The sequence below is a fragment of the Pieris rapae genome, chromosome 15 (assembly GCF_905147795.1).
Source record: "Pieris rapae chromosome 15, ilPieRapa1.1, whole genome shotgun sequence".
In the NCBI taxonomy this organism is placed as follows: domain Eukaryota; kingdom Metazoa; phylum Arthropoda; class Insecta; order Lepidoptera; family Pieridae; genus Pieris; species Pieris rapae.
The window spans coordinates 8,743,249-8,815,337 of record NC_059523.1 but is presented as its reverse complement, the minus strand read 5'-3'; the positions used below and the strand labels follow the sequence as shown (position 1 = coordinate 8,815,337).

General features: G+C 32.7%; 3 protein-coding genes across 6 annotated transcripts in view; all 3 read left to right on the top strand.

The window, feature by feature from the left end:
* LOC110997648 (UBX domain-containing protein 4) overlaps window positions 1-2,493 on the top strand; it is a 7,064-nt gene extending 4,571 nt beyond the window's left edge. For 2 of the 3 annotated variants that reach the window (XM_022265894.2, XM_022265891.2), the window contains exons 9-12: window positions 1-90; window positions 799-967; window positions 1,652-1,895; window positions 1,997-2,493. The exon at window positions 1-90 is cut by the window's left edge and continues 38 nt beyond it. In XM_022265894.2, coding sequence (XP_022121586.2) covers window positions 1-90; window positions 799-967; window positions 1,652-1,895; window positions 1,997-2,000 — 507 coding nt within the window. In that variant the 3' untranslated portion in view covers window positions 2,001-2,493. Of the gene's footprint in view, window positions 91-798; window positions 968-1,651; window positions 1,900-1,996 lie in introns of those variants that run through there. The other variant, XM_022265892.2, reaches the window with a different exon arrangement.
* A 4,967-nt stretch (window positions 2,494-7,460) lies between these two features.
* On the top strand, window positions 7,461-12,474 carry LOC110997649. Its single transcript, XM_022265895.2, has 4 exons — window positions 7,461-7,807; window positions 10,361-10,530; window positions 10,983-11,097; window positions 11,754-12,474. Exons 1-4 carry the CDS (start codon window positions 7,534-7,536, stop codon window positions 11,888-11,890), a joined length of 696 nt encoding a protein of 231 aa, XP_022121587.2. The 5' UTR covers window positions 7,461-7,533; the 3' UTR covers window positions 11,891-12,474.
* A 16,442-nt stretch (window positions 12,475-28,916) lies between these two features.
* Window positions 28,917-71,031, top strand: LOC110997653 (cAMP-regulated phosphoprotein 21). Of its 2 annotated transcripts, none has more exons than XM_045631250.1 (32): window positions 28,917-29,295; window positions 48,307-48,489; window positions 48,942-49,018; window positions 49,321-49,491; window positions 50,271-50,428; window positions 50,968-51,059; window positions 51,329-51,383; window positions 51,835-51,890; window positions 52,430-52,559; window positions 53,118-53,248; window positions 53,443-53,542; window positions 54,136-54,262; window positions 54,794-54,889; window positions 55,771-55,888; window positions 56,223-56,321; window positions 56,567-56,667; window positions 59,230-59,308; window positions 59,743-59,805; window positions 59,909-59,991; window positions 60,099-60,503; window positions 61,105-61,213; window positions 62,298-62,371; window positions 62,892-62,988; window positions 63,392-63,461; window positions 63,810-63,906; window positions 64,317-64,463; window positions 65,052-65,243; window positions 65,663-65,775; window positions 66,528-66,610; window positions 67,241-67,437; window positions 67,861-67,909; window positions 68,305-71,031. In XM_045631250.1, the coding sequence occupies exons 3-32, from the start codon at window positions 48,959-48,961 to the stop codon at window positions 68,352-68,354; spliced, it is 3,402 nt and encodes a 1,133-aa protein (XP_045487206.1). In that variant the 5' UTR covers window positions 28,917-29,295; window positions 48,307-48,489; window positions 48,942-48,958; the 3' UTR covers window positions 68,355-71,031. The 2 variants fall into 2 exon arrangements, with proteins under 2 accessions (XP_045487206.1, XP_045487205.1); XM_045631249.1 differs by having other exon boundaries at window positions 59,230-59,316; window positions 59,745-59,805.
* Window positions 71,032-72,089: the final 1,058 nt, after the last annotated feature.

The following is a 72,089-nucleotide window of genomic DNA, read 5'->3' as shown; positions in this document are numbered from 1 at the left end:
AAGATGGCGAATGGCGAATCTCACACCGCGCATTTCGAAGCGTCCACTACTGTTGAGGAACTGCATCAGTATGTCGCTGATAACTTGCAGGTAAAACAGAACAGATATTTATTATTTTTATATAATTATATAACACTAGCTGACAAATGTTGTTTTGCCATGTATATTAGGGGGCGTCCATAAATTACGTGAGGTGTTTTTTTTTAATTTTCTGCAAAATGGGCCAAAATAGTATTTTTTTTTTTGTTTCAATCAGAAAAAAAATTGCGTGATATTTGCCGAGACCCCCCCTCTCTCCAACGTGAGATTAGATGAGATTTGACTCGACCACCTCCCCCCTTAAACACCTCACGTAATTTATGGACGCCCCCTTATTTGTAGGAAACAAAAAAAAAGAAACTATTAAAAATAATAATTGCGATTTAGGGGTTGATTGTAAAGGGTTGAAAATTCAGGGTTATATGTATTTACTAATGCTGTATTATAAAAAAATAAAAAATAAAGTTTTTTTTTATCTAAAATTGAAAAAAATTGGGCGTAGAACGGAAGAGAATAACTGGCAATAAACTCTCCGCCACTATATGTGGATATAAAATAAGTTTTTTGGTATTATTATTAACAGATGACAATAGTTAGACAAATAGTTAATAGTTATAGGTAAATAATATAGAAAATAAATAAAAATAAGATGGTATTAATTTTAATTAGATAAGTAAGCGTTTGGAGATGGGCCAATGTAAAAAGTTATATTTGTAGGAAATAAAAAGGCTTTTTTTTTTTTTTATTTATTATTAACAGATGACACGTGCCTCGTTTTCTCTCTGGACGGCGTTTCCTCGTCGCGAATTGACAGAAAACGATGCGACTCTGCGCGATTTACAATTAATCCCTTCTGTGGCCTTGCTCGTGCTTCCGAGACGATCCAACGTCGTGTCTTCTAGTCCTTCGCCATTTAGTTCTCTTATTGGTGAGTGTCCTATGTACGATATTTATTTATTCACACTTCGTTGCTAGAAAGAAACACAAATAACACAATACATAAAAATTACAAGGGATGCAATGGGCGGCCTTATTGCTAACAAGCGATCTCTTCCAGGCAACCCTAGTAAGAAAAGAAAACAATAAATAAAGAGAATGATGAGTGCAAGAAGTGCATAACCAGAAGTTATATAAAAAACAAAATATATTTATATTAATCTATAGAACCTTAATCTAGAGATTTATGTTAACAACAAATCAAATTACTGTTGTGATAATCCTTTTTAGTACGTATATTATTATTTTTAAAACATATATATTAACATACTTGGTCAATAGGAAACATCCCTACGCCACAAAACGGGGAAATTCATATTACATTAATTTGTAGATTGAATGTTGCGAAAATTAGTTTGTTTTATTAACAATTTCCTAGTGTTTCATTTAGTAATGTCAACAATTTAATTATTAATGAAAAATTATAAATAGTGGGCATAAGAATTTTAGAAAAGCTGCATTGGGGCTTGGGGCAAAAAGGTTGGGAAAGACTGATGTCATGCGATTCCTCACGATGTTTTCGTTTATAAGAATGTTGAAAATTGCACAGATTCGAACGCACGATCTTAAGGTTAGCATCGCTGCTATTATTTTATTACAATTGTTTTTTTTTCAGCATTTTTCTCACAGCTTTTCTCCTCGATGGTGTTGGATCCATCATATCAGCTATACACGTGGATTCGGTCGCGTTTGTTTGGGGCAACGAACCCCACACCCACCACGGGAAACGCTTCGCCGGGGAACATTCCTCCAGGCAACATTCCACCCAGTATCAGGCGCAGGGGAAACGTACATAGACTGACAGGGGACAGGCCAGACGATGATAATAATACATGGAATGGAAATTCTACACAACAAATGTAAGTTTTTTAAGACAAATTAAATAAAATAAAAATAAAAAATAGTTTTTCTCACATTGTATTTGCACTTCCCTGTATTTAATTAATTAAATATTTTACAGGTAAACGATGTATAAGTATGAACGATGTATGAAGATTTCACAATTACTAGGTCGTCATATAATTTATATTTAAATAACTGTTTTCTAAGTAATATACAGCACAGCCTACATTTAAAATATCTGGCGTACTTAAGAGACAAATTATTATTTATTCAGTTATATTTTATGATTTAGTTGAAATATTAGAGAATTATTCAGTATGAAAAATTTATATTGATATACATAATTAAACACCATTTTTTTTAATACGCTTCCGATGTGTGTAAATCATTTAAGACAAAAAGAGTGGTATATTAGGTCCCGAAATATAAACCCGTGATTATTTTAATTCGATCACATGTAATATAATTTTGAATTTATAATCTATATCGATAATTAAATGTAAAACTATATTAGAAACATTAAAACAGGACTCGAGCCTTATTCATATTCGTTTTCTAGTATAGTTATAAATGATTGTGATCTAATTTATAGATAATAAATATGTTTATATTGCATTTTGTATTTTTATTGTGTTTTTACGAAATTGTATTTCCAACTTTATATATTATAGAACAAAGTCTGTCCAAATATGGCTCGTAGTAATTACGATTGGTTTATTATATATTGAAATCCAGCTTCCTTTATTGACTTATAAATTAACAGTTACAAAATAATCAAAATGGAATACTTATGATTCAAATGTAAAGGAATGCTTTAAACTCGTTAAAAAAAGTTTTCATAGCTAAATTTCAATTTCTTCATTTGTTTAACAATATAGGATATACATCCGTACATGAATGAATGAAATGAAACTTTTTTTTAATTTTAGGCTGAATATGCTTGTCTGACTACCAAGAAAAATATAGACTTCGCAAACTCTATGGTTGCATAGAGTATAACAAACTTATAACAGAAAATGACATTTATCGTTTTTTAAACACGTGACAATTATTAGTTTGTCAGATAAGTCTATCGAACGTTCTGGATTTTTTATTTATAGTAAGAATGACAATGGCTTAAAGGTCTCGTTACCAGGCCATAAAATTATTTAAAAAAAATGACGTTTAAAAATATTAAATTACAAGCATTAAATATCTACGTTACTCTCTCTTAACGATCTAATATCAATGTATTGTTACAAAAAATCGTATAGCATATAATTTAGATCACTTTCACTCATAAAACTTGAATTAGGGTTCCGTTTGGGGTCATTTGCATCATATTAAAATTTTGCCTTAAATATTATAAAGATTCGTATCTGCATTGACATTTATTAAACAAGGTCTAGCTGGCGACCGACTATTCTATATGATTTGCTCATATGGCAGACTTTTTTAATAGCGATAATTGTACGATCACTAATATTAAGGACCACGTCTGCCACTGCTACGTTTTCAATTAAAACCCTAATTGGTCGCTCGTTCAATTCCCTTTTTTCATCTTTTTCCAGATCTTTATATGTTCGCAGGATTTATCTGATATGTTAAAAATAGGAGTGCAAATTGTTCACTCTGACATTAGATACGATATCTAGAGGCCGCCAACTGGGGGTTCATCGCGCACTGCAGCAAGTTGATTGTAAAGTAGTAAACGCACTGCCTGTAATATGCAGAACCTAAAATTTTATCTATCTTGAATTTAAAGACAATGACCGTTGTCATTTAGTTAAAATTAACTGGCTCGTGACGAGTTCGAATCCAGCACGCGATACTTTCTTTCCGTATTGGAATTAATTGTAATTGCACAATCGTTACGTTGTCATTGATAATTCATTATAATATGTATTAACAGAACAGAATATCTACTGATGATTAATAAGTTATTGAGAAAGTATTTGATAATGTACATAGATTTATAAATAAGTTAAAAATTCTCGTGAATAAATTGGTTTATGATAAATGTAATTTATAATTATATAAAATATCATATAATATATAAGGGCACTATTAGCCCACCAGGTGGTCAGCGTGCGACTTTCAACCCAGAGGTCGTAGATTTGATCCCCGGCTGCCCAAAAGTGCACCAATGTTATTCCATCTATGTGCACATTTAACATTCGCTCGAACGTTGAAGGAAAACATCGGTAGGAAACTGGGTTAGATCGAAAAACTTCGACGGCGTGGCAGGTACAGGCGAAAAAATACCTACTACTACCTGTTAAATTAACGAATGATCATGAAACAGATACAAAAATCCCAGTTCTAAATAGGTTGTAGAGCCTGATTTTTTTATGATTTTACCAATTTAAATTTGATACAAGTAACTTAATAGAAAATAAATCTTAAACGTCAATTACAAATACTTAAATCAGCTAACGAAACATAGTCACAGGAAATAGGAAAAAAATCAATGAACATTTCTTAGTACATTTTAAAAACACCCTAAAACAAAGAGAAAATCCCTTTATAATTCTGAAGAAATATCAAATAGTGAATAATAATAAAAAAATGTTGGTAGACGCGGTGATCGTTTAAGCACTATTATTAGGATTATGGCACTGTTATTAAGTTACGATACGTATATGTTTGAAAATAGTGTGCAGAGATAGGAAATGTGCAATTACTTTCAATAAAGAGGTGTGTCAATGTTATAAATTGTGTGAGAAACAACAATACAATGAGATATGATACACATAACGGTTGATGCACAGACTCACACGATCTAAGGTTATAATATTTGTTCCTAGATATCTTATATCTTTAAACGAGCAATTCTTGTATACATATAGGTATATTATATAATTGGAATCTCGGAATAGGCTCCATCGATTTTCATGAAATTTAGTATACGGGGGGGGAGTGGGTTCGGGGGTGATAAATCGATCTAGCTAGGAATCATTTCTAGAAAATGTTATTTTATTATGCGATATGATCGAAAAATAGTATTCATATTTCATCATTTTATTAGTATGTGATTCGTGCTTAAATGTAATTTCCAAAAAACATAGTTTATAAAAAAATACAGAGGAAAGCTTGGTCATCCAGGTACTACTTAATAAATAAAGAGAGCAACATGTTAGAGAGTGGAACTCTTACAATAGAAATGGCGGGAATAGAAGTTAGCCAGAAAAAGTGCACCCAGATGACATGTATTTAAATGTTAAGTATTTGAAATAAAACGCTCTTATTATTATTGTTATAATAAATAGACTAATGGCGTCAAATATCTGTATCTATTTCATTTAGTTTATTCTAATAGATAGACAAGTAGGTGTTAAGACTTCCGCGCTTGATACACGCCTTCGACTTTTTACGTTTATGCTATGCTGCACTCATGACGGTGTTTCCATACGAGCTAGTGTGAAGTACGTAAAATTTAATAATTTGCAAGTTATCAAATCTGAGAACCAAGATGAGTTTCAGTCAGCTTGAGTGAGTTTTTTTTTGGCTCTTACCCGGTTTGTGCATTAGCCTTGAGTGAGTTTAATGACGAAACTTAAATGCATTCAACTTCTTGATACGCTTGGTGCACCTGATTCGACGAGACCGGTTCAAATAATTATAGTTAAAAAAATTTGTTTAAATGTAAATTAAAATCTTCTTAATTTTAATTACTTCTTATTTTTACGTTAAAACATATTTCCGTGATAAGCATTTATAGGTTTTATACTATTTCAAATCGTATTATCAATTAAAGAGTGCAAGAGAAAGCAGAGCTATCCTAGTCCTATTCCACATTACGGATTTTCAATGGCTGAAGTTTAATTCTAACAGATTGGTGTGCGAAAGACGTTAATCCTCTTGATACTCACAAATCGAGTGGTCCTGAAGGCCTTCCCTCGATCGTTCTTAAGACTTCTGCTTCTGAATTGATTCCGGTGCTTACACTTTTTCCTTTTGTCGTGTCTCCGCAATTTGCGAGAGTTCTCCTTCGTAAGTCACACAGCCTCAGTATGCTTGAGGTTGTCATTTCGAAAGATCAAAGATCCAATTCTATTTTGTTTTGCGAACTAGCGAACTGTGGAATCGACTCCCGTTGGGGGTCTTCCCTGAGAGATACGACCTCCAACATTCAAAATATTTACAATTTACAATCTAATATTCAAAATTCGGGCGTACTCCTGCCTCTTCTTCTTCTTCAAGTGCCTCTCCATTACTGGAGGTTGGCCGTCAGTTTCCTGAAAGGCGTCTCGTCCTGCGCCAGATGCAGCAACTCTTCCGCATTTGCAATACCTGTCCACTCCCTGACGTTGCGAAGCCATGACTTCTTCCTTCGACCAACACGCCGTTTTCCCTGGCCCAGGTACGCAACTTTTCGCTGCGTAATTCTGCATAAGTTTTTTCACCATTCCAACACGTTTCAGAACCTCCTCGTTAGCTCCTCCCTCACAGGCCGGCAATGCACTCACTAAAAATGGGTTTCTATGGGCTACGATGGCTGGTATTTTTGGGCGTCCTGCAGGCTCATTTGAAATCTGAGTTTCAACTAACAAATTTTTATATCAAATTGTTTGGTGGCTCTTGAAACCAGATTGATTGATGTTTCAAGACATACTATATGTATTTACTAAATACTAAGCTCGCAGAGAATTCGGTTATTTCATCACTTTTATTACGGTCATAAACTTTCTTTTAATGAAAATCACTACATTATTTGCATAACAAGAAACGTAAAATCTGTGTCAAAGTCTCCTTTTTACTTAGGAAAACGTTTGCTTTCCAAATCCTACGATTTTGTAACTTTAGTCACGCATGACGGATGTTAACTTTTTGATTATTTGAACCTAACAAGGATGAATGAAAAAGCGAAAGTTTTTGTTCATATTGCTATTTTGTATACCGTGTGTAGCGGTAGATGTTAGGGCTGCCATAAACAACAAATACAAATTTGAATTGTGTGAAAAAATGAAAATTGTAATGTGTTAATTACATTGCATTGTTTTGTTTTGCATTTAATGACATTACATAACACTTCTTGTTTAAAGTATTACCAGGTATTCCTATAATTTATTCGTTAGTGTAAAGCGACCAGACGAGTTCTCATTTACGAAAATTGGATCTCTGTATTTAAAATACAATTAATTCATCTAGGTGACTTATTAGCAAATAGAAACACATGGACATTAAAATACAATAAAATATTTCAAATTTATGCTTACTATCAGTTCAAATAAAAAACGAAAACTTATTATTTTCTTGATCAAAAACTATGCTTGATGGCGAAGATACCTACAACTTAACAAAAAAGGTCAAAATAAGTAAATAGGAACACTCAATTTATAGTGAGTACTTTTTTTAATTTTTTTATTAATTTTATGACCTCGTATAATATTACATTTTTACATGTTCAGTACTTTGGAGTAGCAACACTTCACTATAGTGAGAACAATATGCAAACACAGGCAGAACAAATCTTATTAGTGATATCAATAGAATAATATCAATGGTCAAAGAAAGTTATTATGTAGGACAACTGACAACCCTACCATCAATTGTGGAGAAAGAAGAAATGGCGGTCATTGGACTGTCAGTTTTGACAGCGCACTGGCCGCGCGATGACGCGCGCCAAATTTTTCAATAAAATAAAAACATAGCAAAACCCCTTCTTCATTCCAAATGATGGATATAAAAGACATTATAAAATGGTTTATACCATGTTTTCATTTACTATTGCGTTTCGCTAGAATGGATGTGCGTTTGACTTTCGTTTGTTTATTTTTATTTTTTTCGTGTCCCAGTTACGCGGGAAAAGTGAACAGTGCAAAAGATGTAGGTTTTAGTGGAAAACATTCTAAACAATTAAATATTATTAGTGATTATTATAATTATAGCCAAAGCAATGTTCCTTTAAGTGAAGAAAGGTCTAGTTTGGAAGGAGATACCTCGATGGGTAAGTGGCGAGTTAAATTAGGGTCACTGACGAAGCTTTAAATACCTTTTGCTATAAAGACGTGATTTCTAATACATACAGTTTTAATGAATACGGCTTTTTTTAATTATTCGGCTGAATGTTTGAATCCTAATATTTTTTTTTAGGTTTTTAATGGAACCAAGTTAAATATTTATTTTGATGTCATACTGGTCATTCTTGAACTAAAAGGCTCTTGAAAATGTTTGAATAACATTTGCTTTGAGGCCAGGTTAAAATTTTACGATAATTCTTACGTTTTGCTATTAATTTAATTCGTTGAAGTTGTGAAAATCATGAAAGATCAATAATACACTTACATATGATTAAATAATAATAAATAATAAATATCAGATCTTTTTGAAATTATTTGTATATTTATTACCTATTTTTTTTTTAGTTTTAATATAAAATATTATGATTTTTTTATATATCCCCAGAGTTGTTGTATTCTTTTATATCCACTGTTATTCAGTTATTTGTATTTTATTGTTGATAAAATATTTCTTGCTAATACAAACTCTGAAAAAAATACCTAAGTATAAAAATTATACTTTTTAATATATATTTTTTTTCGGAGTTTCCAATTAGGTGCGCCAGTATCTAATTTGTACTCATGTTATTTTCTCGACTGAGTATATATGAATAGAAGTTGGGAATAAGTTACCTACTTGAATTTAAGAAAATCAAGGTAATATGACGTTATGAGATACATAAATAACTCTTTATGGTTTAGTAACTAAAGCACAATATGGCGAACACCGGAAGGTCCTGGGTTTAGTTTATACTAAATACTTAATTCGGATTTGTACGTAGGTGGTCCCAAAGTTCTAGACAGGCACATTATTTTTAAATTTCGAACATGATTTTATAAAAAAATTATTGCATTCTATTTTTGAATGTTTGAGTATTGTTTTAAATCAAACAAAAATAACTTTCCGAATGAAACTTTTGAGATTGAACGAATAGTTGTTATTACGGTGCACAGCTGTGGGCACTCGCCGAGTATCATTTTGAAGTTGCTCAAAAATTTAAATATAACGGTACACATACGTATATCATACATAATGTTGAAAATTATTAGACATCTGTTTAATTTTTTCTAAATTACTTTTAATTTATTATCTGATTGCGTATCAGGGAGCGTTCAAGTATTACGTCACACAATTTTTGGAGATTCTTGACTAGGAAAACGGTTCGTTATCACCCTGTGACTTATTACACCTTAAAGTTGCCATTTATGTGGTGTAAAGTATCGAAAAGTCGAAAATAATATTAACAATAACGCATTATTCAATCCCCGACCCGCATCGTAACGTTTTATCCCAAAATCCCCCCCTTTAAATTCTTTACGCAATTTGAAAGCTCCCTCAGGTGATCAGCCAATTGTGTCTAACATACGTTGTATAGACAATCCCCTCCATGTTTTCCTTCATCAACAAGAGTTAATTGCGCTCGAAGAAGGAAAAGCTTAACAGGAATTTACACGCGACCCCAGGGTTAGTTGCACGCTTAAACCAGTAGATAATAATTATAAATTTGAAATTGCGAGACTAACATATATTTTCTAAATTCACATTTTGAATTCGCAAAATAAGCACAATTTCTTTACGTGGCCGAGATTTCACAGCACATTGAGGACAACGAGTAGCCTTAATCACAATCGGCAAAAACTGTATTTTCTAAAATATAATACCTAAGTACTTTATGGAGTAGAAGTAATAGATATCTCTGTCCCATATAAATTCTAAATGCGTATCTCATAACTGTGTTTGGAAAAATGCTTAACTTTCGAAAGTTTTTATTAATTAAATAATTGACCCGGGTAGGTGCCTTTAAAAATAATAAAAATTTAAGGTAATATTTACGGGCGATCTAAAGTCGGGAAGAAGGGGGTGAGTTTTTAAGGGTAAAAACGGTTTAACTCGATTTCCGGCATAAAATATTCCCATTAAATAAACTATATCCAGAAATGGATTATTGTTTTTATAATAAGTAGATGCTATTTTCATTATTATCCTATTTATTAATTATTTTTATAATCAATAAATGTGCCAGAATTATGCCATATTTTTTAAACAAGGCCTAGTTTATGAGCAAACGGGACAATAAATTTTGAATATTTTTTTTTTCAGTATTCTGCCTTAACAGTTACTTACTTACTGATTCGGTAGAACGCCAAAATAATACCCACATCAATTATCCTACATAAAAACCATTAAAAAATTATACTTATATTCCTAAATCTTAAAACTAACAATATAGAAACCAATCTTGTTAACTCAGCCAGTGTACAAACAAAAAGATCTACCTCCATAGAACATTTCTTTAACTATTTGTATTGCTCGCGTGAGTGGCGCTTTGCTAACCAAGTTGGAATGTGCGCGCGGTACATCCAAAAGTTTAGACGTAAGCCTCAGGTTTCTACTTGTTACCCGTAGACCCAGTCTCTCCATTATATCGAGATTATGCAACCGACCCGTAAGTATCAATGTTCATGATTCTACACTTCATGTATATCTTATCAATTTCCAGGTCGAACCTTCGGTCGTCCGTTCAAGAAGATGATCCAAGCGTTCATACCACTCGCATTTCAAATGGGCGCGGCATCCACTTGGGCCGTCATTGCTGCACTTGTGGGTGTCAAGACATTAGCGATAACACTACTTATTCTGAAAATCTTGTTAATAGCTGGAGCTGCTAAAGTAAGTATTAAATTTTTTTCCGATAAACGAAACCTGAAAAACGCATTGAATTGACCAAAAACAAACTACTTAAATAATAGAATAAACAAATTTTTTTTTTAATTTTTTTTATAGAACAGGGGCAAACGGGCAGGCGGCTCACCTGATGTTAAGTGATACCGCCGCCCATGGACACTCTCAATGCCAGAGGCCTCACAAGTGCGTTGCCGGCTTTTAAGAATTGTGTTATTTGGGTGTTTTTAGAATGCGTAGTGTTCGTATTGTAAAGTACCAAAGAATTCATGACTAAATGAGACACTAATACTTATGAATTTCTTTGCAATATTAACGACATTATCAAGAGATAAGTACGCACGGTTAGATATATGCGGGTACATATAAGGGGTGTACTATTAGGAAATTGCAGAAAAGTAACTTAAAAATTATTCATTTTCGTGTTATATAATTTTTAGATTGGCGCACTATTTGGTGCAGCTAAAGGTCATCATGGCGGATGGGAGCAACCTCACCAGAAAGAAATTCATCTGCACATACATGGACAACACGGTGAAGAACATGTTCCTCTATGTATGTATATCCTCCTATTTATTAATTGAAAATTATCTTAATATATATATTTCTTGTGTGCGTGTGTATGTGACTGAACTCCTCCTAAACGACTGGACCAATTCTGATGAAATTTTTTGTGTGTGTTCGTGGAGATTCGAGAATGGTTTAGATTCACAATTTTGTCCGCTGGACAATGTTTTTTTTAATTAATTAGTAGTTGTTGATTTTGGAATGTTTTACATTTGAATAATAATTTTCATCAAAATGGTCCAGAATGTTTTAGCTTATTAAAAAAAGTTTGAAATTTTCAAATTAAAGACGTATAGACAGGACAACGTCTGTCGGATCCGCTAGTTTATTTATAAATACCGAGCATCGTTGAATTTTCTATTTTCTATATCAGAGTCCTCTAGTGTCCAGTTTGAGAGCATTAAAAATTATACATTTTAGTACATCTACTGACAGATAGATGGCGCTATAACCAATCAAGTTTCAATGTTTTAAAGCATTTTATATCCATATCTTTACAATAAAACTCAAATATTTAATTGCATTATATAATTTTTGTATAGTTAATTATAATTATGAATTATAGTATGAAAGGACATATTTTCCAAGAAATTCATAAACTTTTTTCGTAGTTTCTATGCAATAACAGATGGTGCTTTTTACAGCGTCATGGAGTCGGGAGGGTCAAAATTCGGATCCTAAGCATGTAAATGTGGTGTATGAGCCATATGGCGGACCACAGACTATAAGCACACCTTATGGACATTATATGAAGATTGAACCAGCTAATCAACAGCAATAACTCAACAAATATATTATAGTGAAAAAGCTGGCTTAGCTTTGTAGGACAGATTTAAAGAAATCCATTTTACTTCAGTTTAGTTAAATATTAATTCTGAATTTAAGTAAAATATGAGAAATTGGTGTTCGGTACGTTGTCTTAAAGAGTGCCAAAAATATGCCGGACTCGAGTTCACGTTCAATTGACTTTAAAGTATAGAAAACTTGTATTCTGAGTCAGGTTTTAATGAATTATACCGATTGGTAAATAGTACTAAAGTTACCAAATATACACAAAAAAACAAGTATTATAATTATTTAATTATGTTTAATATATGTAATGAAGTGAATAATAGAATAATCTTGCTTATGCTTCTTAAGATAAGAAAGGAAACAAACAAATGTAATAAAATTTTATTTTTAAGTATTATTTATACTTACTGTTGAAAGTTCATTTTACCATTAATTTCTTCAGACGCACATTTTAGCTGCTTATTTTGTGATTTTAGGGAAAAAATCTTAATTGTCCAGTTTGTAATAATATATTCTGAATAATTTATTTTTTTCCTTCAATATACTTCAGGGAAAGGAATATGTTAATCTTATGTTAATTTATTTATTTCTAATGTTAGTATGTTATTTATATAGTGTGATGAAAATAAAACAAATTATTATTTCTTTTCTTTTATTTACCCTTTACCTCGTTATATCTATTATAACAGCAACCTGCAACAGTACTTAGCAACTTTGGAACGATTAGTATCTGTGCATCAGAGATTATCAGCCAATCACAAAAAGTCTCAGTTGCTACACACACACATAGTTAGTTCTCTAATTCCTAGTTGGTACAGTTTTTAAAAAGTTCTGGCCATTTATATTCAGAAATAATTTTTTTAGAGCGTAGAATGCTCTGCCAGCTTCCTGATCACAGCAAAACAAAACTCTCAGCCGAACAAGTCTTTCGATGCCCACATCAATGATGTTTTGTATCGCGCAATCTTGCCTGCGACATATTAGCTACGGATATTGAAATAAATTTTAGAAATAATGTTCAGGTGCATTTGCCTTTTCGTAAAAACAGCTAGACGTACCAATTTTTCTTTCAAAAGGCATCGGCAAGCTAGAGGAAAATTTCTTCAACATCGACACCTTAATCCTTAGATATAGAAATGTGACCTCACATTCAGAGTCCGAACTAAGTGCCACTTCCCTAGGTCAAAAACATGTTTAAAGTATCAACATTAAGCTCGCCTCTACCACAAACTTTTGATTATATTCAATAGACGATCAATCCGTGAGAATTAATGAAAGTGACGTCATAATTAATTCAGCCGGTTTTCCTTGGATTATAACCTTGTGTAATACATTTTTTATACGACTAGACGGTCAAAGTGTCCTGATAGCGCCACGTTCCTCAAGATTATGATAGACGTAACTGGCCTCTCCAAATAATAGTAACAGTGAGCAACTCGCCATCATAGATATACCTACATAATAGATATAATATTGATATATTCTACATAATTGAGCCATAACTTTATAATGAGCTTTATATTAGTTTAAGCAATTTACTAGCACTGTAGAAAATTAAGTCAACATAGTATTAGCCATGATTTTGGTATAGACTGAATGTCCCCTACATGAGACAGAGGTCGTCCATAGTGAGTCTCCGCGGTCGGTCTTGTTTCACCTCGCTCAAGTCTTTCCGGCTCTCTTTCCCTCATCTGCAAAGACAGCCTCACTGCCACTATCCTTGGAGGCTCGAATCCAGCGCCTGTTTGGGGATATAATTGGAATCTCTTCGGAGTGTTATAATTATTGTATAGGAATAATTGGAATTCATATTATATTGCAGTCTCTTTAATAAACTTTATAGCTTATAGCCCAGTCATATTAGGTAAGAAAAGGGGTCAACCTCGGAATGAAAGATAATAAGCTGCAAATTGGTATGAACCTTTGTTTTGTCATTCTAAATGTTGTCTCAAAAGTCACAATCGTTATCGTGTCCGCGTCTTAAGATATTCAAGGACAAAGGTCACAAAAATCGGTTTTTCGCGAATATCTGGCTTCCTATCGGTTGAATGAGATTTGCATTTATTATAAAAGTTGTAGGCTATAAAATTCCCTACAACTTTTGTTTAAACTTTTTTTTCATACGACCAACCGTTTTGAAGGTAGAGCGCGAAGTGCACATCGTACGTGCATATACGGCCTAATGCAAGGTTAAGCGTGAGTTATGGTTATCAGTACGTTATAAAGTCAATTATTTACTTGGAAATTATAATTATTAAACAATGCCTATTATTTATGTACTAACTATTAATTATTTATATTTAATTAAAGTAAGTAACTTGATTATTTATATATAATTATTCATATTTAACTATTTAAGTATAAAATATTATTAATTCTGCCCAAAACAAACATTATTAGAAAATGGAGTGCGCATCTTGTTGGCATTATATAATGCTCCAAAATCTGAGGACAACATTGATCATTTCCGCTACACGCAATTCATCAAATTTACAAAACTAAATAAACCTGTACAACTGTCAACACTTCCACCAACAAGTGTAGCAGCTCATCAACACATAAAACGTGTCTACTACCAGATTCAAACGTGGTTAGGGAAGGACTTAGAACCTCAAGAATGGGGCTGGATGCTTGAAAATGAAATCCTGGAGCCCATACGAACGTTATTACCTCCAGCACCAGCCGAACTACTAAACGTAATATTTTGCAATTGCAAAAATGGTTGTGGTTCCCGCTGTGGATGCAGAAAATCAGCGCTACAATGTTTTTTAGCTTGTGGCCAGTGCAACGGACAAGCTTGCCTCAACGCTTCACTGTATCCAGGTAATCCCGATGAAGAAAATACATATGATCCCGATATTCTGGAAGGTTTGGAGATGAACATGACAGATAATGAGGATGATGACAATGAATCGAACATTTTTGAGCGACAAGAAGAAGAAGAAGACGAAGAAGAAGATGATAATTAGCTTCCATTTCCAATTTCATTACAATTAAAATCAACAAAGATACTTTTGATATTTGAACTCACATTTTGATAAATGTATATTATGCCGTATTTAATAATAAATAAAAATATGTGTAAAATATATACTCTTACTATCATTTTAACTTAAAATAAAACTAAAATATATAATCCAGAATTAATAATATTTTATACTTAAATAGTTAAATATGAATAATTATATATAAATAATCAAGTTACTTACTTTAATTAAATATAAATAATTAATAGTTAGTACATAAATAATAGGCATTGTTTAATAATTATAATTTCCAAGTAAATAATTGACTTTATAACGTACTGATAACCATAACTCACGCTTGACCTTGCATTAGGCCGTATATGACTGTACGATGTGCACTTCGCGCTCTACCTTCAAAACGGTTGGTCGTATGAAAAAAAAGTTTAAACAAAAGTTGTAGGGAATTTTATAGCCTACAGCTTTTATAATAAATGCAAATCTCATTTAACCGATAGGAAGCCAGATATTCGCGAAAAACCGATTTTTGTGACCTTTGACCTTGAATATCTTGAGACGCGGACACGATAACGATGGTGACTTTTGAGACAACATTTAGAATGACAAAACAAAGGTTCATACCAATTTGCAGCTTATTATCTTTCATTCCGAGGTGAAAGTCCTAATATGACTGGGCTATTAAGGCCCATTGAGTCTCAAAATTGTTTAAAATAGATAAAGTATTTAAGTTACTGCAAAACCGAAAAACGCGTTTGGTTGACGTCAATAGACACAAATCGAAAATCTAATTAATCTGGGTTAAGTGTTTGCTTATTCGAAAACCAATAAACGCTATATAATCTAATTAGCACTGTATCACATATCCCGGATAAGCACAATGGCACAGCTGCAGAACAGACTGAAAATTATAAATGGTTAAAAAAAATGGAAAATTATAATAGGTATTTCCTCCAACTCTGATTTTGTCAACTGCGGTGTAGATTCCTGGTGCCTGGTAAATAGGTTGATTATTGGGCCCAAATTTTGAAATTGATTTCAGTTTTCTATTTATCTATTGTTTATTATTATTACAATGTAGGTTAGAATATTGTAAATAGTATATATTTTGTATTTGGTTTCACATTTCCAATTCCACCCCGAATGTCTTTACACCAGAACGTACAATTTACGTACACTGATAAAAAAGACATCAGAGATACTGAAAGAACTTAAATATCTGCACTAAGAGAACACGTCTGGAAATTAAAATAAAATACCTAACTTAGATTTTAGTAGGATCTCAAACAGGTTTTGAACAAGTGTACAAATTACCGAATTTATAATCAAATCGGTTTGACTTTTAAATACCAAATGTGACTTTAAGTATAACCTCTATTTTGCTTTCTAAATATTTAAATATACAGTGTGTTGTAAGAAACATACTAATTATAGTCAGGAACGGGTTTGTTATCTAAAACTGCTAAAACCCGGTTAAAAACTATCTATACTATGCCCTGGCAGTCAAAAGACATATGTCGTATATCGAAAATGGTAATTCTGCGTCAGGGGTGACTTTGGTGCAATTTCAGAGCTCCATTGATTGAGAGGGACTCCTTAAAATCCTATAAAAATAAATTCAAGTATTTTTTAATAGGTTAGTTTAGTGTCACTCTCAGAAAATTGTTACGCTCTTGAAAGACGAAGTCGAATTGGTTCGGATTTTCAAATACCATATAGTCCAAAACAAAACAAGCTTGTAATAAGTATAAATTAAGTAGAATTAAGTCTATTTAATAAGAAGTGTTTATAACGATTAGACATTAACCTTATACGGCCCGACCTAACGCCAACTCTGATCTCAGGTAAAATTATTTAGAATAAAAACAAGTTATGACGTCATACGACCTAGACAACCTTGCGTATGCGTTCTTATGTATACGTTTATTTTAAAACGAACTAAGTTTCTTTGAGTATTATAAAACTTCATATCAGTGAATAATTCCTATATACAATTAGTAATTCATAAAAAGTTTACATTATTCTACTATTGTATATTTTTAATTATATATCCTATACAATCTTAGTTAACATATGAATATAATTTTAATAATAATAATCGTGTTATATGTTTAAAATATCAAATTCTATAAACTCGGGGCCTTCTCAATTCAGCCTTATTATTCTATATAAATTCAACATAAGATCCATAACATATAAGTATATTTCAAGTATTCATGACAAAAGATTGATGTATAATAATAATAAATAACACATCAGATATATTATACATTAATACATCTATAATCATCATTCAGAGATGAAATCCATGAGAAAAAGTTTCTTTGGGTTTTTCTTGACAAGTAGATCCGAGTTACACTCGATGTTACTGTGGGTCCCTGCTCTGCTCTTCTCTGCTTGATTTTTTTCTTCATCTGAGTAGTTAATCAACAGCTCACAAAAGTGTAAATTACGTATTTTTAGGTCTTCATCTTCAGGGTTGAACAAGTGAACAAAACGTAACCTCTATCAGGCTATGTCTGATACATCGTAAGATACAGACAAAGCCAAGGAGAGGCTAGGTCAACGTTCTACTCTTCTAATCTTCTTTCTTCATTCTTCTTTTCATTAGTGTCAAATCAAATCAAATAAAAAATAATTTACTCATATAGGTAACATAATGTAAACTTATGAACATCAAAAAAAAGAAATATACATTAAATGCTTCTAATTTTAGATTTACTGCCAGTTCTCAAATCAAGGGCGTAGAACGGAAGAGAAGAACTGGCAATAAACTCTCCGCTTTTTAATCGTGTAGGTACATTACATTTCGTTGAATTTCACAACCTTTACATAATATGTTCAAGAATATATTTCAATATGTGAATACAAGCATTCTTTATTTATTGAAACCGAAAATAAATTTTGTTGATTTGATAAAATTATTACTAAAATGTTTTTGAGTAAAAGATATAAACGCGCCCGCACCTATTTAAATTTACAAAAAAATCGTGTGATTTTTTTTTAATCCTTGTGTCATACGTCACTTGAGACTCGACATAATCAATTTACATAAAAGAAACGATAAGAGAAGTTTTATACCATCTTGTCTATGTATATATGGCACAATTTCTGATCATATGTAGCAACCCAACACTTAATCCTCTTTCTCAACCAAGGTGATCTTGCCCAATAGAAGCCAAAATAAATATTTCTTGTCACATGCAGATATCAAAAAACACGCGACTGGAATGACAAAAACGCTAAAGCAGTAACTTGTAAACCTTGAACAAAGTAAAAGGATTAACCAGTATACGTGAAATCCAATTACGTATATGTTATACGAAATGTGAGCTCACAATAAATTGGTTTATTATTAAATTATGCAAATTCTAACATTTAGAGGCAGACGATATTCTTAATTCAGTGATTTGTTAATCTTTCGAAGTATTATGAAAATTTTGAGGCCACTACTCAAGGGTGATGATATGTACTAGTGATCAAAGCTTGGTAGGCGTTAAATTGGTATAAAATGCCTTCAACAGTAACTGATGGAAGTTCGATGATGATGATGATCAATTCGACGTATAATATTATTAATAATTTGATAAAGTATGCAAATACAGGGGTCTAGGCTCCGAATATGATTGTCCCATTCGGTGTCGGGACCCTTGGTTCGTTGGATCCTAGCTTTTTAAGGAAATAGTACCTGATGGTAATCGACATCACAGGAGACGAAAAGCCTGTGAGCTATCTCGTACAAAAACCAATTGTCTGCTTCTTTATAGAGTCAGTAGTGTTAATGAACACTTTATTTAAAATATACTTTTTAGTTAATTAGGTTAGACTTGAATTATTTATTAGTCTTAAGGCAAGATCATAATGTTCATAATATCATTGAATCCATGTGTATCAAAAAAGATCCTACTAGTAAAATGTCGATTGCAGATTGGTCCACAATTGGTTAGTGTTAAAGACTCGATAAATGTTTTAAACCCTTAGGCCCTGTTTCACAATGTCCGGATAAGTTCCAAATAAGCTATTTATTACTTATTGGTAGGATAAATAGTATTTTTGCGTTTCACGACTGTCAGATAGTGCTATACGTCATGAAATTCGAAGTATCTTATTTGGAACTTTTATCTTTCGAATAATTTATGTGTTGCATAGCTATTTGGCACTTTATCCATACATTGTGAAACAGGCTCTTAGTTTCGAACCAGCAATTCCGATTACCAACAAACTTCCAGCTCTGTAATAAATTTTTACACGAAGCAAACATCACTCAATTATAAAATCAAGATGAGGACATGTAAACATGAGTCATACACGGATCTATTGTTAACATAGTTTTGCTATTACTTCACAAGTTCTGTTCTTTAGTCTTAATAGCGTTTCTGTGTATCTGCTAATTTTACGTTTTTGGAAGGGGTCAAGATTCAAATCCCGAAGATCTCTGCTATATTGATTAAGCAATAATTCCAAAAATGTAGATATTATTAGTTGGTCAATTCATTAACCAAAATAAGTGACGTCTAACCTTCTTAGATCTGGGCTGGAAGTTTAGAGGAGAGTCAACATTCTGAAACTGATGATAACATGCAAATGTCATATTCATAAACACGCTCCGTAAGTTTTGGTTTTGTTTTGTAATTTTCACTCTCATCTTCAATCTGATATGAAATAAACGTGACGAAAAAGTATACAAAAAAAAGTGTGTTTATGGATATGATCTATGAATGTAGATAAGAAAGAAGGATATCCTGAAAGTTTCATGAAACTGGTAAAATTTAGTTTAGCAAACCCTGAATTCTAATTTCAATTATACTTGGGAGCTTATCAATCTCTCTTGGGACTTTAATAAAATGAACATATTATAGCAGCCTCCATGTTATTTATTGATATGGGTAGGTTTCCTGAAAGAGATGCAACTAGAACTGACTGATGGAATAGATTTTTGCGTAATCTGATAATTCATGACATTTAGAATTTAGAGTATTTAAATGATGGAAACTTCATTACCCAATTATAGTAGGAAGTGAAAAAAAAGTAATAATAATTCTTCGTTCACTTTTTCACACACGTTCAAACTTCCACAGACAAATAGGTGATTAGAAGATGTGAGACACATAGGTCTTTGATATTTCAGTTTGAGGCAGTCACAGACAGCCTTTGCCTTAACAGTAGTAAGTAAGTGCCATGATGGCATAAAGTTAAAACTGTAGACATAAAAAAGTGCCACGATGCCCACACGCAATGAGGGTAGCACGATAAAGCCACTAGACCAACGTGTGAAAAAATTCCTCACCCACACGCGTTTTACCGTCTGAAGGTTATTTAGAAGATAAAGATACAATAACTTGTTTGAATTTGTAAATTTTATTGCTAGCTTATTTATTTAGTTTTTAGTACATACAAAATAATTTTGTCTAATTACAGAAATGATATTTGATAAAAATACTGTACCTTAACAATGCTTAGGAGTTAAGAGTGGGAACGTGGGAATATAGTGCTTACGTAACGTATAGCCTTTACGATAGCAATGTAATCGTATACGATAATTTTATATGCTCAAATTTATTTATTTCTAATGCGAGTTGTATACTACGTAGTCTATTATACCGATGCGTGTTCCTGCATAGAGAATAGAGAGAGTTCTTGTAATCTATCGTCGCTTTTCTATTATGATGGCTACTAGATATACCATATGCTTCTAAAGTCTCAGAATATTAAATGCAAACCAGTGATAAACGCGTTTAATCAAATTTTTTTACTTAAACTTATTTCTTTCACTTTCATATTATATTCCGATTAAAAAGTTTCTAATGGTGTGTTTCTAAAGTTTTACTGTCCACCAGGATGACAAGTTTGCATTTTACGTGTTCCACGCTTTAATATTTCTGTTCAACTGTACGAGCCCTTATAGCTGTTTGTACAAACCGACTAATTCTTACAAAATAAATTAGTCTAATTGCGCCGTAAATAAATGTTTTCTCCTCTCTATCTCATCTATAGCTTCTTATAGTGCCATCTCTTATAAGGTTGACAATTATCCGATAGGAAACATCGATCTTGTATTCTTTTCTTTTGTGGTGGTTATGTCTCTACTGTCCACACCCACCCACTAAAACCCCACGATGCCAAAAACCGCCCGACTCAGGACACGGCAACAGCGTAGCCTTGTCTGTATCCCACCATGCGGACAATTTTTTCCTGGTGTACCTGGAATACCAGTGGGAAGGGTACTGGAAAGAGAGCGATGGACTTGTTATGTTTCGGAACTTAGGAGAACTTACTACATTTCTTACTAATTATATAACTAAGAAAAGTAACTACACAATTTATCGTCCCATTTCTTGATGCCGTTTGACAAAACACGTGTTAGCTTCCAAATGCATTGCGATGAACTAAATCTTTACTGAATGCTTTAATGAACGTCTCTGAGGTTGTTAATATCAATCGTAATAACCTTAAGCTAGTCAAAGCTAAATCTTAATAACGCCATTTAACTCGTTTAAACGATGTTGCCATTCGGATTTAGATCGTACTCGTAGGAATACTTGTTTTATTGATGTCGTTAAAATTTTAATTTAACATGCCTTATACGCGTTTTCGGTGCCTACTAAAGAAAAATAGAAATAATTGTCGTATTTATTCGTAAATATCTGGCCTTTAATTATAAAAAGGCTTTAATGTTGCTAACTTCAATCAGTTTTTTTTATACCATTGGTCATAGTCCTTAGATTTATTAGGAAAATTACTATCTTTTAATTTGATACTAAAAGATAATTTCTAATTTTAGTAATTATGTGTTTTAATATATTAAATAAATACATTATTAATAATATATAATTTCATTAAATATAAATAAAATATAAAAACGTGTAAAGCATTTAAGCTTTAAACAGGACAAAACTGTGAAACTAGTTTTGGTGTAGATTATTGAATAAATGTTACGTAAGATTAAGCAAAAACGTGACGTAAATACTCTTTAGAAAAATCTCTTTTTAAAATTTGCCCCTATATTATTATAACTCTTTGCTAACACTTTCAATGTGACTCACCCATGCCTTATTCCAAAATTTAAAATTTAACAGCCAACACGTCGTAGTTTCACAGACACAGAAATGAAACTGACTTGAATTAACTATATTCATTCACGTCACAAGATCTAAAATCAATATAACGTCCTTAAAACACTATGAATCGATTAAAATTATACAGAAACTGGTCGAATTATGTTAGATGGCGCCATTTTTGTTCCCGCGCGCGGGCAGAAAGACGTTATACGTTCGCGGATTTAAAAATAATATAAAAAAGGAAAAAAGCGCGCGGATCGGTATGCTATGTTCTATGGACGGCGAGTCCAAGGAGGTTTTATTCTACGGGTTCCGGATAGTTTAAGTATAATAATTTAGAATGTACGGGACACAATAATGTTGAATTCACATTAGAATTAAATGTTAACCTTTGGTTTATCTTAACTCATATCATTTTGAAATAGGTTTTTATCAATGTCTTTATTTTAACTTATAATTTTATGTTCAAAAATTATAATATTAATAATAAATTATATTAATAATATTATAATTTTTATGTACATTGAATGTTAGAAACAGAAAGGCGAGTTGCTTATATTTTTGTCTACGGTTTAGAAAAATAACGTACGGAATCCCAAGTCCCTTCTCAGAAATGTCATTGTTCAAGGTTACTTACGACATACAAATGTCAAATGCAAATATTCTAACACATGATCACACAGTGATATTAACGTCTGCGATTTATGCTCGGTTCCTTTATGTTAATGACGGATAACGAATAGTTTGTTGCCATGGAAACGGCTGGGTATTTTGGAATTCTGGACTCCGTGAGGTAAAATTTCGAAACAGGCTGCTATGTGGCTTTTAATTACTTCTGTGCCTTAGTAATGCAATGGGTTTATCTGATGAATATCCTGAATTCGATTTCTGAAAAAAATGTTCAATTTGTACTTTTATCTAGGGAAAAGGACGCAGAAATAGAAGTATCTTAGTAACTTCCCATTACAATAAATCAGCCTTTTGAGGTCTGGGCCTCAGATTTATGTATCTATTTAATGATTTGTCAATCTAATAGCTAAATAGGTGATCAGCCGTGCCTGACACACACCGACTAAGGCAAGCCGGTTTCCTCACGATGCGAATGTTAAATGCGCTCATAGACAGTCCATTGTTGCACAGCCGGCGATCAAATCTACGATCTGAGAGATGAGCGTGCACGCTGAACCCACTAGGCCAACAATGCTCTTAATGGACTAAATGGAAGTTAAAAATAACATATTTTGTATTAAAACTATTAACATATATAATAGTTAAATTCTAGCTTCCAAATTTTTCTTAAATCAGAAAAACTTAGAACGCCGAGGTCAAATTACACAATTAACTTGGCTAATTACTTATTCAGTTAAAATTTAACTCGAAGGTTGTCTATGATTTATTATACCTACAATAAAGCAAAGGTTAAAAATAATTATTTTTCCAAACACTTTATTTTTTTTAGGTATTCTGTAATTGTCTATGGTATAAGTGATATTAAAAACAAGAGCAGCAAGCCGCAACCATGAGATCGTGTGTTCGAATCACGGCTGTATGGATTTTTCTTTAGATTTGGAAGAAGGAAATCTGAGCACTGCACCATTGTCATTGGTCATTATTTGATGGAAGATACGGGAGTCGACCTGCGCCATATGGACCAATAAACTTCATTGGACTAGCATGATAACCGACGATTCAAAATTGTTAACAGCCAACCGTTAGTTATAAAATTGCAAAACATGGAAAAAGGTGCAGCGAACCGAAAAGAGGTATTTGGGATGTGGTGTTGACGTCGAATGCTGAGAAGGCTTACTATAAAGTTAGCGATTATCTAGTTGATAAAAGGGCCTGGTACTAGTGCGATAATTTTTTTAAATAAGTGCTTTGTTTTTTGTTTTTGTTCACGAGTATGACGTATGGCCAGCCATCGACCCCTCGCCATATTTTAGGGAGAGAGACAACCCTACGATTGTAATGGTATATAGGAACTACCGAGGAACTACAGGAAGCACCTCAGTAGTGGAGATTACACTACTGAGGTGCTTCCTGCCGCGTGAAATCTAGGATGAAAAACCAATAGGTCAATTCTGAAACCAAACTAAAACGTAAATTGTTGGTGATTTCCATAATGGATAATTAAGGTTTTAGCGGCACTATTTTTCTAATGTATTGAATATTATCATAAAGGTGATTGTAATGTCTTTAATGAGAAAATATCCTATCAAATCCATCACAATTATAAGTATTGATACAAAAGTCCGTTTTAGAATTTTATTCTTACTTTTGCTTACGCCGGAAAGACACAAACACTGGGTTGAGGTAGCCATACGATACCTACATTAAGTTGAAGAATACGAGTTCGACCCGTTCAAAGTATGTTTTTTAATAATGTGATATTTTATCACTATAAATAATATAAAAACATTCTATAATGATACGACTTATATATGTAACTTCTGAGTAAAATTCTTTTTAACACCAACTTGCATTACATAACATAATTTTGCAAAGAAATTATTATTATTATTATTTAGTACTAAAACAAATGATAGTGTTGTCGAAAAGAGCCAATCAAAAGGTCATTTCATTATACTTCTGTTGTATTCTGTACCTACTAATTAAATTACTCTAAAATAAAGACTACTACCACAATACACCACGTTAGTAGTTTCGACTATACATTACTTACACGCTAATTCTATTGTGTTCGGAAGTAACCCTGTAGCTGTTCAGCTGCCATATTCTTTTTCGTGGCAATGGAATGCAAGGCTTGGCCAGTCACGAAATGGCACAGATGATAATTTTAATATATTATTGCTTAGAAATTCAGGGCCGGATTGATAGGATTATTAGGAGATATTCTGTGAGTAAGTAAATTTGTCGCATTATACAATCGGCTCCAACAACTTACTAGAATGACCCTGACGATAACAAACTCTTCGTTCGCTAGGTATAACAGTCAATGATGAAACTGGTCGAGAAACCTGGGAGGTACACAATCCTTCCACAACACTAAAACGGACATAGTAACATTGTTATGCCAGCTATATGGAAGCAACGAAACTTTAAATACTATAAATCATTGGTAGGCAGATAATAATATAAAAAAGGGCTGCTAGATTTATAAATTGACATACAGTTTGTTGAAATATTTGAAGTTGTTTAAGTCAAAATCGAAGTTAAAATAAACATACTTACTCATATTTTTTTATTGATCTCAACATAGTCTATCAGGACATACTATGTCCTGTTAGACTATGTTCAGATCAATCAGACAGATCTGTGGCCGATACCAACCATTTTCTGAAAAGGGGCTTTATTTGCTTTAAAGCCTTGGCGGCTTCCGCCGGGCCCGGCCGACAACTACTAAATATAAAACTTATGCCCAAAATGCCTGAATACCTCTCTGTGTAGAATATTAAGAGTCTAGACTTTGAAACCAAAGGTCAGTTGTAAGCTTAGGTCATTCCGCGTGGGCTGACTGCCTACGAATTTTAAGCTTTTATTATCTTGTTTCATTAAATTTAGAATGGAAATAATTTAGAAGAGTCGAGTTGACAATTTAAAAAGGGTTTATAATATATATTAGTCGAAATAATAGTTTAGTGGGTGCTTAAAAGAGATCGCTCAAAAGCGATAAGACCGCCAATATAAATCTTTCTTATTTAATTGTTTTCTTATTTAATTGTGCCATTTCTGTAACAACGAAATGTTAAAAAATAATTATTATTTTACAATAAGTCTTTTAATTTGTAGGGTGCCAGACCCCCGCGTTGGGGCAACTTATTTAACACGCACATACACTATGTTCGGTTCGGTTCGGAAGGTAGATGGACTACTACCCACTAAAATCAAGACAGTACCCATCCATAGCGATAGATGGCGCCATTAGTTTTTAGACGGTAGGGATCCAGTTACCCTTGATCCCTGAATATGACGGGAGCGTCTGCTGCGTTTATGTAGCCCAACTTAAAGGAGCCTATACTACTACTACTAACTTCCACCCACTGTCCTGGAGAGGCATCCGACCTAAGCAATAGTAAAAATAAAATGTTGCGACGGACTTTTGGAGAATACATATTATAATTGTTTGGTTTTTTAAAATACAAACAAATCTAGTATATGAACACATTAAGCGAGCTAATAAATTAATTCTCTAATACATACTAATAAAAATACCAACAGAATTTATTTATTCATTAAGGAAACTAAACAGATACACCTCGATACAGTAGAAAAGTTTAGAATACAGCGAGAAAATGCTGACAGCGTCAAAGGCTTTTAAATTTGTATAGTTTTATATTTAATTCTAGGACTTTTTGAAGTAAATTAGAGACAAATTAATGTAAGATTTTGTTTGTTACTGGAATCTCAGCCGTACGTCTATATAAAACGATGGCATTTCGTCCCATCCGGTCCGGATGCCGATTTAAATGGGTATAAAATTAAAATATTCTCTCATGAGAAATTTACAAATATGTGGGGTAAATAATTTATTTGTTTTCATTATTTGTTTTCAATAGATAGCATTTTATAAAAAAAGTAGTGCGTTTTTACGAGTACCAATAGAACAACATGTACAGTCCAACATGAGGCATTACATATATATATGATGAAAATAGCGGTAATAGACAATATAATACAGATACCGAAAAACTATTTTTTTAAACAACAGATCACCATATAAATAATTTAAAAAAATATAACAAATTTTAAAAGATCCCGTGGCATTTTATTCCCGTACTGCAAAACTCATTCCTTGCATGAAAGGTATCAGTTCTGGGGTCACCGGTACTATCTATTATTACACGCCTCAGTGCCTCTACTCCAAAGGGAAAAAAATCAAAGTTGGAGGAAAGACTGTTATATTCTTTTAACCGTGTATTATTTTCTACTTGCTCGGCGGCCGCGCCAGGTTTTGTTTTCATATAAGGAAAGTGAGACGGGACTAAAGCTGGATGCTTGTCATAGCCATAGCAAAGCTTACCATCCTCCATGGGATCAAAGCAGATGAAAGAAACGCCGTAATTTTTGTGTGTTAATTATCACTGCTTTAAGTAATATGAGCAAATTTAAGAGCGATATTTTAGCTTAGCTTTTATTGAGGAATGTTCAAAGTGTTTAACAGTTTTAACGACTGACTTATGTATGTGGTGTGTATTTTTAGATGTGTGTGTATGTGGTATATATTGGATATTTTAAGGCAAATATGAGCTAGATTAAGCATACTTTGTCAGCTGAGTGACCTTAGGCATTACGCATCTATACGGATGCAGAGTGTAAGAGCTGGTGTAAATTTTATCCTTGTGCCTTTTTGAAATTTTTTGAATGGATGACACGGGAGTAAGAGAGGTTTGGTTCCTCATTTTCTTGTAATATATTCTTCATATTTCTATTTAGACAAGTTTATTTTTATTTTTGGATGGGACCCATACATATTCAGACATGCAATCAGTAGATCTGTGTGTGTCACTGTGGCTGAGAGGACTGACAAAATGTCCATGGAGAAATGGAGGGGTAAAATGCTTAGCGACTCCTGCCAGTCCCGGGCGACAACTACTCTGAAAAAACCTCATGATATTTGTTGGTGAATCTGAGCCCGATGTCCAGGGGACACGGGGTACTTTTCATAGGCTATTTATCTTAGTGACATATTTGACAATTTTATGGCAGACTTTTTGGAGCTGCGATCTGTGCTCAAGGAACATACCCTCATGCATGAGTCTTGGGTCTAGAGTTCCAGAACCCACTAGGCTCTTTCGAAACTCGGATATTCTATTTTTTGGTTTAAGACGATTCGGTAATCTTACAATGCTTCTTTTTACTATACCTGCAAGTGGCCATTGCGCACATAAAAATAAACATTAAGAAAGCAGATCGCTGAACGTGGAATTACGCTTAGAGAAGACCTAAGCTTAGATTCATGGGTTAACTTTGAAATACCACTTTACTAAATATTGTGATGAATTCTCACAATTACGATTCTCAGTGGGTAAAAATAACTCTCGCTGTTACAATAATTATATAGGTATATTTCCAACACTTTTAAACCTTAAATATCCACACACCTTACAATTGAACAACCGTCTTCGTCAAGCGGATCGATCCGAATGCCTTTTTTTTGATCGTATCAAGACGACTCGTCATTCTGTTCGTAACTGTCGGTATCGAATCAATCAACTTACTTACATCGAGTAAAACATATTTAACAAATACAATCATTAAATAATCTATACTCTAAATTATTATATTATATTAATTTTAAACATAATAAAATTGTAAAATAATAACATATCATCATAAATTCGTTAAATCGTGAATCAAGTACAATCCTCAAATAAAGTAGCTTGTAACTTGAATATAACTATTAATTAAAAATAAACGTGATTTAAATAATAAATTTGTAAAATAATAATAAGTAATCATAAATTCATTACATTATCTAGGTTATAGAACTTTGGAAAGGTGCGGGAGCGAACTTATCTCTGAGTATTGGTGCTCGCTCTTATACTATTTACAACGGCCAGCGGCCGCGGAGGCGTACAATGATGTCACTCTAACGGATTTCAAAACCTGTTACCTTCAAAAACCTTCGAATTTTCAGGTTCTAACTCAAATATTTTTATTTTGGGTTTATTTTTTCTGTAACTTCGCACGTATGAAATAAAATTAATGGCGGTAATATTTATATATAAGTAAATTAATCTAAGCAATGATAATAAATACCTATCTTCTCACCAGTAATATTGTAAAACAATGAAAGTTGAGATAATGTCAAACTCCACCGGTTAAAAGGTGTCATCTTTGATTGAAAATTATAACATTTTGTTTAATATATTGCCATCTTGCAGCAAGTAGCTAAATGAAAAAAGGTAGTTTTGATTGTGACAATAGATGTCTCTTACCCCAATATCAGTGAAGTTTGCAAAGCCGCGATGCGCATGTCAAAACTCAAATATGCAAAATGTCATTCTATCTTTATTTCATTCACATTTCACTTAATTTTATTTTGTGAAACCATGAAAACGTTTTGATTTTGTGGAAATTGCAAAGAAACCTTAAACTTTGTAGCCGGGGGCATGTGTGTGCCTCTGCCGCGGACTAAAACCATTCAGTTTTAAAAAAGTCTTGGTTGTGTTTTGGTTTTAAATTTCTTAAACAAAAAAATTCTGAGGTTTTCCTTAAATTTTTCCCAAATTGTGTTCATAATGGAATTTTACTGTTTTTTCTTTCAAAGTGTAGCATTGACATAATGTGACTCGATTTTCTGTGGTGTTTGGTAGTTAGTTTTCTATTTTGGACACAAATTTGGTCTAAAATTATACCTGAGTGCTATATCGTCAGAAAGGCGCTCAAATTGCGTAAGTACTCTTTTATTATTTATAAATTATTTTAAAGTTCAGTCTAATTAAATATTGATAGCATTATCAGCTTTCGTATTTTATAAGTTTAAATATATTCTAAAATAATTGAAATAAATTGTTTGTACTCACAACTGGTAAATAGCGACGAAATTTTGTTTGGTGGTAGATATAATTACAATACCTACATTATGCACACAATTTTATTTGCATTGGTTTTCCTAAAATCTACTTTAGTTTTTTTTAATAAAACTTAAATTATTTATATATTGGTAAAGTTTTAGGTTTTTATTTTGAATTGTTACATTTCAGTGTGTTCATCAGTAAGTGTAATTTTATTACTAAACAAAATAGGATCTTTGTGCTACCATCATAGTTATCCATGACGTCTTATAGTAAAAATGTATTTATCAATTATCATTCAATAATAAACTAGCTAACTAAGCCATTCTCATTAGTTAGTTAATTAAAAAGGCATGAGCTCATTAGTTTAATTTATGCTTTTATCACATTTTTATATAGTACACTAATTTTACATACCTTTATACAGTTACATTTGAGAAAACAATGTGCAAAGTATTAGTAAAGTAATATTTTTGTTCAGAGCTGTAATGATGTACAATGTACAATGACTAAAAAAATTGTATGTAATATGTATTTTTTCATAGAAAATATGTTTGGTGGTATTTAGTTATGTACACATGACACACTGCCCAGTGGGTTTACTTCTCTACTGTATAATTATTTTTTTCTTCAGCTTCCACTGAAGGCTGATCAGAGTTGCTTTAAAAATTAGTGACAGAAATATGTCACCATTTGTCTGTCTTAGACGATCTTAGGACATAAGTGAGCACTTTTAAACAACATCCTACTGTAAACTTGTAATAAAACCATTAAAATCATATTAAGTTTATCCTTTCAAATGTGGCCATTATTCATGTTTAGTTGGAAGCTATAGGTAATAATGTCAAGGTCAAATCACTCACAATGGGGTTGATTGTGGGTTGATTCATACTTAGGTGAGAATTTAATGGACTATATTGTATATGAACGGTGATGTAAAACGGTAAACTAGTCTACAGTATGAGAGTAACTCATTGTTAGTGTTTTCTTAGATTTTAGTATTTCCTTTGTTGTTTTATACACACTCAACTATATCTTACTAAATATACTTTTATTATCTATATATAAACTAATTTTATTAACTAATTATAAAGTATTTTGAGTCTTTGATAAGACAAAAAAAGGAAAAACCATGAATTTGTGTGTTTTAGGTATCAAAAAAGGTAGGAATTTTAACAGGTTTAAGTATAAAGCTTTATAATATGCAGTTTTTCTATTTATATTACATATTAAGAAGTAAGTTTACAACAAGATTTAAAATATTTGCAATAAATAAGTGACCAAGTGTGTATTGGCTTCATTGCCAGCATACTACTCAGCCATGTATATAGTAATTGTAGGATGGTTAAAATAAAGAAAGATGAATAACAATGTGCTGAAAAAAGACAGTATTAAACACCAGTAAAATAAATTACTATGTCAAGGTTACATGACTTAATATAAGAATTTCAGAAACAACATTTATTTTCTTAGGGAACTTGTTCGAACAACCTGAACTTTGAAAAGTTACATTTAAATACATTTTTAGATTTAATAAACTATAATGATGGATGTAGTACTATAGTTACATATATAGATCTTTAGAATGCCTGAAGGGCTGTTATATTTATAACTAAAGTTTATTTTCGAATGTAGTCTATACTACCAATAATAATCTAAGTAACAAATTTTAATTGTTTAAGAATTTTTTTTTTTGAAGTAGTTTTTAGTTTAATCATTACAAACATGAATCTTACATCTCTATACTGGACTTCGAAATTATCTGATGGCGGCGGCTATAAATTCGTTTGTAAGTCGAATTTATAGTTTTTTTATAGCTGTTAGGTTTATCTAAAACGTTGTATGAATGGACGTACGTAAATGTTAATTTTAACGTGGGCTTGAAAGCGAATGTTATGCGCATAAGACGTCAATGATTTAAACACAGGAAAATTACAGCTACTTCCCGTAAAACAATTTGGATTTGTTTGATTATGACTTCTAGGGAATCGTTGAAGCTGATTTTTTTAGCGAATTTTCATGACACCTTTCCGAATCGGTAACCCGACTGGCTGGGGTGGGTACTAAAACGAGTGTGTTTGTGGGTAGTAGGGCTCTCCCAGCTATATAAACAAAATATTGTACTGATCTTTGTACGATATATCTCTATCGCGTAAGTAACGGCAATCTTGTATCTCATACATTACTATAACAATGATTTTGTTGTAATAGTAACAAATATATATTTAATATACTAGCTGCCCCACGAACTTCGTTTCTACTTAATGTGATTTGACTTAGCCTACCTTTTTAGTACATACCAACATGGATCATTTTCTGTGCTACAACAGAGACTGTTCGGTTTTCTGCAATTTTCTGAAATTTCTACGTGAACCTTAGATTGCACGTAATAAGTTTTTAATTGACGAATAAAAAACAGGGGTTAATTGTAGAGGGGTGAAAATTAAGGGTTGTATGTATTTATGTACTTATGTTATAAAAAAAATCGTCTCAAAAATAAAAATAAAATATCGGCCTGGACACTGGTGAGATTTCGTTAATGAGATTTTTTTATACGGCCCGCACAGTTTGTGCGTTGTAGCCCAAGGTTAAAAACTGTAAAAAAAAATTTAATTATCGGATGGAACGGAATTGAAGAACTGATTTTTTAAGTAGTAGTTTTAAATTCTTAGTACTATTTGTTGCTTTTAAATGTCAAATTTCAGTTTTTTAATTTTATTCTTTTGTTTGTTTTTGTTTTTTTTAATGAATCTTTGTCTTTTAATGCGCTTGCTTGTTTTCTGTTTTTTATACATAAATTGGTTATCTATGTAATCTGTTTTGGCTTTCTGTATTGTCTTAGTATTTTGTATTATAATATGAATAAGTATAAGCTGTTAGATTACTTATAATTAAATAAAAAATAAATATATATATATATATTTATATATATATATATATAAGGGTTGGGTGATGATGGATTGAGTTATCGATAAATTGTGTGCGATTGTCACGAATTATCTTCTTTCGTCTTAATTATGTTTATGGTTACGTCAGTGTTAATCACGAGCTATATTATCTATAATAATACAATAGATACAAACATTGAATTTAAAATAACATTTTATTTACAATTTCCGATTTAAATTTTTTCTACGTATAAGTCTTAAATTAATTAACACAATAGGAAAAACTGATTTAAAATAAGATGAACGGGATGATGATACGGGTCAGGAAGATTTTAGATTTAATTTGAAAACCAATATAATAGGCCCTCTGGACTTGTGCCATCGCTGGTACTGCATATTAGTAATGGCTGACGTCATTATAAATTGATATTCGTTGCATTGAGATGTTCCTGGCGCCAGTCAATGTCAGGGTTGAGCTAAAGGTGGGAATCGTGATTAGTATGTGGTTTGTTGGTATATATGTATATGTTTCTTGTAGAATGGGAATGAAGCAGGAATCAGCGGGTTTCGCGATGTATATATGAGTATTTCTTGGGTATAGTAAAAAATTCAAGATAATTTATCGACGTATATTGACATCCCTTAACAACAAAACAAATGACAGAAAAATTAGTGAAATTCTATCTATCGACATTTTGGTGGTGGGCAAAAGAAAATTTCCCACATTGTGTTTTGGCTGACATATTTTTGGTTGTACTTCTATATTTACCACTGGACTACAGAAACGAATGTTGGAAAAGTTGAATCTGTGTATACGTATGTCAGTGGTACATTACGGCGTAATTTTTTAAATAAATACATAATAGGGATCGTAGGATTTAGGATTTTATTGAATTTATATATTTAAGGCATTAATATGAGGTTATTAGTACCTATATCTTAATAAAAAAAATATACGTGCATTTTGTCACATACTAAGTGTAATGAAAGAGAGTCATTAGTTTTCCATTCCAAATCTAAATAAACCAAAACCGTTTTCAAAGTTCCGAGAGTGTCAATAGACAATTTAAAAGTTCTTTATTATTTAAATATTGAACACTAGCGTCCATGACCATTCATTACAAAATATATTTGTTATCTGTTTAGCCACTCTTATAATAATTTTACATTAAATTATATATACAATGTATAAATAATTTAATACTCATAGCTATCTTTAACTTTATGATACTATCGTCAGGTATATATCAATACTAAACGAATACTATTATTCGAACGCTGTCTCTGCAAGTATTGTTTACACTGTTTTCCGCTCGCAGCGTTTTTAACGTTTGTATTTGGTTTTTGAAAGATTTTTGTGACGGCTCTAGATAACACTAGATCGAATTAAATATAAATCTTTTTTTAGTAACTATCTATTGGTAAACTGTTTCAAAATCCTTTTGATAGTTCATTGTGTTTATATACTCTTTATTGCAATGCTGTTGAAGAGAATAAAAATGTTATTTGTTTTGCATGATATTGTTGGTTCATACATAAATGATAAAACCTTTTATAAATGTGACGAATACTAAAATGATCCTAATCCTTGGGATTGATTTACTCCAGTTCAAACAATTTGTATAAAAACTTGTCGATTGAAAAGAGTGGCGGAAAGTTTCTTGCCAGTTCTTCTTACCCGCTCTACGCCCTTGACTTGCGAACTGGTTGTAAAAGTAAATTTACAATTAGGTAATTTCATTTGTTTTTCTTGACGTTCATAAGTGTACATGTTTACCTATATGAATAAAGATAATTTTATTTGATTTGAATTTGAAACACATTGTCAAAGCGATGCATATAACCGCGGGTCGATTCATCTATTTTACTACCTGAAATAGCTTCAACAGAAAAGGTGATTATATCGATTTCTCAGGCTACCTTACTTCTAATTATAAATCCACTATAGTAGTTCGCAACTTCGGCGCTGTAGGATTAACAGAAAACATGGTTTTGATATTAGTTAGCGCGTCTACAATTCAACTGATACAAGATCTAATCTATATAAATGAATAAAATCGCAGAAAATGTCGCGAAGCTCAAAACTCGAGGATGGCCGGACTAATTCGAGTAGTATTGTAGTCTTTATGAATAGGAAACTTGGAAAAAATGGGCGAAAAAAAAACAGGTTATTTTTTTTTTCTGAACGTGAATTGTCTCTATATTTATGTCGCAGCGAACTAGATTAATTAGTCGTTCAATTAACACCCAAGACTTTTAACTAAACGGCGGCGTTTAACTAACGGCCAGAAAGTCATTCAGCCGTGGCGTTTGTTACAAGATAAACTGGTTGGCTAATGCCTAGTCCAGTTGTAGGATAGTCATTATTTGGCAGAAATAAAAAAGATGAAACATATGGCATGAAAATATTTTTTTTTTTATTGACTCAGATTCACACTATTAAAGTTATGGTTTGCTGACGCCATATTGACAGTTTGAAGTTTCGTTTCGAGTTTGAGAGTGGCGGAAAGTGGGAATTAAATTTAAATTAACAGTCAACAGGCTAGGCAAGTAATGAAACGGCATCGATCCAATTCATTTTCCTAGCTGTTTGATCAACTGGCTGATCATCTTTCAGGACACTAGTTAAACGGCGCCGTTTAGTAGGTGTTTCAATTTTGAATACCAACTAGTAGGGAGTGTCATCCTGCATTAGCCGCGAAACAGCCAATACGATCGGGGAATTAACACTTTCCCACTGAAATCTAGCAAGATGTGTGTTGCGTTTTGTTTAATGTGTGTGAAATTTCATGTATATCAGCAATTGTTTTGCGTAATATTTCATATACAATGCCGAAATATAAATAATCCCACACGTTTTTTACGCTGCATGAATCCATCAGCGGTGCGCTCGCGTCACAGGCGAAAATAGACGCGGTAAAGTTCACAATGACGTATGAACACGATCGACATGCTCGCTCAAGGGCGTATTGGGTTTTGGAAAATTTGAAATCTTTTCTGAAACTAATAAATGAATCAATTTAGGTACCGTGAAACATTACTGTTTAGGTATTTATCACACACATCACACTATTATTTTTGTTAAAGTTTTTTTTAATCACTCCAGTAATTCCACAGATTAGTACTGTATACGAGATACAGAGAAATGAAATATATAGATATTAGTGCCTTGAATCGTTATATCTCAAAAACGGTGGCTCTTAGGAAAAAAGATTTAGAAATTTTTTATAAATAAGATCTGATCTACAATTTTTGTCTGAGACTAATTTTATGATAAAACTTACCATTTTGCTGAAAATCTCGAAAAACCCATTTTTGTGACCTTTGACTCCGAGTACATTTTTTTGCACGTGCCGGATCAATGAAGACTTTTCATATTTCCTTTATAATAGTGTATTGAACAATCCTACCAATATTCAGCCAAGTGGGAATTATTGTAACCTTACCCCTATTTTTTAGTCTAATTTGACCGGACTACATAAATTATTCGGAAGATAAAACTTCGCGTTTCATGACGAATAGCGCTATCTGACAGTCGTAAAACGCAACAAGCACTATCCTACCAATAAGTAATAAATAGCATATTTGGAACTTATCCGGACATGTTGAAACAGACCCTAAGTGTAGGATTTAGACCCGACTTACTGCTAAGTAATTACGACGTATAGTCGTTTTACGTATTTAATTCTCTCCGGAGTCTTAGCACTAATTCTTTGAATCTCTCCCGGATTCCGTTTTAAGACTCGAAAAATCTGAGGTATAAACAATAGAGTGGTCATCCAGACATAATTCAACAACTGGATAATATGAAACTAGATAATACGTGAAACGTGCGTACGGTTCCGAGGTCATTGGGGCACGGCACACGCGCGGGGGACATCGCAATCCTAGGGATTTCTCCTATCGAATGCATCTGTGAAGAAAGTGCTTCATTGGTTATGAGACTTGGATATGCAATTTTGCATTGTGATGATTTTAGAAGACGATTCTGTTTTAAAGGGTAACCTATGCAGTACTTTCACGAAAAAAACTAATAACTTAAATTATTTAACAGGCTGCGTTAATTTTGAGTCACAACTGCCCCCATTTAATTTGAACATTATTTTCTTGCGTTCTTTTAAAACTATAATGTCTCCATTTAAAATTTTGTTTTTAAAGTGGATTACTTAAGTCGAATCGTGGAGTTTTAAAATATAACAGAAAATTCTATTTTAAAACTCCACGATTCCTTATTCATAGATAATTCATGAAATAATAAATCTCTACCAATTATCACCTATCTGCTACACAACTAAGCGATTCTTAAGGCAATTTCTGCCACGCACAACCACTACGTGAAACCAGCTGCATACTGAAGTAATAAAAGGACAGCAGCGCGCTTTCGAGCCTTCTGGCAGTGCGAGTGCACATGAGCGGCGGTGTCACTTAGCATCAGGTGAGCCTCTTGCCCGTTTGCCTCCTGTAACTTAAAAAAAATCTTCTGGAATTGACGACATTTTAAAGAAAAGAGATAATTATGTGAGATATATTGATTTTTCATGTTTTTTTATGAATCTAAGCCAGTACTAAAGCTTTCATTGCTTATAAATACGATCTATACTTTTAATAAAGCCTTTGACTGGTTGGATTGCGTTACATTAATTACCTATATAATGTCCTAGATCGATGTATCCTAGGTGAGTTTAGTGGGTCGCCGGGTTCTGTCCGCTCCCTCCAACCCGCGCCCCGTACATCGACCCCTCGATATAGGTCACCCACTTGCAAGCCTGCATCGCATATTGTTTTGTTTTTAGATAATCTGTTTTCGATACATATTTAATTCACAGGCGATAGTAAATCTAGTGTATATTTTTTCACATTAAGGGCCTGTTTCACAATGTCCGGATAAGTTCCAAATAAGCTATTTATTACTTATTGGTAGGATAAATAGTATTTTTGCGTTTCACGACTGTCAGATAGCGCTATACGTCATGAAATTCGAAGTATCTTATTTGGAACTTTTATCTTTCGAATAATTTATGTGTTGCATAGCTATTTGACACTTTAGCCATACATTGTGAAACAGGCTCTTAATCTCATTATGTAGTTTATTTATCGTTATACACCTACCAATGTATCTGCGGAGCGTTGACAAGCCTTTGTTAATAAAAAATTACATGATTACTGTCAAACTATAATGACGTAACATTGTTCTTCTTCTGCTACGCTTTCCGCTACTACGCTAACCCATCAGCAATACAAGTGTAAATTTGTATGGTATTAATGTTAGATATTATCGCCTGCATGTATCTGATTCATAGAGTGAGATTCGAAAACGAAACGATACTTATGCTAAGTACTGACTCCCGTACGTCAAAAATGTATTGATTTTATGGGAGTCATTACGGATGAAGTTTTATTAATAGACGTTTTAAAAAAGTCGGAAAATTCTTCCTAACAAAAAATTAAACTATATATTTTAACGTTCATTATATTTCGGCAGTGAAATTTGGAATAGAGTGCTAAATGTAAAATAATTTTTAGAACGATTAATTACTTTTAATGCGTGAACTATTTATAAAAAGTTTATATTTATATACAAGCTTAGACTCGAGTTAAATAAACTATCACAAGTTTTTATTTCTTAAATGAAATTTCTGAACTTTATTTGACCGTAGAACACAAATCGGACACATTTCAACGTCCATCGAAGCGTTCATTACAATAATAAAAGTTAAATTAACTACTTTAATTGATTACTAATTTCAATTAATTAAAGAAAAATATAGAAAATTTAAACAAAACAGGTCTTTGGTCTACAATTTTTAAGTGTTAGGTACAAAGTACGATTATACATTTATTTTCTTATTTAAATTATTTTTTCCAAATGGCAACACTCTTTAAGATGTCATCGACCATCGTGATCATCTGCCCAATCTGCCCAAGTATTTTGCTATATATAAGTAATTTGTCGCCCCAAAGGTTTTCATTTGTGGGAGTTTAAACGCTTCTAAGGGATGACACATCGCCCTTTCCGACCTTATTTGTCTAACCAGCCCTTCGCCTATGACGTCACAGATACAAAAGTAATTTTTTATGCCGAGGGCTGAAAGCGTATACATAGCGATGAATCATTCGGCCCCGACCTTGTGTTATCGCTGATCTAAGGTAGTGTTTACTGGCTCTATCTTGATAATGGTTACGTGCCAACATAGCCTAAGCTTAATTTTTCGTGTGAAATTCCTTGCATCGAATGGAGGAATATTTTACGAACAAACTTTGGTCGAGACATTTCAAGCACCCTTTACATATAAAATAAAGTATATTATATGTATGTTTGTTCGTGATGAAACTAGTGGTTTTCTGGAAGTGATCGCTCAAAAGCTATGAGGTTGTAAGTTGATCTCCTTAACAATTCAATACCAATTTCTAGATGCAACGAAGTGTAAAAGTAAACTGAAAAATACGATGTTATAAATGACATTCTCCAAAAAAGTTGATTCCTGAGGAATGTTATAGTTAAGTTAAGCATTATAACAATTACTGTTTAGAGATAAAATAAAAATCAAGCGGGTGGAAACTAGATTAAAATATTAGTTTTCTTTTAAAATTTAAACGGGTCCACGGTCCATAAATTGTGGTTTTCACGTTTTTATAGTGCAAATAGTTATTTAGTGAGATTATTAGTGAAATAATTTATCTTTACACTTAAATATTTTGCCTAAATGATACATTTAAAATCTAATATATAAAGTTCGCGTGTCACGGACCACTGTGTATGTGTGTGTTTGAATTGAACATCACCGAAATGGCTGGACTGATATTCGTTATTTGTATGCATATCGATTGGATCTGCGGTTAGGACATCTATTTTAAATCCTCCTAAATGTTAAGATTGTTTTTTGTACAGCATACAAAAATACATACAACCCTTAATTTTCACCGATCCACGATCAACCCCATTAGGCTGTGGAATAAGCTGCCTGAGTCTATATGATTGGCTTCCTCCCTATCGTCTTTTAAAACTCTTCTATATAAATATTTCCTAACCTTATCATATCCTGATCCATCGTGACCTGTGTAATTCTTGTATCTCCTGTTCGTTTTGTAAATGTAATTCTCTATTTGCTATTCTTGAATTTGTAAGATTAGCTTTTTAGTTTTAGTTAGTTATTATAATATATATAGTTATTAATAGATTAAGGTTCTATATTTTAATATAATTTTTTTTTTATATAACTTCTGCACTTCTTGCACCCATCATTTTTTTTATTTATTTCTTTTCTTACCAGGGTTGCCTGGAAGAGATCGCTTGTTAGCGATAAGGCCGCCCGTTGCATCCCTTGTAATTTATATATATTGTGTTATTTGTATTTCTTTAGCAACGAAGTGTAAATAAATAAATAAATAAAACCCCTATTAAGTATTTATTTGTTACTTAAAAACTTACCTGCCTGGAAGATATCGCTTGGCAGCGATCAGGCCGCCCGTTACATCTCTTGTAATTTTTATGTATTTTGTTATTTGTGTTTCTTTCTAGCAACGAAGTCTGAATAAATATAAAATAAACGTATGACTTTAACTATGAGGTTTATATAGAGATAATTTCAAAGAAAAACCTAAAAAGTTTTCATTCCGGAAAACTGAATGGTATCTTGGGTAGCGTAGCAAAATGTTCCAAGTTGGTTGTACTAAAAAGGCTAAGTAAAATCACATTAAGGAGAAATTAAGTTCGCGGGGGCAGCTAGTATTCTGCAAATAGCTTAAACCCTAAAGTTAATCTGATCTCGTGTATTTCGACCGTTAACCTGAATAGGGACGAAAACAAGTTCTGGTGAACCCTAAATGATAATTCCGGATGATGATATTTTAGATATGGTATATGACTCCAACTGTAATATTAACTTACCTCGGCCCGTCTCCCTTATAGACATTTAAAAATTGTTTAATTTTTTATTTTAGTGCATCGGACTTGCACCACACTTAAACTAAATCACTTTATGTGGTTTTAGTGTAACCACACCCTTACTACTTACATTTATATTAAAAATCTTTATAATTAATAATAAGGATTTTTTTTATAATTTGTATTGTCTTTTTTGTGTTGATGCAGCTATATAACTAAATAAGTAATACGTAAATATTCATTGGCAGCACGAAGCTATGGATTTTTGATATACCTATCTTACACATTTAACTGCAAGTTTTTAATTCAAACGTACTTTTGTTCACTGTATTTCCGAACCAATTCGACTTAGGGTCCTTCAAGAAAAGAGCGTATCAATTCTTAAACGGCCGGCAACGCACTGGCGAGCCCTCTGGCACCGAGAGTGTCCATGGGCGGCGTTATCACTAAACATCAGGTGAGCCTCCTGCCCGTTTGCCCCCTGTTCTAAAAAAACTTTTAGTCATTCAAATTTTACGTTGTGTTCGTGCAATACATAGAGTATGTATATTTTATATTCACGTTTATTGAATAGAAGATAAAAGAAAAGGCTTAGGTACCTGAAACTCACAGTACGCCATTAAAACAAAAATTGTAAACTATATTGTAATTTCCTCTAACATCTGTGAAACATTGAGCGGTGATAATTTTTTACGTTGTCATTATTGAAAATAACTACATTTGAGCAGACGCCAACAAAAGCATATGCCACATCCAAGGTTGTGTTTTATGAGTTCAGTGTCATGGTATATTTCCTACCCTTCATGTCCTAAAATCAACCCTTGGAAACCCTAGGGTTTGACCCTTGGAGTAACAAATCGATACAGGTTTTAATGAAACAGATTCCTTGCGCTCGGTAATTTGGGCTTATAAATTTTTAATGATATAATTTTGGTGATATTTGGTATTTAGTACTGATTTTTAATCGCAGTTATTTTTTTATTTTATTTGGTTACTTTGAACTGATTCCTATATCAAATACGCTCTGCAACGTGAGGTAATATTTTAGTAATATAACATATTACGATGGTTGGACGTACCAGGCCGTATTACGTAAGTTTAAGGCCCTATTAATAAGATTTTACTACAATTTAAACACCAAATAACAGAAACAAAGAAACGTCATTCTTCCAAATGTCATTTTGAACTGTCACACACATGAATAAACATCAATACATATGTAATGCCTAAAATACTTATTAAAGAATCTATAAGCCATCCACTCGAAAGAAGGAAAAAATTCAGGTGTTTTTTTTTCGACCGCGGCTGACAGTGAAACTGAAAAGAACAGGACGTCAAAATTGAAAAATCTACATGCCGTATACGAGTTTAATCTGCATAAAGAAATAAATTACAGACTACATCAATTGAGGTTTCTAGCATTAGTTTTTGTGAAAGATGCAGGTCTTTCGCTGCGGACATTTGACTCAGGTATATTATTACACCCGCAGTGTTGTGAGTAATCCCATGATTACCAATGGAAGGGTATTTTATCGCTAGAGCATTTTGGTGACGCATAGCATCGTGAACTTGACAGTGGGACGTTGACGTGAGGTCAGGGCGGTGTGCGTTTCCAATGTCGCACGGCATGGAATGAAGACGTTTTCCTATAATACTGCATGCACCAGTTGCGTGTTTCCACAGTAATGTTAGCACGCCTATTTCACCGCGTCTTGCTGTTAGAGAACGTTTGGTTTTATTATTATTATTTTTTATTTTATTACAATAAGTAAACGCTAAAAGAATCGCCCGAAACCAAAAAGCCTGGATAAGGTGGATGTCTAGGTCGGGAAGCCAGGGTTTCCAACCAGGCTTTCTTATTGGATATTTATAAGAAGAATAACAAATAAGTAGTCTACAATTACATAACGAATGAGATAAACTAAATCTGCCTGCAGGATTTTTGGACTATTGTGGAAACTTGTAGCAGAAATCCAGATAAATTGAGATTTTCTGTTGCCATAGATGGCACACCTTATGTAAGCCGTTTCCCAGTGCTAAAAACTAAAAATTACTTCAATATTAATTGTAAAGAAAACTTACTCTAAATAAGTTTATAATTCAAAAAAGTCAAATACACTGTAATAGATACGTTTCTTTTATTTTCTATCCGTTTATATTATTATAATATTTTTTATTATTGTATTAACTATGTATGATACATATTTTTGTATTAGTCCGGCACGTTAACCGTGAAACAGTGGAAACATGCTAACTGCGCGATGTCGTGCGAAAAGTGATAGCTATAAAATATTGTTTCCCGTCTTTTGTTTATGTCATGAATGCACACAATATATGCAGCTTGCACAAATCGTGTCCTTGCAATGCTGATTTACATAGATATTATGAAATTCAGTATAAAAACACTTTATATATGTCTAAGATGGCGCTGGCCTGTAAACAATAGCTCCGTGTATTTTATTGTTTATAAATAGTTTCATTGCATTATTTCAATCAAAAAGTTAATCAGTGAAGTTTGTAAAAGTTATCTTTGTGATGGTAATATTAAACAAGTACTTCTTTATGAAACAGTGACAATATTAACAATAAAATGTTTGGCCCCTAACATTTTACATAAAACCATATTTTGCTTAAAAATACAATTCCCAATCAATTTACAAACTTAAAAAGTGACAACCTTACCGGTGAAGTGCTACAAACTAGTAAACTGCAATAAAAGTGATGAAACTTAAAAATTAAGTGAATCCTTTGTTCTTCGATGTGACTCACGTCAGTTGAATTCTAACGTTTTTTCAACGCAATTTACACAAATATAAATATAATAGTTAACTTCGAAGCATACGTAATAGGCCTGTTGGCTAATGGTACTATCGACTTACCTCAGATACATAGGTTACTATTACGTGTCCTGGTTCGAATCACGTCGGTTCAAGCCAAACGTCTGTTAATCATATTTTCATTTTTTTTTTTTTTTTTTAATAATGGAAAACGACTATGTTACCAAAAGAAGAAAGCAAAGAAGATCTATTGAATCACTTAACATTTCATCTAGTTCTGCTCAATCAAACTATGACTTTTCTGATCCAAGAAGTTTACCAGAAATATCTACGAGAGGTTTAGATGAACATTACGAATTACTGGAGCAAATAAAAAAATTAAAATTAGAATTAGATTCAGCACATCAAAAAATTAAGAACCTATCACTTGAAAATTCCACCAAAAGCCTTGAAATTATACAACAGAAGGAAACTATAAATAAACTAAAACAAAATTATTCTTCACCTTCCAATAATATTACTGCCAACACATTACCACAAAAGCAAAACCAAGAAAATGCAGAATCCGCCTGCAGTCACTGCCCTTCCAAATATAAAGAACTTAAAAAGCGCAGTATACAAGAATTCCCACCAAATATTGAAAACCACAATCAGAATATTAGGGAGCTGCCAATAGATGTCACTATAAGAACAACAAAATCAGATATTCAAAACGACAATGTCAAGACGGTAAATGGTCAAGCAATAGAAAATCAACCCAAAATAATAATATTTGGGGATCAGCAAGCTTGTGGCTTAACACATAAACTAATAAAATCAAGATCAAATATGCAAAAGGAAAATTACAAAATAACTTCGTTTATAAAGCCCAATGCTACTAGTGCACAGATTCTTAGTAGCTGTATTGATGAGATTAATAAGTCCATAATTAAGCCCAAGGACATTGTAATGTTGGTAATAGGTGCAAATGATAAACGGCCTTATGCCTTCATCGCACAATTGTGTAATGTGCTATACCAACTGCGACAGCAAAAGGTGTTTATAACAAATGTACAGTATAATACTCACTTAAATGTAAAATTAATTAACTTTCATTTAGAATCTATAATATCTAATTATAAATATTGCCACTACTTAAAAATACGCCACTCGAAATACGATAAAAACACACCCTATTCTCATACAAAACACCTCTTCAATTTATGTGATAAGATAAACACGGAAATCGAGTACATTCGATATTATACACAGCATAAGACAAATCTCAACAATAAATCCATCCATAGTCACACAAACTCAACTCGCACTGTACAATTAAAAATAACAAATTTTTTTAAAATGCCAAGTACCAATATTATAAATAAAAACCAGCCTTCCGGTGAGAATTTTTTTCGTTGCAACTAATAAGCAAAATAAATTAAGACTCATCCATCAAAATATAGCAGGGTTGCTTAACAAACAAGATCTGATTAATATAGCCATCATAGACCTGCAAAGAAATTTAGGAAATGTAGACATCATATGTTTCACAGAAACTTTTATTAAACAAGGTAGTGAATCCAACGTTAAGATAAATAATTATAGATTAGTCTCTTCATTTTCTCGGCCTAACCAACGCCGAGGAGGTTCGTGCGTCTTAATAAAAAACAATTTAAAATACAAGGAAATTTGTTACCCTAGACTCGCAATACCTCTTCAATTCGAATTTTGTGGCGTTGAAATAAGTAAATACAACTTAATAATAATATGTATTTACCGGACTCCTAAGTTAGATGTAACACCTTTTTTATATAATTTAGAACAACTTTTAAGTAACCTATGCAGGAAACGCAACAAAAAACTAATATTATGTGGAGACTGGAACATTGATATTTTAAAAAATGATAAAAATTCCCGAGAACTTATCTCTATTCTTCAAAATAATAATTTACAAAATCATATAAAGCGCCCAACACGTAAAAACGCCTGCTTAGACTTAATAGCAAGTAACTTAAAAGACACACAAGCGAGCCTCCACTACTTGGCACTTTCAGACCATGAGACCGCACAATCGCTGACTTTTACACTCGAAGAAAACGAAAACTTGAAAGATATCCCAAAGTACTGGTATATATACAGACGAGAACTCAATAGAGAAAACACTAATACATTTATGAGGTGTCTATCAAGCCTTACCTTCTCGGACGTATACAGCTCCACAACAACAAATGAAGCATTCGACAACTTCCATGACACTATAACATTATTTTACAATTTGTGCTTTCCGATCTTAAAAATCAAAAATACATTCAAGCCTATCAAAAATAGATTCTTTACTAAAGCGCTAAAAAAATGTTGTATAAGAAAAAGAACGTTATACCTAAAATATCATTTAAATAAGCACAATAAAAAAAAAAATAAGTCTGCATATAATAAATACTCATCTATCTTAAAAAAATGTATACATAAATCCCATCAACTTAATAATGCAGAATACATAAATTCCGCAAAAAACAAAACTAGAGCAGCCTGGAATGTAATTAAAACTAATACACGAGACATGACATTTAATTCAGGAATAGAAGCAATTAATATCGATAACAAAACATATGAATCACCGCATGAAATATGCAACTTTTTTAATGACTATTTTACCTCACTGCCTACTAAAAATAAAACAAACAATTTGCCAGAAGCTAAAATCCCTCTAAACCATAAAAGTATTTTTCTTTCCCCCATAAATAACACGGATATACTAAAAATTATTACATCGTTGAAAAATACAAAATCTACAGGATACGATAATTTAGATACCAAAACAATTAAATCATGCGCATTATACCTACTTGATCCACTGACATACATAATTAATCTATCGATAGTAGAAGGGATCTTTCCTGAAAAACTAAAAATATCAATTATCAAACCATTACATAAAAAAGGAGCAAAAACACAAATGACTAATTATAGACCAATAACTTTAATTCCCATATTATCTAAAATTTTCGAAAAAGTCATGTATAATAAAATAGAGAATTTCTTTTTATCATACAATATTCTAAAAAAAGAACAATTTGGCTTCAGGAAAAATCGTTCCACTACCCTTGCGTGCTTTACCCTAGTTAAACAAATTACTGAATGCTTAAATCATAAAATGCTTGTAGGTTGCATCTTTTTAGACATGACAAAGGCTTTTGACTTTGTATGCCATGAAAGACTTTTAAAAAAATTAGAATGCTACGGAATAAGAGGTAATGCCTATAACTGGGTGAAAAGTTACCTTGAAAATAGAATGCAATATGTGGAAATAACAAAGATTTGTAAACTAAAACAAAAAACCTATAGATCCAACTATAAGAAAAATGAGTACGGAACACCTCAGGGCAGTATTTTGGCCCCACTACTCTTTCTAACATACATAAATGACCTCCCAGATGCTATACACCAGAACTGTATACTATTTGCTGATGACACTACACTTATAATAAAAGGCAAAAACGACCAAGATTTAAAAAACAACTTAATTAAATCTCTAGACGACGCCATCAACTGGATGAATTCAAATAACCTACAAATAAACATGACCAAAACTAACATAATTCATTTTCAAACATATAACTCTAAAACACTAATAGACGTACAATATAAACACAATAAACTGGACATAATGAACGAGTGTGTATTTTTAGGTATAACGATAGATAAATTTTGTAATTGGAAATCACATATTGAAAAATTACAGAACAAAATAGACCGTTTTGTTTTTGTGTTAAAACGACTAAGGGAAACTGTTAACCATGCTGCGGTATTAGCTGCTTATCATGCATATATTGCATCTATAATTAGATATGGAATTATAATTTGGGGAAATTCAGTCGAAGTGAATAGGGTATTTAAGGCCCAAAAAAAATGTATTAGAGCAATTTGTGGAGCAAATTGCATCGATAGTTGCGTGCCTCTATTTAAGAGACTCAAAGTGTTATCTCTTCCATGTATTTATATATTAGAAATGTCCCTGTTCGTACACAGAAATATACATATTTTTAAATCGAATGTAGTAAGTAGTAGACATGGGGAGAAATTGGCTGTGCCAAAAATAAATTTAGAATTATTTCGGAAAAACGCCTTCTGTATGGCAATTAAAATTTACAATAGATTACCGAAAGAACTTAAAGATCTTCCGACAAGAATCTTTAAAAAGCGACTTAGTGCATTACTTTTAGAAAAAACGTACTACTCAATAAACGATTATTTGTGTGAGACATGGTAATTTATATAAATTTAATTATGTATGATAATTGACTTAATTGATATGAATCTGACTAATAATGTAAAATCTAAACTAAGATTAATTTGCGCGCCACTGTGTGTGGCAGAATATGCGAACGACTGACAATTGTACCACCTTGACATTTTATACCATATTCGTGCAATAAATAAATTATTATTATTATTTAATTGCAATTCTCTTGAAAACGTCGCAAATCCTGCCCAAATTCACAAACGGCTTGATGCTGGAACTAGTTGCTCCCGTGATCTTCGTTTCTCCTTAATGATTATTTATTATAATAATAATATAATTATATATATTAATTTTTTTTAATATTTTTATTTTATCATGATTATCTTGATCTCTTTATTCAATTTGATTACTGTGTCTTAATATTTCAATTCTTCTCTAAATATTTGCATCTGTGGCGGTTTTGCTATTGATGGTATGTCACAGATTGCTTGCATTTCATGTTAGATATTTTCTTATTATATAAGTATATAATCATGCGTTTGTAATTAAACTCGTTTCCCCATGAATTATTTGTGTTTAAGACAAATACATATAACTGGATTTGAGAAAGGCTTATTTTTAAAATAATTTTTACAGTGTATGTTGGGTGCGCTAGTTTACCTATCCTTTATATATAAATAAAAAATAAATGTGGTTCGTTTGTCTCACTACTCGAGAATGGCTGTACTGATTTGGCAGATTATGATCTTCAATTAATTGTGTTTAATATTTTTTCTTAAATATTAATAATATTAAAGAAAAATTCCTTACATAGGCATTTTAATATTTCTTATTTATTTTTAATTTTCAATACAAAGTTGTCCTGGTAACTAATTGTTGAAATTTGTGTGTCATACCTGGATGAGGTCTGATCTATTTGGTCTGTTTAATGACGCTCATCTAGTGTATGAATTAATATATCCAGTTAAAATTTCCATCATATGTTGACGAGTTTTCGTCATTAGCTATTGATAATAATATACACAGTGCTCAAGATTAATTGTGACTTGAAACACGAATAGCATTTGATTTATAGGCTGCGATTAAAATGTAAAGCCCTATTATTTAACATTTCAGATTAATGGCGTCAACAATAGTGAAGAAGCACAGACTGAAAAGCTCGCAAGCTTGACGTACGATGCGCCCGCGCAGCCTTTCGAGCTTATCGAGCCCAATTTGGAGCTTTAACTAGTGTCTCATAGTTGCCTTCACCTAGGTCCAATCTCTTTGTACATAACACGTTTTTTCTGAGTGTGTGAGGTTGGTGTAATTAAATTTTGTGTCTTTGTTTAAGTTAGAGTGTACTCCTCAAAGCCCGGCATCGCATCCACTTAAAGGGTCTACGTGTTGCGATGACTGCCCCTCGTGGGTATATATATGTCCCGTACGCTATATATAGCGTACGGGACATATATATTAATGCCCCTATTATATAAAAAATAGATATAATTATACATATTATAAACTTCAGACCTGTAGAATTAACAAAATTGGTTTATTAGGATTACAGATATGATTTTTAAAACTTTTTTTTAATTCTAATAAAATGTTAAACGTTACCCAATTTGAAATTTGTTTTATTAAATATAAAATATCTTGTTATTAACTTTAGCGCCATCTATCGAAATTAATTGAGGATGTCGGTTATATCACTAGAACTCCACAGTTTATAAATGTTTCTTGAAATTTAATAAAACCTTATCCTTTTTCAGTGAAAATTGTGAAAGCCATGGATAACACAGAAGTAGAAAAAACTTCCAGCGAAGACGCACAGCTTACTAGAAGTAGAGTGAGTATTAACAGTCTAGTAATATTCTATATATTCTACATAAAAACTTGTAAGCAAAAAAATACAACACGAAATATTTGTTTTTCAATTCAAAATTTATTTATTCATGTAGGTAACAAGGTACACTTATAAACGTCAAAAAAAGAAATATTAAATGAATTTAATTTTACATTTACTGCCAGTTCTCAAATCAAGGGCGTAGAACGGAAGAGAAGAACTGGCAATAAACTCTCCGAGTTCACACTGTAAAAATGTATAAAAATAATAATTAAATTGTTTTATTTTATTACGTATCATTGCAGAGTTTTAAATCGAAGCAATTAGTACGTAGCCAAGCGATTCGCGAGTCTACGTCCCCCCCTCGTACTGCCTCACCTTACGAGCCTGGCAGCCCCGAGCATGAGAAAGAGAAGGAACATAATCGCTGCGTCACCAAGGTCATTGATGATGAGAAGATTCCAGTGCAGATACAGGTAAGTCGTTTTGAAGTCTACGTACAGTCTGTCTCTTTTCATCACAGCGTAAATAGAAAGAGACGAATGTAAACATAAGTATATTGTCTATTGCATAACTCCCAGGCTGAGATTCAGATGCATATTACAAGACGATCGAAGCCTGGTTGGCTAACTAATCATCTGCACTAATCAGTTGCTGTCCACACTTATTTTCTACTAATCACTAATCAAAGTGAATACAGGCCTTAACAAACAGAAGTTTCATTTTTATTCTTAACATTTATAACTTATAATAATATTTATTTAGCTTAGTGAAGTATTTTAATGTTTTATTTTTTAATATACATCATTCATTATTATGTGAATTTTACATAATTTTTCGTTTGTTGGCGCTATATTCCAACCTAAATCTCGCTCAACCTGCCGATTTCCATCAATTCCACCGTTTCTAAATAAATATGGATTTTGACATACAGGAGTTTTAGTTCCTAAATCGTTTCTGAATCTCACCCTCATATCCGCCACTGTATAACTGAAAAGCAGTCATTATTAAAATTGCAACTGAGATGGCTACCGATATACTATCGGTGAGAGCATCATCAGATCTGCAAAGCTTTGTTCAGTTTCAAGGCGTACATTATCATAAATTTTGAAATCCCAGCATTTCAATTCTTGCCACCAAGCATTCTATAAACGGATGGATTTATAACGCGTTATAATCGTGTGGTGTGCTTAAGGGTAGTAATATAGAACCGAAAAGTTTCAAGAACTATATAAATGATTTAAATAATATTTAGATAACCTCGGGCGGCTGGGAAGAAGGGTTCAGCGAGCAACGTCTCCGCACGAGACGCTGGTTGGGACAGAGACCGCATTCGGACTCCTCCAGGGACTTTCTCTCATATAATCCTCGCGTTACTTGCGTCTGTGGAAAGTGTGCTTGTCCACATTGCAGGTATTATAAATAATGTTTCTATATTTTCGCTGTAAATGGGAACTGAAATAGCTTTTATAATTAGACTAGTTCACCTGGCTAACACTCATTCTTGAACTCAATTTTTTTTTCTTACTAGGGTTGCCTGGAAGTGATCGCTTGTTAGCGATAGGGCCGCCCGTTGCATATTGTAATTTTTATGTATTGTGTTATTTGTGTTTCTTTGGTTGCAAAGAAACACAAATAACACAATACATAAAGAAGTGTGAATAAATAATAATATCGGTGTTAAACTTATTTTAGGATTTCATTAAGGTTATTTTTTTCATTATTGAAAAAGATTTCAAAACTATCGGTTTGGGTTGTCTCTCCATTGTGCTTCGTTGGCAAACAATGCATTTCTTGCACAGTTCTTCAGACATCGGTTATTAGCAATTATTCCGTAGCTTTATACTTTATGATACGATATAATTACTGCTTAAAATCTGCAATATATAAGAATTTTTCAGTATAGCATTGTTTATGTATTTGTATGTGGTAATGGTTTATATTGTTTTCAGGGGTAAACGAAAGCACATGTGCGCGATTAAACAGGACTCTGGTATAGTTTGCTCTGTGGACTGTCCCGACTGTTCTGATCTTGACAATATTGGTGAGTTCAAACTTGGAATGTCATCGATTTTGACATGTGACATGACATTGCTTAGTTAATTGTAGATTCATTAAAGTTAAGCCTTTTTCAATGTGTACAAGGTTTTACGATTTAGTTTATTAATTAATTTATAGGAAAAGAGAATATTATTGTATACTAAATCAATATATAATGAGTGGTTGCGTTGCCTGGATGAGATCTCTCGAAAGCGTTAAAGTCGTAAGTAATTTAAGTGTTATTATAAAATTGTCATGATTGAATTATTCCAGGTGCAAATGGAAAGTCTGGTAGTGTGGATGTTGATGATCAGACATTTTACTGCAGGTGAGTTTCACTGGGAAATAAATAATTTATGGTAATTTGGAATCGCCCCGGTACTACCATTTGAATAGCTTTCTCTTTAAAAAAAACAGTGGAGCTACAAACTCTTTAGGTCTTGGCCTCAGATTTCTGAATCTGTTTCATGATCATTTTTTAAATCTAATAGGCAAGTAGGTGATCAGCCTCCAATGCCTGACAGACGTCGTCGACTTTTTGGCCAAGACATGTCGGTTTCCTCACGATGGTTTCCTTCACAGTTCGAGAAAATGTTAAATGAGCACATAGAAAAACACTCCATTGGTGCACAGCCCGGGATCGAACCTACGACCTCAGGTATGAGAGTCGCACGCTGAATCCACTAGGCCAACACTGGCCTTGTTATAATCTCGTTGAGATTAATACAATTATAACATAGTAATAGTCAATTATTTATGATAATTTTTAACATTTACAGGTGTCCAGAACGTAAAGACAAACCGAAAAACCTATCGCTAAGCGGAAATGATGCAGGTATATTGTTATTTTATCAGCATTAGTGTTATTATTATTTATTTTATTATTAATTGTCTTTGGGTTTTCGTCAGTAGATTATTTTTTTTCCTATAAATGCATTAGTCACATTCGACTCGAGTCCAGTTATTTAATATATTTATTATTATTTTGCTATTTTTTTTTTGTAATTGTTCATGGCCATGTTTAGATGGCAAAGTTTTCGCGTGCGTCCGCGTTCGTTGACTGTACCGTTGAGCGTGCGATTCCATATTGATTGCACGTTTTTTTTGTGACTTGTTTTCGTATATATTGTTTATTATATAAACTTTAAGAACTTGTATATTAGCTCCTGTGAGTTCTGATTTCTTAAAAAATCTTTATTTGTTAAATGAATTGACGCGGTTTTTTTTTTTAATTTATCATTCCTAAAAACGCGTTTCTATTCTTATAGATCTACTATCTTACTATCTTATCTATATATATATATATATATATATCTTACTATCTACTATCTTAAACTTTAGTATAATTTTGTATTTTAACAAATTTTATTTTAGACGACAAAACGGATCTGACAGACCAGGATTTGGTGAATTTCCTGAGAGACACGCTCAACAAGAATCCAAAGGACAGGATCACATTGTTGAAGGTTGAAAAGGAGTTGCACGCACTTGTCAGCGATGTTGGGTAAGAAAAAGAAATTTAATGAAAACATTTACCGTAGTCAAAGTAACCCAAAAAAATATTGCAATTTGTACATTTATGATGAGGCGAGAGAAGTTTTTTAAAAATAAATTATGGTCTCAAATACTTTATCATAACAATTAATTTAAGATAAATATTGAAGTGCAGGAAAAAGGGATCAAAATTTTGTAAAAAATCTAGAAAATAATCTGTATATGGGTCTGTTTCATTGATGTCTTACATTTTTATATTTTTTTCATAATCTCATTTAAGTATTTATGTCTGAACCAAACTAAATATAGCCAAAAATGTAATGAGTAATATACACAAAAATGTTCAAACATTTACGAGAAGAAAAATCAGGATCTTTTTGAATACGTAATACCTAATTCGGCATGTTCGTTTATACGCCAGGAGTTAACAGTATTTATTCATATCAAGAAACAATATAATTATTTAAATATAGTATACATATATATATATATATGTGTGTGTGTGTGTGTGTGTGATCCTAGCGATCTCTTTCAACTAAGTATTCATATGTTTATTCTACCTTTTCAGTCGTTGCATAGTTCGATTTCCGGTGATGACGTCATACGGCCGTATGTTGGTCCATCGGGTGGCCGCGTTGTTTCAACTGGCGCATCACATCGACCACGCTAACAAGACCTGTGTGGTCGTATCTAAGAGTGGTGAGTAGAGATCATGTTAGCTAGGTCCAAATGTTCATCAAGAAATAAAGTTTTATGAAAATTTTAAATTTACGGTTTAGTTCAGGGCCTCCTTTTTAGATCTGTCAAATTATTCTCTATGACAATTGTCAAGATTACAGATTTTTTAAATCAATTATGTTTTGTTAGCAAATGAATCTAATTTAATTTAACAGGTACAAGTGGTGGTAGGATCCCTTGCACCAGCTTCAAGCAGTGGTGCACGCGAGTGTTTCCCAAATCACCTCCAAGGAGACACGATGATACACTCGCAAAGTACGTATATATTCTATTAAAAAATTAATAGTGCATTACTTAAGCACTGCCTGTAGACCAATGTCTAGAGCAGTGTTTCCTAACGGGGACCTAAGCCCATACAGGGGCTTTCCGAAAATTTATTATTTATTTATTTAATTATTAGTAAAGTTTATATTTAGTGCATTTCAGTTTTTGAAGAGATCTGTATCAGTCACTATATTCAATGTGTCGGTTTTTTGTAACACAAACTTTAGATATCCTGACGTTAGCCTGAAGTTAGCTATAGTCAACATTTTATTTGGTGATATTTAAATAAATAATGCGTTATGAAACTTTCAATGTACGAAATATTTTTTCTATTGTTACTTAGTGTCGTTTTTTCTAGAAATGTAGAATAATTTTTTTGAAAAAAAATTTTTCGTATTATTTTTGCAAGTATTTCCAAGTATAAAAAAATATTTGTCATACGGGAGTTATATTGTGAATTGTATATATGTATATATATATTATTTTGGAAACATTGTTTACATCTAGCAGTTGTCGATTAATGTCTATAACGATTTACAATAATGAAATCAAATTTTAATAGCAAACATAACAATTTTTTCAAGATCGATACTAAAGCGCGCGGGAAACGTTTCGGAATCGAGCGGTGGCGGTGCGGACGCGCCGAGGAGCAAGTCACTCGAACAACGCGAAAGGGACTATGAGAGAGCGAGACGGAGGATATTTAGTACGGTGAGAGAGAGATAAAAGATATTTTAGACCAATAGAGAATTTCATGTAAGTATTTCGTAGTAGTAGTTTTTTACAGAAAATAAAGACACGCCCTTTAAGTCTCTTCTCATATCTTATATGTACTCTAAGAGTACTCATTTGGTATCTATGACTATAAAGATGCAAAATACAAACAAAAAATTCTTTATTTATATAGGTAATCAAGTCCACTTATGAAAGTCAATAGAATTTTTTTTAAATTTACTCTAAATTTCGCAGTCCGCACAATCATCAGCCATCAGAAAAATATGCAAATGTCAATATTAAAATGATTTTTATATAATTGCAATCTAACTTATGGTCTAAATACTCGCAAACGCATAAAGGCATTTTAATAAAGTTATAACTATTGCAATAAAATTTAAAAAAATGCTTGTTTTTAAAACTACACCATTACACCACAATCCACCCTGACTGTTAGACCTAATCTCCCATTGGACTTTTTTATCCTTTTTAAAAGTAATTTACTTCTAAAAAGGACTCTTATAACAGGACAACTGCACCCAAGACGAGAGTCAATGGCCGTGGCTTCCCTCTGGACCTGTCAAGCTTCTAACACCTGAGAGCGGAAAGAATAAACTCGCTAAGGTAAATTGTACCAGAAATTGCATATCATTTTATAATGATAGAAGAGAGTTGGAGAGAGAGAGAGAGAGGGAGTTTTGATAAAAGCCGATTTTTCCAAATAACTTAATCCTGTATTTAATTGTATATATTTTCTTGATATGAAATACCTTTTTTATTTAAAATTTCATTTTCGATATATTGACCCCAATTATCGCCCAAACCCTACCTCAGTACATTTCTGACCATCTGCGTTAGACATCTTAATCCAAATGTTATAAAAGGTGTGCCACAATCAATCGAGGGATTGTAATAGCCATCTCTCGATACAAGCTATCTATGGTAGGTCGGATCGGTATCTGTGGATATACCTTTGTATGGAAATGAAAGTTTAACTGTGCCAATATCCTATCTTATTTTTTTCGCCAAAAATGAATTGTCTTCGAAGGGTTTGGTTATTGGGATGCGGATAGGAGATCGATCGACTGTCACGGTCTGGCAATCCACAATCTCGGATTGTTTTCTATTTGAGATTGTGAATACATCATTGGGTTTCGGCGTAGATCGGAAATTCCTTTCATTGGATTATAGGTCAATTTAAACCACCTACAATGAAGTGTAGAATTTTTAAGTCTGAGCCTCATATTTCTGTATCTATTTCATGATCATTTGTCAATGTAATGGAGACAAGTAGGTCTCAGTCTCTTGTGCCTGACGACGTAGACTATTTAGTCTAAGGCAACCCTTAGAGGTTTTCTTCACCCTTCGAGCGAATGCTAAATGCACAAATATCCATTGGTGCACAGACGAAGATCGAACCGACGACCTCAGGGATGAGTCGCACGCTGAAGGCACTAGTGTAACACTGGCCTTTTTCATGTTAAAAGTCTAAATGAATATTATAGGTCCAATCTCTTGAATCCCGGGGCCAAGAGACAAATTCCCGGGGTGCTGTGTCCAAAAGCCACAGTTTCGGAGGATACACGGCTGAACCACAACAGCCAAGATTGCTTAGCAGACAAGGTGATTTAAATAATTTAAATATATTCAATTATAATTAAAGTATTAAATCAGACGTCACTACAAATTTATCCTTCCCATAAACAATTATTTCCTCTCAAAAAACCCCTTAATATACTCTGTAAGAGAGTGAAAGAGAAAGATTATCTATCTTTCTCTTTCACTCTCTTTCTTCATTTCTCTCTCTTTTTGTTAAATAAACTAGCTATCAATTTCATTACGTAATGTTGTGATTTATTCAAAAAAAAAATCTATATTATTGAAATAAACCTTTTAGAAAATGATGGTTATAAAATACATTTTCTTGTCCTCAAATATAGCTTTTTAATATTTTTAGGTGATTTGGCTTCAAGCAGCTGGCGTTTATCACCTTCCAGTTCTGGATACAAAACGTTGAGTTTGCGTAGCACTGACTCCGTCACACCTTCACCGACAGGTATTTCATCGGTTTTTTCATGTAATTGTGTTTATTGGTTTACTGGTATATTACTGGTTATGCTTTATTACTGGTGGTAAATTTAAATTTACGATTAATTTAATTTGATTTTCTTGACGTTCATAAGTGTACATGTTTGTTTACCTAAATGAATAAAGATATTATGACTATGAGCAATATCCAATAGTTTAATTAATTTTTATTAGGCGACAATTACATAAGAATTTTGTGTGAATATTTTTCAGGCGGTGCAAGTCCCGAGCCAGGCACCGACGCCGCGACCCTCGTGTGGGCGGTGACTAACCTGTCTTCTGTTCCGCCGGGAGCTATTGTTATACATCCACAGGTATTTTTTTAACCAATTAAATTAAATTATTGTTATGTAAAAAATTTACTCAGTTCTAACGACCTTAAAACAATAAAAAATTTAAAACTTCTAAATTAACTTGAATATTAGATATACAATATAAAATAACTCGGGTGAGGTAACTCACATGTGACAGACACACAAAAAAAAATAAAAAAAAACCTTTACAATTTCCGGCAAGACCACATAGCGCTGACGGATTTTTTATTAAACAAAACATTTCTTTATCTTTTTTGTAATATAGGTGTCTGACACACGCCGTCGACATTACAGATGCGACTTGCTGATTAACACGTAATATTTTCCGGGGATCGAACCTACGGCATATGGGATGACAGTCGCACGTTGATGCAACTAAATCAACACTGTTCATTGATAGATAGATAGATAACTACTGAAAGAGATAGATTGTTACTGAAATTTCATATAAATCTAATAAAATTATAAACCTATACAATATTCAAATTTATACATACCTGTTGATATCTCGATGTTTTATGTATGTAATGGTGAATGTGGTAAATTACAGAACAGATCTTTATTTTTTTACTTATGTAACTTAAATGAGGTTGTGGTTTATGACATTTTCCTTTGAATTATTGTTATGTAGGGGGAGGGTAAATTTGCTGAGTTACTTGCCCGTTCTTCTCAGAACAAGACCTCCTGGTAGTTTTGCGAACGGATGGCGTAGTTTTTGCTCTTTCGCGAATTTTGTAAACTGAATAAATGAATTTTGATTTGATTTGATGAAACGTTTTTTATTTTATATTTAAAAAACGACTTGTACGTCGGTTGCCATGGTAACTGTGCTATTGCTATTGGCCTAATGTCTTCAGCGTGCGACTCTCATCCTTGAGCGCAGAAAGACAGAGAGTCCATTGGTGCTCAAGGGATTTTTTTGTCTTTGTGCGAATATAACGGTAAAAAGCATAATCGTGAGGAAACTGGCCTTAGACCCAAAAAGTAGACGGCGTGTGTCAGGCACAGCTGTTCACCTTCTTGCCTATTGATTGACAAATGATCATGATAGTAATCTGTGTAAAATAATCATGGAAGAAATTACATCTTCATAATGGTCCGAGATCCCACTGCAAGATTGGTGCGTTCATCGAGTTTTTGCTTAAAACCAAATTTTTGTGTTTATTTATAATTAGAAGAATATATATTTACTAGGTTGCCTATCAAAATTTGGCCGCCAATATTTTTAATTAAATAATTTTGAATTGATTTTTGGTAAAAGATTACGTTCATTTAATTTTTATATAAAATAACGTCTACATCACGGTAATTAATATGAAGATTCTAAAAAATCACGGTTGCCGTTGCGCACATGGCCGCACCTCTTTGCAGCCAAGTGTAAACAGGTATGATTTCGATATATTTATACGTTTATAACGGATATCTATTAATTATATGTCAAATTGAAGCTAATTTTTTTCTATTAATTTTCATATAAGGGTGCCTAATTATATCTGGCCGCAAATAAGGGTTGCTGGCGGTTAAAGATGATAAATATTTGAGGTAGAGTGAAAGAGAGTTAGCGCGTAACGCGTTTGTCAGACAAGGACAGCGGTTGCCGACTGTGCGACGCTTTTAAGCCATAGCACATCCAAAATCATTAGTAGAGTCAATTGTAAATAAATGGTCATAATATTTATATTTTTTTACGACGAAACAATAACATTAGCGAGCACTTTTGGAATTAAAGTCGAGTACATTGCTTTTTTCGTTACACAAAAAATACGACTTCATCTTTATCAATTTTATTTTACGTTAATTAATAAAATAATATATTTTTAGATGCACAAATAAAACAACAATGTAAATATAAAACGTTGTTTATTACGAACTTCAAAACAGCGTGGATTTTCTGTTAGAATAAAAATGCCGCATCTGTTCAGTTGAGAACACTAACATTCGACGCATGCGCAATGGCTTAAAAGCGTCGCACAATCGGCAACCGCTGTCCTTGTCTGACAAACGCGTTACGCGCTAACTCTCTTTCACTCTACCTCAAATATTTATCATCTTTAACCGCCAGCAACCCTTATTTGCGGCCAGATATAATTAGGCACCCTTATATGAAAATTAATAGAAAAAAATTAGCTTCAATTTGACATATAATTAATAGATATCCGTTATAAACGTATAAATATATCGAAATCATACCTGTTTACACTTGGCTGCAAAGAGGTGCGGCCATGTGCGCAACGGCAACCGTGATTTTTTAGAATCTTCATATTAATTACCGTGATGTAGACGTTATTTTATATAAAAATTAAATGAACGTAATCTTTTACCAAAAATCAATTCAAAATAATTTAATTAAAAATATTGGCGGCCAAATTTTGATAGGCAACCTAGTAAATATATATTCTTCTAATTATAAATAAACATAAAAATTTGGTTTTAAACAAAAACTCGATGAACGCACCAATCCTGCAGTGGGATCTCGGACTATAAGGAGAATATAAACTATGTGTGAACAATTAGTGAATTATTGGTAATTATAAATAAAGGCTGAATAAAATATAATTGCAGACCGGACGTCCTCTAACAAATCCAGACGGCTCCATATATCACTTCGATCCGGCCAATCCGCCCGTTATTTACCAAGATAATGATAAGGTATGAAACAAATTTAATATACCGGAAACTTTTTAGAACATTGTCTATGACATGGTCATGTCTAAAATATTGTCTATTAACAGGTGAAGATTTTTTTTATTTTTTTGTTGTTATGTATGTAATTAATTTTTAGGTTTATTCGTTTGTTAAATAAATAAATAAATAAGTCAAAGTTTTCCTTGTATCATGCGCTAACATAAAATCTTTTTTTTTTAATAGTCAAACAAATGTTTGACAATTTTATTATGCTATAGATAAAGTCAACACAGATGCAAAGCTTATACGAAATGCACAAACCTTCTATCTCCCGACTCAAAGATTATTTCGCCGGGAATCGAACCCAGGATTACGGATCACCTTCAAGCCAATTTACACGCGTTTTTAATTGTAGTACAGATAAAAATTGTAATCAAAAATGTTTCTTTCAGAATGACGCAAATGAAAAGCGAAGGGGGAAATTGGAAAAGCAACATTCATTTATGGTTACTGGTAAGTATATACAGTACCCGGCCATTTATAAGTCGCATCGTGTATTTATATATCAGGAACAGTAGTTTATATAAATAGTGCCACGTTTTTTTTTTCTTTTCAGAATGTGAATGTTCTACAACCGAGTGCAGAAAATGCTGTTGTGAGTGTAGACAAAATGGAGGTCAGAAATGTAACAGTGATAAGGTATATTTATTATAATTTGTTTTAATTAATTATAAATCACAAATTTTGGATTTCGATTTGACAGTCCTCTTTAAGACAATTAGAGTTTATTTGATATTTCTTGACAGACTACTCCGCCAGGATCTAAAAACAATTCAATGCCAAACAGTCCAGTAAAAGGAATTGAACCAAAAGAAGCACCTCCATCGCCTGAACCCATACAAAAACCAGAAATCCAAAAAGAGGCAAAACCCGTATACGAAGTCCCACCGCAGCGAACAGAAATCCAGATTGAAAATTCGAATATCGAACACCAAAAATCTGTTGACCATCAGAAACAGTATGAAACCCAAAAATCATTCGAATCTCAAAAGTTTGAATTGAATTCGCCAGCCAATCAGAAGCCTTACGAGTCGCCCAATCAGCGGCCGGTGTTTGAAAATAGAACGTTTGAGAATCATAGAAAAGTACAGGAAGTTCAGTATCCAAGTCAGGAGTATAGCAGCTATGGGCAAGGATTTAGAATGGAAGAGGTATTTATGAAGCGATAGTAAATTAAAAATATGTAAAATGGGGCACTAATATATTTATTTGCTTATTAGTATTCCTACAGCTACAAGCAAAACCAGAATACACATTCAACATAGACAAAAAACACAGTTTTATTACGTACTTATACAAAATAAATTGTAGGATGCATAGATCATTAAAATATATTTAATATATTGGAAATTTAGTTATTATGTCTAAAAAAGGATATTTCATAATTGAAGCATTCTTTAGTATTCTATACATCAATTTACTGGTAATTTGTGGTATAAGGTACATGATTGAGTTTTGTAAATAGTTTGTATTAGAGCCAAGAATATGGATTAAGTTTGCCTTATATGTATTGTATGAAGAAGGGGTGTGTCCACTTTTTTATTACTATTAGTAATTTTTCATTAAAGGCTGTTGTTTCATTGCAATTATTGTTTCGCCAAGAATAAAATCCAGGACCCCAATTGCCTGGGAAATATAAGGCATTGTACACCACTGTATCTGTTATTTTAAAACATGACTGACGTAATATTAGAAGTCACACAAACCCCAAAATACCCTGCAAATATCCCAAAATATATGCCTTTTTCACAGATAACACCACCACCGCAGGCTATAGTGAATTATCACCAAGATGTGTCAGAAACTCAAATGATGCAACAGAATAAAATGACGCCCATACCTATACAGGATCCTAATATCAGTAAGTATCTTCTATCAAGTATTTTTGAGGCGATTATTATTATTATAGAGTTTAATACTTATAGAAACCACGTTTAATTTCCAACCATGACAAAATAATAAAACATTTAGCTTTGATTTAATTCTGTACCGTCGATCACAAACCCTTCACAGGTCACTTCCTTTCTTTCTCCTACCACTTCTATTTCTTCTATCCAACTTTTTTTGGGCGCGCTCTTCTCCTTCCCATTGGTCCTTTCCATAACACACTTTATTAATTATGTCAAATTTCCATCACTTCACTTCACTTTATTTTTAACTAGTGACCCGCCCCGGCTTCGCACGGGTGCAATGCTGATGAAAAGCAGGTTTTTATTATGTATTGTTATTTCCGTCGCTGGAAAGCTCCGATAATATACGCGTTCGATCGCTGCTAAATAAGCTGTAATGGGCTGTATAGATCTATATTAAATAAACAATGTATTCCAGGTATTTTATTGGTTAAGGATTAATGCTGTATTGGTTAAAATCGCTTCGAAAATTAGCCATTATTTGTCGTAAAAATTAAATGGCAAAAATAAAGTTATTGCGGGTTGTCCATAAGAGATAGACATATACCATAGCGGATTTTTCTGTAGATCTTTTCAATGTGTACAATACTTACTACATTATTTTGATAAAACTCGTAGGGTTCAGCCTGCGTTTGCAATGTAAAAAATGTAATTATTTACGACATCACATTAGAAACCTCAGAAACAACAGTACCTCTCCACTATTTAATGGATGTTATTATACATATAAACCTTCCTCTTGAATCACTCTATCTATTAAAAAAACCGCATCAAAATCGGTTTCGTAGTTTTAAAGATTTAAGCATACAAAGGGACATAGGGACAGAGAAAGCGACTTTGTTTTATAATATGTAGTGATGGCGACTTCTATGGCAATCACAATTCCGCCAATCTCGCGTTCTAAGTGTTATCACGGTGAGGATAGATTTGATGGATTGAATTTAATCTGAGCAGAGTTACCCAAAACAAAAATGACTAATTTCCTATTGTATTAAGAAATGATTGTTGTTACAATTGTGTATGTTTTTCTTCTAGGACCGGTCTCATTAACAAATATGATGTATCCAACGCTACCACAACATTACCCTTTCGTTACACCATGTAGAATGGTGAGTTTTAATTAATTATTTATTTGCCAATTTTATAATAAACACATCGCATTTAAAAACATTTATTTAATATTGTGAATTGGGATAGTTTTTCAGTCTTATTACTGTCAAACAGTTATTTAAATAAATATGATATTTATTGTATACAGCTAGTAAGCTGGCTTATGTGTCGTACACATAATCACAATTTAAACTAAAATGCTGACTTCAAATCTCTAACAAATGTTATGTATCAGTATACGTAATATTTTGTAACCTATACCTATTACCAGTACCTATATTAAAAAGAAGAGAACCTGAAACCGTGAACTTTACCTAATTTGGAATGTACCTGCTAAAACTGATCATCTGGAAATAACTTAGTTTCCGATAAATCTGTACACAACAAACATACAAAACACATTTGGAAGCCTTCTCTATATATTTATTATATAATCACATAGCATACTCAAATATATTACTTATTTTCATCAAATAAATACAGTTTATGAGAGAAATATAAATTAGTAACATTTTCCAGGACCAGCAAATGCAGCCACTGTACCAGCAGATGCTGGGAGCTGAAGATCAGAAGCATCTATCGCAGTCACCACACACTGATAACACGTTCCGTATAGGTAAGTGTTATATGGTAAAAAGGAACTTATTTTCTGATTTTTTTTTATATGCAATATATTTATCGTTCTTTGGAGCGTACGTTTTTACGTATTTTTCTTCACACTACGAGCTAGTGTAACGTACACACATAATAGAGATGTCCATAAGTGGAAACAGCAGCTGAAGTATTTCGACTCGGGTTAATTTCAATTCGACTTAGGGTCCTTCAAGAAAAGAGCGTACCAATTCTAAAAGCCGGCAACGCACTGGCATTAAGCGGCGGTATCACTTGAGGTAAGCCTCCCGTTTGCCGTTTTATAAAATAAAACAATTAGTTGACAGTCGGGGTTCGAACGAACTCCAACACCGCTCAAAAACGCACATAAATTTTAACGATATTTTAAAGTTTTTCGATATATACAGACCCGAGCTATCCATATCCAACTGAGTTCAATGCATATGGCGGATGTCAAGATCCTGTGCTGCAACGAGGGTTTGTGTATTTTTATACTTTTTACTCCCCTTTATGAACAAGTTAATAAGTTCATTGAAAGGTATTTGTTGAGTTAAATGCCAAACTTTATTAATACCATAGATCCACAGAATATGACAGAGTATAACTACTCCAGAGTATTAACAATTATATCTATGGTCATCTATTAATTATATAAGACAATGATTACATTTTTGCTCAGTATGACCTATTAATATATCGAGTGTTTCATATTTTAATAGTGCCATCAAAATTTCTTAATAATTAATTGATTTTCTAGTAAAGTAATGAAATCACATTTATAGTATGACCTATGGCCACAGATATAAGTATATTTTATTGCTACAGATATAGTATGGGTTACAGTCCAGTGGAAGTACCGACTATGGTACCTTCGTATCCTGTCCCAAACGTTATTCTTCAGCCTCCCATACAACACTATCCGGTGAGTAATTAATATTTTGTAATAACTATATATTATTACTGTTAGCCTCAATTTCTATATATTACTAGGACACCTGACAAACGTTGTCCTGCATGATATTTCAAGCTATTAGGATATTAAAAGTATGAAAGTACCGAATGTAGCGCCATCTGCCGGTCTGATTTGTAAATGTAATCCATCCACGGCGCCATAATCGCATACAAAAAAATCGTTGAATCGGTCCATACGTTTAAGAGGACTTCAGTTACATACACACAAACTGTAGAATTATATATGTAAACATAGTAAATTTAAATTATTTATAATAAAAAATTTCTTTTACGACATATTGAATTAATATAAAGGTTTGAAAGAATTATTTTATGGAAATAGTTTCCATCGATAAATAATCCCGAAGAAATATTTTTTAGACGTATCAAGAGCAAATTCAATGGCAGGGCATCCAACCGCCCGTGCCAATAGCCAGTCCGGCTGCGCCAAAATTGATGCTACACGATGTCTATCCCATGGTTTGCCCCAACATTGGCTATCAGCCGTACAACGTTGTATATCCACAGGTATCTTGATATTGAATTTAAAATTTTCTTTGTAATAACAGCGTGTTGATTGAGATGTAAATTAAACCAATAAATTTAGTTAAAACTAAAGTAAACATCTGCTAGAGATTCCTACTGTCAACGATCGAAAATCTCCTCTTGCGATCAAGATTTATGTTATTTCGACGAGAATATCTGTTCCATAAATTATTCAATAGATTATTTTTAAACTGATCAAAAATGGTCCTTCGAGCCGGATCAATTTACAGCACACAGACTAAATGTAACAGACGGAGCTCTATGGGTAGGATCAAAGGTCCAAAGTGGTGGGATTATCTCAAGGGTATTGAGTGCCACTTTGAGAAAAAGAAAAAATTAATAAGATCGAGCAATATTCAAGTCTGATTTGTTGTTATAAAACAATATCTTAAATACTACTTATATCACATTTACATTATATTATTATTGTGAGCCGTGTCAGTAGGTCAATGTTGAAATGAAATCTGACGCATTTATGTATATTTATCGAACATTATATAAACTGTTGGTGTCGCAAAATATTTACTTTCCTCACCAAGTTACAATAATTGGCTTTTTTTTATTCTTCAGGTCCTACCACAACCATATCCAATATGTCAGCCGGTATACCCAATAGTACCAGAATGTAGGAACAACATGACGCAGAAGAAACGCAACTCCCTCCCCAACTCTTCTCGCACTACACCTCAAACCCCGCTGGAGAAGAAAGAAGAGACGGACTCGACGGAGATAGCTGTTAAGATACAGCAGATTAAAGAACAGGTATGCTTCTAAGCGATTAACTAGAACTTAACTAAGTTTTAGTGTAAATGCAAGCACAGAGCTGAAGAAATTTTTGTAAGTTTTTACGTACGAAAATTTGTTATTGTTTAAACTTAGAAGATAATATGAGCGGTAACACTAATGAATGGTAGAAAATTATTGGATTTGACATAACATTAAATTAATTCCATTCGGAATAATTTGTATCGTATTTTTCAACTAGCAACATTTTCTAAATTATCAGAAATATACTGGGCTAAATTTCAATCAGTCTTCTTAATTCTTAGACATGGTGATTATTCTTCACATCATCTCTCAATAAGTTTACAGACGACTTGGATTTTGACGTTTATTAAATCCCTATTTTTGTAATAAATGTTAAAAATAAACTTTATCGGTTAAATGTTTAATATTTACAGATGGCGCAAATGAATACAAAAGATAAGAGTGAGAGAAGAACAGACTGGAGGGCTAACAACGGATCTGGGATACTGGGAAGTTATCCCGCTAACTTTAACGGGAGAGTTAATGGGTAAGAAAAATTTGTTCATAACACACCATAAATGGGCGAAACGCTGATAGACTAGTTAAACGGTGCCGTTTAGTTAAAGGGCTAGGCTGTTAGTTGAACGGCTAATTAAGCTTATTGGCTGCGACATGTATATGTGACTTAACTAATGATAGGTACATAACGAGTGTATATTATTTTTTATAATATGTATGTTCATCGTATTTGTCATGTATTTTAGAAAAGATAAAAAATGCATTATGTACGCTGTGGTGTATTCAACATATATTTCTTGCATTATTAAAGTAAAACTTTTATTTCATCGTCTCAAACTTTTTGGTCTGTGTGGCGCATGTCGCGTGACGGTCGGCCGCGGAGTAGGGATAAAGTGAAAGGCGCTCGTCATAGCAGCCAAGGCCAATATGGCGGCGCACATAGTTCGCAGCATTTGACCGTGTAGTGTATAGACTATTATTCATTTATACCAGTGCTCCACGCTATTTTAATATGTGTATATAGTATAAATAATTGTTAAGTATTATGTATGTCGTACTCTCCAAGTCACAGAATTCAATAAAAATATTAGTTGGAGACTTAGTCTACTTTTATTAGTCCCATTATCATTCCAATTTTCCAAGTATAAAATTAAGATTGATAAAGCGATTTTATACCCTTAATGGAATATTTTTAGTTAAATGTCTATAATGTGAAAAAAAGTTTCACTTTTACCGTGGTTTCATAAAACCACACAACATTTATCTACACAATGTTTCTAGGAGGCCAACCGATGAAGCGCAGTTGAGTTCGGCCGCTCGGGCGATTGTAAATTCAATACGGAATATACAAGCGAAAAATAATTGTAAGTGATTTGTACATATTAAAATCTTGTAATCTTTTCTATTAAGTTTTTATTAACTTACCGGTTATGAAATATGTGTGAATTTATTTTATAGTTTACATACATTTTTGCGTAGAAAGTAAGACAAAACCAAGCAATGTGTTATATTCTACGTTAGTATGTTAAAACTAATAATCACCTTAAGGATACGAATTAAATAGTTTGGCGACGTCGTAACTTTTTTTAATTTGGTGCTACACACCTTAGTCCCAGGATACCTTAATTTAGTAGTTTTAAAAGTCAGAAACCTGCAGTATTTTATAATCGGACATCGAGGCAGAATACGGAATTTCAAGGCAGTTTTTGCCGCGCACCACCACTTTGTGGAATCAGCTGCCCATTGATGAATTTCTGAACCAATAAAGGAGCGCACCAGTTATAAAAGCCGGCAACGCACTTTTGAGTACTCTGGTACTGTGAGTGTAGCACAACGGTATCACTTAACATCCTCCCGGTCTCTTGCCCGTTTGCCCCCTATTACATAAAAGTAATTAATCGAGAAGATTTAAAAAAATCTGTCATCTCTCCGCTTCTACCACCTTGATTAAGGTCTATAAACAGAGCATGTACAATTAAATAAATACATTTCAGACAACGACAGAAAATTTGACAATAGACAGGACCAAAGACAAGATTTCCGCTACAGAGGCCGAACCGAGAGGGACGAGAAAGATCGGACCGAAGGCCAGAGACCGGTTATCCGGCCCGAGAGACCGGATAGGAATAGGGGGATATTTCGGGATAATAACTTCCCCATGCAATATAGGCCGCCTTATTTATTGCGACAGGTATGACGTTTACTCCAAAGCTAATTTTATTCAAAGATTGCACAGATTCACTACCCTTGTTTTGAGTTTAATCGTAAAAATGACAAATGACGTAATACTTCACTTGCGCGATGCTCCATTAATTGCAGTGATAACTTCTTATGGGAGGGGGTAAACCGTTTCGTTACGTAACGCGTTACGGCGCCATTCTGTCTAGCTTTAACGCAATAATTATTATTATCACAATAATTACGGTTTGATCATTTTTCTATGATAAGGGATGGCGTTCTTATCCAAAGTATAGGAATCAATTAATCATATATATACACATATATTTTATGTCATGAAAATATGGTGCGAATCACGTTAACAACGATGATTTACCTTTAGCCATCTAAATTAGGCTCATTTCTTTAAAAACTTCACATGTGTATATTTAATCAGATGTCTCCTGGGGCGTGGTGCAGGCGATCCCCAGGGCCGGTCCATCCAGGTAATTTATTCAAATAATTATTGCTTTGGGAATTTGTTAAACTAAAGTTATCTCATTTTTTTTTTAATATCTAGCCATTTTGAACTTAATAAATTATGAATTGAATATTGTATGAAAAATATAGTTCCCAAATTTTTTACTCTTTTAAGAAATATTTAAAAGTTTTAACTACAAAAAATGGTAAAAATGGAGTTTAGTATCTAAGACTGCCCTATCTCTGGAGCACCACTTGACACTCTTTTTGGGACATCCTGTATATTTAATTGAAACCTTCATACTAAACAATAGTATCTCTTTAACTAATGTAAACCATTGCCCAATATTTTGTCTATATCACTCTTTGTATAGATGAGTGAGACAAAACATTATTTAGTAAATTTACGATATTTTTTCAGTTTTAAACCCTCCGAGACGACCTCATCCGGATAGATATACGCGGCGTTAGATTGTATAAGTTTTATTCAATAGGTTGAGGCGCTTTTTGAGAATGTTTTTTTTTAATATTAGTACCGACAATATGTGTTACCATGGTTACCATTTTCATCGGTCTTGTAGTAACTATACGGTACTATAATTAGCCCATGTTTCATGATTTAATTTCTCAACAAATATTTCGTATTTGTTTTTTTTTTGTTATTTAAATATATATAATTGAAATCTTGCCATGTTCTTCGTATCTTCATCATTTTTAAAAATTGTATTCGCAAAACGCGCCTTAGCCCAATAAATGTTCAAACATATCCCTGTCCACTGTTTGTTTCTATAGAACTTGCAATAGTCGATGTTACTAGACAGCTTTTTCTAAGTAGGAGACACGCGTGCGACATTTAGTCGTGCGACTTTTTTGTCAACATTTCTAATATAGTAAAAAAAAATTAAACGAGCTTGTTATGAAGCCATGTTAGACGTTCAACCCTGATGTTGTGCGTTTGCACGCTAGCTTTTCAATGGACTTATGCAATTGACATTATATCTTAGCCTATGCATTAGATTAGAGCACAGATATAGGGCTAACTATCATTCCCATATATCAAATTCTAATACATTTTTGGCGTATGAGAGTAACTAAGCAACTAAATGTCACCCTAAGAGTCAATAAGATTAATACAAGTGCAAATAAGTGATAGACTCTAGTTTTTTAAATCGGAATAGGATTTTAGAAACTTATTTCTCAATTAAAATATAGCATCGGGCTCATAAGACCAATAAAGACACAACTTAATATATTACAACGAATACACGATAGTCAATAGTCGCTGATTAAATGTCGCTCGTGTGTAAATACCCTTATAATTGGTTTGCAATGAAAACGATTTAAGGGACACAATTCGCTATTTTGTTTTTAAGTAAATGTAAAATGAATCGTGTCCTTTAACTAGTTTTGTGTAAATAGGTAGGACTTTAGGTTTTTTAGTATTTTTATTGAAAGAGTATTTTTGTTGTTCGGGGCTGCCTTCGGAATATCTATAATACGAAATTACTTTGTTCGTCCACAAATCTAATGTAAGCGGTCGATTCTGTTTTGCATACCTTTGAGTATTTATTTACACATCAAACAAATTCGGTGATAAATTTAAAGGTAACAGAGAATATTAAATTACAAATATATAAGCTATATAAATTCAAATTTATTTGCTAGTTGATTGGAAAAATTGTTGATTGATATTGATTTGGCAATTTTGGTGATTTTCGTTGTGATAAAATGATATTTTAATGAAAGCTGGTTACAATGTACCCTCACTAGTGTACCATTTAAATTGTCTCCGCTTTTTAAAATAAAAAGCAGAAAATATTTATAGTTCTACTCAGATCACTAGCAACGGAATCGGTTGATAGAGTCAATACGACCTCATGAGTATCACCGGTATTCGTTTCTTATCAGGCTTTTAATCCAAGCCAGGAGAGTAGAAGTCATGATTTTGAATCTTACTCTTATCAGCTCTTAGTTGGATCACGTTAGTCAAGCCTTGCATATATAAGCCAACTTTCTGTTACATTTCAAAATGTAGGTAAACTAAGAAAATACTGCGTATAATTTGTTTTGAATGTTACCATAAATCTCGCGGCGTTCAAAATGCCGTGTCCATCGCTAGATCTCATGACGCAATACCTAGTCATTACATTACATTTTAGTTTTAAGTTGTGTTAACTTATCCTACTGGTACTTGTTACGAACATCGCTCATTGCTAACCGACAAAAATAATTACGCCATAACTGAGAAATTATAAAGTAGCTGAAAAAAGTAGTAGAAAAAAACTGGATACATTTAGTTGCGCATTACGTATATGCCTAAATTGGTGGCAAACAAATGAGCGTTGTTCATTCACCAATCAAATTAAGGTGCACGTCATCCAGCAGAACCAATGGAATTAGGAATCGTTTTGTGTGATATGAGGGTGGTTAGGACGAGACTTAACGATAAGTGTGACTCCCGTATGTCAAAATTTTGACGTATGGAAGTCAGTTCGCACCATCTTGTTTCTGTCATCCATAGACTCGTCACAGATTTGGTTGGTGGCTCGTCTGAGCGGACTTTAACATGTAGTACTTAATAAGATATTATTTAATATTTTTGTTAGAAAATTTCAAATAGCCATATGCAAGCTGGTTTGCAATATTAATAAGTTGATTTGCATGATAAATGTACAACCTTCGTTGCTGCGTTGTATATATAAGTGAAAATACATATATTTATGTTAACTAGAGTTGTGGTGTCTGCGCAAACTTAAGTTTTTGTTATATTTTTAGATTCTATATTAACTGCAATAGTATTAACGACTGGCTTGTTTTTGTTCGAAAATATCAGTACAGTTTTTGTATTAAAATACTATTGTTTTCAAGTTACTAGTGATGCTATAACAATAATAATTATTGTACCTGGTTAAGAAATATATTTTCGTGTTACGTCGTGATTCAGTGTCCTACTTGTAACTCAATAGATTATAGACATTATGGGGTTAAGTTTGTCTACTACCACAATGACACCTGTCAAATACCAAATACTGACATTGACAGATGCACGTCTGACGTTAAGGCAATGTCCCGTAGAGTATATTATTTGTAAGAAAGTTTATTGTGACGGTAGAGTATATAATTGTTAATATTAAAGATTTTAGCGTAATTGTGTGTTTTATTACTAGTGTGGTAAGTAATTAGTTTTAAGAGAAAATATGCACAGATAATATATGCGTTGGATATATTTACTACAACTGAACACGTATGTCTGCATATAATTAATAATTAAAATTAAGAAAAGGACGAAATCGAGTTTCAGTAAGAGGAGCATGAGCAAATTTCCGCACAAGTTAAAGTCAGAGTATTATTCTGGCGATATTGTAATTAAACAATAAAGATAGCATCTGGATAAGCACATTCTACCATCTTATTGGTCTTTAGTTATAAATGACTAGCGGCCCGTACCGGCTTCGCACGGGTATGGGTATTTTTTGTAGATATTGATATGTTCTTGAATATTGTAGATCTTTTTTTTGTTCTATAATCAATAGTTTTCGCAGCGCATGCGATGAAAGATATAGGCATTATCTTACACCTTGGGCAACATTATTGTAGTTATGAGTTGCTTATTTTTTCTTGCCTGTGTTAATCAGTGATAATGTAGCATTCAAATGGTGAATTTTTTTTTGAAATTGATCAAAAGTGGTTTTTGATCAAATTCGTTACAAACATACATTGAAATCTTTTTATTTATAATATTACTGTGATTATTGTGACGATTGAGAAGTATATATTAAAACTACTTTAATTATAAAATACAAATAATTTAACCACTGACGTCACTGCCTAAAAAATAGTAATAAAAAAGTTGGGAATCCTCCCCCGGACGAACGTTAGGAACAACAGAGTTGATTACACTATTCTTGTCACACTCTAACTTGATAAATGGAAAGCAAGCTATCTCTTTCGCATCCATGTTTACAAAATTGTCTGGGTTGTATTTTTTTTTTAAACTTAAGTTTGTCTTTATTAGGACTGTTATAAACGGGCTTAACTAGAATGGGTTCGATCTTGAAGAAATTCGTATATCGAGCAGGTGTTATGCATATATTTATGTGTGTATTTAACATATAAGTTTTGTGCCTCGATTAAAATCCGTGTTGAATCAAAATTATAGCGTAAAATATTTGGGTATATACCTACTCCTACGCTCTATGCTCTATG

Excerpts from the sequence above, each read along its gene's own strand:
- LOC110997649 (XM_022265895.2), top strand. The coding sequence starts at position 7,534 with ATGATGGATATAAAAGACATTATAAAATGGTTTATACCATGTTTTCAT. Across the intron at positions 10,531-10,982 it reads TAATAGCTGGAGCTGCTAAA|ATTGGCGCACTATTTGGTGC; the intron begins GTAAGTATTAAA and ends TATAATTTTTAG. Across the intron at positions 11,098-11,753 it reads TGAAGAACATGTTCCTCTAT|CGTCATGGAGTCGGGAGGGT; the intron begins GTATGTATATCC and ends TGCTTTTTACAG.
- LOC110997653 (XM_045631249.1), top strand. The coding sequence starts at position 48,959 with ATGGATAACACAGAAGTAGAAAAAACTTCCAGCGAAGACGCACAGCTT. Across the intron at positions 59,806-59,908 it reads ACATTCATTTATGGTTACTG|AATGTGAATGTTCTACAACC; the intron begins GTAAGTATATAC and ends TTTTCTTTTCAG. Across the intron at positions 67,910-68,304 it reads CCCAGGGCCGGTCCATCCAG|TTTTAAACCCTCCGAGACGA; the intron begins GTAATTTATTCA and ends ATATTTTTTCAG.